The sequence below is a fragment of the Xiphias gladius genome, chromosome 4 (assembly GCF_016859285.1).
Source record: "Xiphias gladius isolate SHS-SW01 ecotype Sanya breed wild chromosome 4, ASM1685928v1, whole genome shotgun sequence".
Lineage (NCBI taxonomy): Eukaryota > Metazoa > Chordata > Actinopteri > Istiophoriformes > Xiphiidae > Xiphias > Xiphias gladius.
Genome location: NC_053403.1, coordinates 9113064 through 9184073, shown reverse-complemented (window position 1 = coordinate 9184073; position 71010 = coordinate 9113064). Strand labels below are relative to the sequence as shown.

Sequence of the window (71010 nt, the reverse complement as noted above, 5' to 3'; positions counted from 1 at the left end):
TAGCATTTGAGTAGGAGGACAATAACAGTCATCTCTATACCACAACCTGCCCACTGTTCCAGTACGTAGCACAACTGGGACTATGAAAAAGTAAACACACATTGGAGTCTTTTGTGTCTATTTATATGACTATATATTACTTTTAGAAATGAGTGTATACTGTAGTATTCCGTGTCCGTTTTTTTTTTTTTTAGTTTGTTGTGGAGAAACATTTAAAAGGCACTATGTTTCTCCTACATCACATTCAACCAAACGAAGACTGGAAAAGATGGGAAACAGCAAGCCTTGCTCTGTTAAAGATAGCCAAATCTACCTCTAAATCTCAGCTGTTAACATTTTGCATGTTGTTTGTTTAATCCGTTCACAGTTTACAGAATTGTAAAGTCTATAAAGTCTCGTCTAAGCACAGTGACATGAGAGCAGTACTGAGCCCAGCTAACTGTCAGAGATGGCAAGAGAGTGAATGCTTTTATTTCTCGAAGTGCTGCAGTGCTGAACTATTCCCTCAAAACAAATACACGACAGTTGTCATTACCTAATCTTGTGACCTTGTCTTGTATCTTGTGGTAATGGTAATGGCAAATTGTACAAGCAGTGTTGCTAAATAAATGCATCTTCAATTAAATTGCAATTGAGTAGTAATATCAACTGACTTAGGGCCAACTTGGGGACAGGTAGTGTTCCCCCTCCCAGTGTATTCTTAAATTCTCTCTCTGTTTCTATACCCTAACACCTCCTGAATCCCAGAGCTCACTCCCTCCGTCTTCATCCTGTCACAACCCCGGCTCTTTATCTCTATTTATCTGCCTCTTTATCCCTGACAATCAGTATTAGCATCACAGACTATTGTTCCTTGCCATGTTTTCATGTGCAATAATAAATTTTCCATTCGAGTGTAGGGGGGAATTGTTGTTAGAACTGTATAGATGATTTCTTTACATTTGATGTTTTTGAAGGTGCAAATTTCAAAAAGAGCTCTTACATATTTCTTTTTTTTTATGACTGTGTTCCAAAATCAATAATGGTTTTTTAGAGGGAAAAAAAAATCAACTACTGACAAAGAAATTTATAGACCTATATAATCTTGAAAAAGGGCAGTAAGATATGGAAACAGACTTTTTAAAGGACCACTGCTCTTCTTTCTGCTCCTTTTTTAACAGGTCAAGTGCCAGCTATCGTCTGAAGTACAGCGTGAGCCTTGAGGACATCTGGCTTTACGGTTTCGAAGATGAAGCGGAGGAAGAAGAGGGAACAACGGGGGATATCGACCTGAGAGCGACCCTCGTCTTGGCCTGGGCTCTCACTTGTTGTCTGGTGTGTTTTCGGTAAGCAGGTGACACGGCAGATGACTCACATACAAACAGCAGCATGTAAAGTGTTGATTCACATATGTTTATACGCCTGGATACATACTGTGTCACACGTGTGGTTGCAATGATCTTCAGTTGATTGGTATCTTTCATCTTACACCTTAATCTCGCTCTTAATGGGAATCCTTAACCCCAAAATCTAATCTTATTATTATTATTATTATTATTTCCATGAAATATATAGCAAGACTAAAACTTAACTCAAAGCTCATATTTTTAGTTCACGTGCAAGACAGTTAAGCAAGACCTGCACCACCTGCCATCATTATGCATACCGGTATACAGATTTTCCCATACAGCTACGTCATTACCACATGCTTCAACTAAAAAGACCACAGGCATCCACTTTGATAATCAGTTTCCGCCCAGATAAAGCAGTACAGTCCGTACACTAATCCATCCTTGTGTTTTTTAGTCTGACATCTGCGGACAGCTGGCTAGCATCTGTAGTATCTGTAGGTGTTTATTCACGCCACAGTTTATAGTGCTGTGGTGACAGTCGTGGGTTTTGACCAGAAACGACCTCGGTTCAATTTTCATCACGCCGTTTCCCCCTGTTTCTAGTCTTCATGCTAAGCTGAGCTAACTGGCTTCTGTCTGTATATTGACTGTATAACTGAAATAAGAGCGGTGAAAGGCTTCTCATCAAACCCTCAACAAGTTAAAAAACGATTCCCAAAACTATTCCTCTAAAGGTCTTACATTGGTTCTCATATGAACAGAAGAGCACACATAGTGGCTTTCTGCCTGTTCATGTCACTAATGTCATTTGTGAAAACTGAGCCTGTTCATGGAATATTGACAAATTTGGTGAATGGTCACATAATCTGTGGCCTTCACGAAAAATGGGGAAGCAGCAAAGTGAAAGTCCTCCCTGCAGTATCATAAGACAAGAGGTTGCAAAATGGGAAGTGCGTAGCCGGCCCCCAAACCCATCTTCATGTGATGGGATTAACCTCAGCCGACTTTATCTTGAAATACTGGCCTTTTCGATAAAGAGGAAGAGCGGGAGAAACACTGTCTCATACTTATCTGGACAGTGCAATCAACTAAAAGGAATGACAGTGCATTTTCTCTACAGTAAATGGCATGTCCTCAATGGCAATAAATGGCATCAGTTAGGAAATGGTACATTGTGTCAGTCATTTGTGTTCTTCATTGACTCCCACGTTTCTTGCAAAGTAATTTGAATCAAACCATGAAGCTTTTATTTTATTCCAAGAAAATGATGAATCTGATGGGTTTTGAGTTGTTTTGTTTGAAAATTACATGCCATTTTCTGACTGGTTCTTTGGCTCTGGTAATGATTCAGCGTCTGAAAGTTTCATTCCTTCTCACTCACATGGAGTTGGCCGCGGAGCCTCTGAGAAAACCATGTGCTTTCTTGTTGACACTTTTGCTGTCGCCCATGCGTGATATGCATACAGCCATATGGTACTGCAAGGAGCCATTGGCATTAATGAGTAAAGTATATTAAAGTTTATAAAAAAAGTTTAAGCCCTACAAGTGTACACGTAGGCACACATATGGGTTTTGTCGTCACGTTTCCACCGATGAACAACAAGCTGCAGCAAACGTAGCTTAAGAAGGAAGTGGAAGGTGTCTGGTTGGGGGCCCGCCGTGACGCTGCTTCCTGTTCCCATGACTGAGTTAGTTTCCAGCAGAGTTGTTAAAAGAGACCATGGGTGTGAGCAGTTTGTCTAATTCCTCCCACTGTGTCGGTTGGTCTCTTTGATTCTCTCTGTGGATTAGTAACTCGTACCATGCTGTTATTTTGCCCACAGCTCGTCTGAGGTGAAAGAACGCTGGTTAGATACTCTTCACAGGTAACAAACCGATATCATTATTTATGTCAATGTTTATACCAACACATTATCATAGATATTCTTTCAATCGTAATAATTTTCAAGAGTTGGACGGTACTTGAGCGAGATTGCAAAGTCTTTTCGATCAATGCTGCTTGTTGACATAGTAATGCTGCACAAATTAGAATCAAAATGAACGCTCAGATTATGTTTTAAATGATTTTAGGCAGATTAGGTTTCAATCGTCAACATTTGAAATAATGAGGGGTCGATAACATCAAGATAGCATCTTTAAAAAATGCAGTATTCTGTTCATTTTGTCTCTTTTATTCTACAAAATAGTATGTAATAGCATTATATTGAAACACAGTAAACTCAAGTAACAGAAATTATTTGTTGTTATGTTATATCAAAATGAAAGCTATAAAATGAGAACACCCGAGTAGAGAGTGCAAATTGTTTGACGAAATGTGTTATTTGGGTTCTTTTCTTGACACAGAACAATTAAAGACGCAAAAGCGAGGGCTGGTTGCGCTTTTTCACCTCCAGACGTCCTGATGAAGGTTTTGAGTGGCAGCATCGCAGTAAGTCTCTCGCTGCCCCACTCTACTCCGTCCAATAGAAAACAAAATTTTCAAAAACTAAAAAACATCTCTCACTGTGCCTGTTTCTCTCTTTGTTCCCGCTATCCTTTAGACTAAAACTCTAACAGGAGGTGGCATGGAACAATTCATTGAGTTTCCACTTGATGTAAGTAAAACTCCCATTCACTTGCTTCTTGAGATGAAAGATGTTCAAGCGAAAGAACTGTTGGTGAAAGACACCTGCACCTTTTAGACTCATGCCGAAAGGAGACAGATTTTGCAGGATATATACAGCTTCTGAAAAGCATATAGCTGCTGCAAATTAGACAGTCAAATTACACAATTCAAAAGACAATAAAAAGCGATATATACTGATATATAAGTGATATATCACTGTGATTAATCACTGACTGTAGTCCGGTTATATCAACTAACTCAATCATGTGTTGGTTAGCATGAAGAGCGAGGGTGTTTGGTGTATGGCGATTGAGAAAAAAACCGAAACCCCTCCCTACTTTCCCCTTATCTGTGCACTTATGTTCCTCTTACAATGTCATAACCATCATAACTTTTTGTTTTCTATTTTGTTGCCAGGGTGACACAAAGATCGCTGCTCTGCCAAAACAGTTGAATAACCAAGAGGACAAGCTGACACAGTCCGCTGGTGAGTTTGAAAGTCGAATGGCAGCCTTGTCGGAGGGAGGGGCTCGTTAACGGGGCCATGTGTAGACATGAGACTAAAGAGCACAACCAGACACAGAACAAGGAAATCTAACTACTGATAAAAAGGGAGCGAGTGAAGAACACAGTGTTTGACACATGGGCACTGTGGTCTCAACTCTTGCACATCTGGTTTTGTTCTGCTGTGTTGCACGAATACAAAATGATTCATTTAATCGTTAAATGTTTGGTAAGCTGATGTATGAAAATGTTTTCTTCCATTAGAAACCAAGTGGAACCAAGTGGTGAGGAAGCTCAGGAAGGGCTCTAGTTTCATCAACAAAACAGGCCGAACAGAAACAGACACCAAGACTCAGCTGTTTGGACAGCCCCTTTGCAAGATATGCCCAGACGACTCGCTTCCCAAACCAGTCACAGTAAGTTGCCTTTCGAGGTTAAATGTCAGATTAGTGTCAACTCATTACCCTCTACCTTCCAGCTGAGTTGCTCTTCAGCAAGACCAAGAACAAAACTATTTACTACAGCTTAGAATTTCCTCTTGTTTCAAGAAATATAACATTTATATAGGACAACTTGTTAAGACAGACGCAATTCTTCTATGTGCATGATTAATGCATAAGCACCTACTTGGCTGACATTTAACAGTAGTTCTCAGAATTTGTTAATGACAACAGGAAACCCTGAGCTGCATGTTGAGCAGTCTCAGCCCAAAATCCACTCAGCATGCATACACACACACACACGCACGCGCACACACACACACACACACACACACACACACACACACACACACACACACACACACACACACACACACACACAGCCTCCTTGTAGTTTTGCTATGGAAGTCTCACCTCTCCTCTGTTCTGTCCCTTGCTCTCACCAGGAGATGCTGGTGCTGCTGAGGAAGAGAGGCCCTTCCACAGAGGGAGTGTTTCGGAAGCCGTGCAGCAACAAGAACATGAAGGACATCAGAGAGCAGCTCAACCGAGGCCTGGAGGTGGACATGGAGGGCCAGCCGGTTGTTCTGCTCGTCGGCCTTCTAAAAGTACGTTACCGTACCTGTTCTGTGTGACCACCTCCTAAATGCATAAGGACATGTTAAAGCAGTGGTTACTGCATCTTACTACCCCTGCTTTGTTAAACTAGTACCACTATTAATATTAAAACTGCTGCACCATTAGCATTAGTTGAAATACTATTACAAATGATGCTCCTACTATGTTACTTTCATCATTCCCACTACTAGTACCACAACCGCAACTACCACTGCCATACTACTACTACTGCAGCTGCTAGTACAGTATCTTTAACTTATAGAGGAGTAGTAATACAACCGTGTAGAAATACTCTATTACAAGTAAGTAAGTCCTGCATTCTAAAATTTTACTAAAAAACTGCCATTATTAGTATTGAAATATACTTTAAGTACCAAAAGTAAAAGTACTCCCTATGCAGAGTGGCCCATTTCAGAATAATATATGTAATACAGTAGCATGGATTATATCATTATTAAAGCATTAATGTGTTAGAATCACTGATGAAGATGGGGCTAATTCTAACTACTTAATATACTGTTGGGGAACTAAATCTAGCTAATACATCATGATTCATTTCCTGATTATATTTGTATTATTCATAATAGAAATATTAAGTAAAACACAATGGAAATACTCAAGTAAAGTACCTCAAAACTGAGCTCAAGTAAAGTACTTGATTAACTTTACTTAGTTTCCACCACCACTACTGCTAATAATTGTAGTTTTATAATATTCAATGTACTATAACACATTACACAAAATGTTAAAAAAAAAAATGTCTGGACCTACAACGGGAGGTGTCCACAGTTAATACTATATATATAAAAGAAGTGTCACACCTGACCATTTCTATTAATAAGTACTCTGTCTCATCACTGTCCCTCTGTTCATTGCAGAGTTTTCTGAAGGAAATACCTGGCAGCCTGCTGGTATCTGAACTTTACGACAACTGGATGACGGCTCTGGACAACGAGGACACTCAGCAGAGAGCTCTGGAGATCGGGAAGTAAGTAATCAATACCTGCTAATGAGTCCAGACAGCAACCATTTACCTGCAACTGTCACTCTCAGCTCGTATTTATATATGACATTTATATATGAAGGGAAATCTATTGCCATTTTCATGAATGTTTTTGTGGTCGGAATTAAATAGACGTTTTTGGGGTTTTTTTTTGTGGAGTTTTGCAGAGAACTCTCAGTGTCCTCCGCCAGTAGGCTGAGCACAAACCACTTCTCTTTTTTTATTCCTTCTTCTGTTTGTTTTTTTAAAAAAAGGAAGAAACTTTAAACAGAAAAAAAAAGAGCGCCAAGCTAATCTTCCTATTCTCTTTTTTCTTCCTTTCCCATTTTTGTTACCTGCCAACCAGGGTGGTAGATGAACTCCCAGGGCACAACAAACTCCTGCTGCGGCATCTAGTCTGTGTCCTCCATCACATCCTCGTGAGGGCTAACATCAACAAGATGGACGCCCACAACCTGGCGGTGTGTATCGCCCCCACGCTGCTGCAGCTGGACGGCACCCCGCTGGATGAGCAGAAGGAAAAGATGAAGAAGGTAGGAAGCCTTGTTATGAATATACTTTTTCACTTGTTGCTTTGAAGCCTTGTGGTTCACAGTGCAGAAAACCTCACAAGGTTTCATAACTAAGTTTATACTCGCACAGACTCTTAGCTGTTTGTTTAGTCAGGTGCTAATAAAAAACACACGACTTGGACAGTGTGTTTAATATGGATATTGTTGTTAATTTGACTAATTGTTTTCTTTTTCTGATTTGCTCCAGGTCACAGAGCTAACTGAGTTCCTGATTAAGCACTCCGAGATACTTGGAGAGAATATCCAAAATCTGCTGGGTAGTGATGAAGGTACATTTACACATCATTCAAATTTCTGTTAATATCTCCTTTTAGGGAGATAATAGTCGGACAGTATGAAAATGACTGCATTCGGGAGGGGGGTTGAACCCTACGTTTGACTTTTTAAAAAAGCAAAACCTTCCCAGGATTACTAATATTTGGTTTGGACCCTCTCCTTGACTTTTGCAACACCCTCCTCCCTAATTTCTCAACTCAACCCTGATTTCAAGCTTAATATGTTCATGCAACAATCATGTTGCTCCTACTGTCAACTATAAAATAAATCCCTGTTATAGAGACAGGTTCTGAATATACAAAGCATGATCACATAGTTTACGTGTTTGATATATCTATTCATTTCTTTATTTATAGCAAAGTCTGCAAGAAAAATGATAAAATTAAATATAAATCTGGGGCATGGAAAAATAAAAGACACTCCCTTGCTCTCCTAAAAGTTTTAGACAACCCCCTCCTCCACAAAAAATTAAAATAAATAAATAAATACATAACCCTCTCCTTTTTCTGATGCCACCTCCCCTGATAATATCTTCTTACATTCCCTTACTGGAGTTAAATAGAATTGGTATTGCACAAATTGGGTAATTAGAATAGTTGTTGTAAAATTTATATACCCTAATCATGTCTTCCCTTTCCCATTTTACAGACTCCGTGTCCTCCCAACATCATGACTCTGCATATGACAGCACCGACCAAGATGGAGATGGAGAGGTGGGGGAGAGTGCCAGCTCCAGCCGTGGAGGGTCTGGCTCATCTTCTTCTCTCAGTCCCTGCACCACCAGCTCTACTTGGGCATCTGATGGTATCTTCGACCAAAAGACACCATTCAACCGTCGCTGCTCTGAGCCCATCATCCTCCTCTCACCTGATCTTGACAACCTGTGTGGCCATGCCAGGAGCCATGAGGACTGCTCATTGGAGAGGACAGACTTTGAGGATCAGCCTCTAAAAAAGCAGATCTCCAATGACTCCTTCTTGCTCAGGCGACGAGGGGGACCCGAGCCAGTTCTGTCTTTTCGGAGTAGCAGTTCCAGCAAGGATCAGTTTGTCTACATAGCAGGTAATCATGTCAAGGACTGCTCAAGCTCCTCCCTTGAGAGCGCTGCCTCAAACCAATCAGAGGGCTCTGTTTTCACCAGTTCCCCAGTGGGGTCACCAGCCTGCCCCAGAAGAGCAAATAACACCAAGCAGCCTTCAGTGGCCGCAAAGGCTAAACAGGACAATGCCAAGTCGATTTCAGGTGAGAAGAGGCGTTCACAGTCCATGAAAGTGGCCAGTAAAGTCCTAATGAGGACCAGGAGTTTAGGAACCTTCAACAGGAGCAGCCTGAAGAAAGACACTCAGAAGGAAAACTCCTTCCCTTGTGAAACGCTCCAGGAGGACTCTCAGAGTGAAGCAGATCCACCAGCTGAGCTTCTGCACAAACCACGCCAGTCAGCCATTAAGATGTTTAAGCAGATGGACAGCAGGCTGCCCTGCAGTCCCCCATCATACGAGCAGGCGGTGCAGAATGTGGGTCTCCCTACACAGTATAGAGCAATGACAGTACAAGACGCCATAGAGCTGGAGAGGAAGTCACGCCCATCCTCTGTAAATTATGATTTCCCACCTACCGGCTCTGTCAACCAGTACATAGACTGTTTCGCTCAAGCAGCACAGGACAAAGACAATGTTGTCAAGTGGCAGAAGCGTTTCCGCCCGAGAGCCATGTCTGAGTCTGTGTCTGCAGGCCGTCATGAGGTTGTGTCACGGAGATGTAGTCAGCCGGTGTTTGAGGAATTTTCTTACGCCAAGGAGTCTTATGTTTGATTTACATACGTTTTTAGTTATACAGACATTTTCTTTAAGGCAGAACTGCAAGTGAGCAACCCAGCAACCTTCTTCTTTGTTTTATTCCTTCAGGGGCACATCTTGCATGGACTTAGAAGGTTAGGCAGGCTGACTTTCTAACCTAGACAACTTATTGTGTTTAATAACAAAAATGCGTAGCTTTATAACGGCAGCTACTTTCTACCCTAGTCCTTACCTTTTCTCTGTTCTTTGGTTGGTTGGACAGAGAAACTGTGTTTTAAGGCCCTGCCCGCTGAGCAACTCTTTGTCAGAGCAGTGTTTGTATAAAAAATGTCCAATCTATTAATTTTTCACTGTTTCACTTTGAATGAATGTCAGCTATATGCCGCCTCTATGGTGCAATGTCTACGTAGTACTATTTAGAGTACAAACATTAAAATGTATGTTTAATGATAGATATTTAGTCTATCACAGTGAAGCTATGAAAACACAGTTTGCTGTGGATAAAATATGCTAAGACTTTCTATGTTTTATTGATATAGTGATATGTACAGTATAGCATGTTGCACACAATGCTATTTTTTTTTTTTCCTCTTCACCTTGCAGGGTCTCCTTCTTTCACTACATTAAAGCACTTTTCTGATAATGACCTATGCTTTGTAAATAGAGTCAAATAGATATAGTTTGGTAACCTTTGCAAAGGGGTCTTCCAGAGCATAAATGGTTTTAGTTAACCGCATAAGAAAATTGAAGAAAAACAAATCAATAAAAGAAAATAACAAAGTAAAAAAGTGGCTTCTTTCTCTGTTTTTTTGAGAGCTAGTTTGGCTCAACTATTGTGTGCTAGATGTGTTGCATAACAGGGGCTAACAAGCTTCATTGAGAGAACAGCATGTTCTGGCACATATGCTGAAACAGAAGGAAACCAGACCTGGTCACATGGACGGATTTTGGTTTTTCTCTGAATTGCTGTTCCTCTTGTCTCTGACTGCACAATAAGCTGATGCCACCTAGTCTTCCTTCCTTCATTTCTAAAGCATCTCACAGTTTAATTCATCCAGAAATTGCAACGAAGCTGACACTGAGCCAGGTCTGATTTACCAAATTTTATGTTGAAATTTAAGAGAATGATGGACAATCTCTGAAAATGCTCATCTTAAATAATCAGTTACACATAGTAGACACAAAAAAGCAGGATCTATTATTCAGAAATCCATTGCAGTAGGTCTGCAGGAATGACTGCATTTGAGAAACATCATGTATATAAAACCTGAGTCAAAGAGATATTTCTTAAACTCTGTACTGACCATCGTTATGTACAGGGGGAACGAAAACAGGAAGATCTTACAACATAATGCAACACAACACCGCCACAAATTTAATTAGCATCTCTCTGACTTGTAAAATTACAAGTTTATTAAAGGTACTATTTAGTGCAATAATGTTTTGTTAAATTGCATTAAAATGGACAAATATTGCTTTCATCATGTCTCACCCTCTGCAGCCTTTGGCATGCATTAATGCGTCACACTTGAAACTCTTAAGTGAAGTGTGAAGGGAAAAACTGATATCTCTACTCAGTAGTCATTACCGCAATATTACATGAGTATCCGGTGCTCATGGGTCAGACCACGACCATCTTTGAACACCTGTAAGGTTTCATGACTTTATCTTGCACGGTTGTGATGTTATCATGGTGATAAAATCTGACAGACAAATGTATAAACACCTCGTTAAGTACTCAAAACTGCCTCTGTGGTAGTTCCTGGGCAACATTTTGCCATGATGACACACACACACACACACACACACACACACACACACACACACATACACGTTGACCTTGGTCATTTTTGGGCACATTACATAGACTTGCATTCATTTCCTAGAGACTTACCCTAATTCCCAATTGGGGACATAGCTTTTGTCCCCAGTTGGACTAGCTCTCCCCAATTAACTGGTCTTTAGTCTGGCACATATACCCAAAAATAGCCTATGACAGACACACACACACACACACACACACACACACACACACACACACACACACACACACAAACAAACACACAATACCAGCCACAGTGTCAAGACAGCTTCCAAGAGCATAATTTGATATCCCGAAGTTGCTTATTTTATCTGACATCATAGAAACAAAGATAAGCAGCAAATCTTCACATTTGAGAACCTTGTATAGTTCTGTTTTTTTTTCATCTTTGCTCTTTTTATTATAATGTTCTCAGACACCACTATGAAGTTCTACTAACATGCTTCCAGTAGAAGAGATGGAAGACAAATCTCACAGTCCACTTTTGTTGCAGAAATTTATTCTAAAGTTAATCAATGTCAGGGGCGTAGGTTTGGTTTCAAAAGTGGACACAACAAACTGAAAAAATCTAAAATATACTGTATGTTATATATCCTTAATTTCACCTACTATCTCTTCTTCGGCATGTTTTTAGCTGGGTTGCGACAATGAGGCCAGCCATACAAACACAAATGTCCATGACTGATTGATTGACCAACTGAGTGATGAAGTTACACCATTGATCAGCTGAATGCCACGTGACTGAGTGATGAACTTACCCCATTCGTCGGCTGACCAAGTGTTGGAGTTTCCCAATTGGCTGCTGCTTTTTCAAAATTAATTTCTACTAACAGTTTCTATTACATCATTGGGGGGCGTTTACAGGTGGTGTTGCCGACATAGAACCTTTGTCAATAGATTTACTGACTTTTCAGACCCCTTTAGTGGCTTTTTTTCAGAAAAGCATCTTACAAAAATCTAGCGACTTTTTGGACAAACCTTCGCTACTCTCCATAAAAGAGAGTCACCGGTAACGCCCCACCAGCGCAAGGTCGGGCTTTCCCTTTTGGGCACACCGCTATATGCGTCTCATTTAATTGACCGCAGGGCAGCTGACACAGACGTGAATGAGCTTCTAACTTCTTCTCTCTGAGTGATAATTTTACAGTTAAATACAGCCAAAATCACAGCACAGCCGTTGTCTTTAACTTATGTGTATGGTGATTTTGTCAGCCGACGTTGCTAGTTGTACAGGACTTTAGCAGAGCAGAGCATCACCTTGGAAAAGGCTTGGAAGTGACTGCTGTTAACATGTAGTTTTAATGGACTGCGTTTCAGTCACTATTTCATACTTGTTCATTTGTCTGACAACTGAAACAGAAAAACATGTAAATGGGATCAGTTTTATTGGGAATTTGGATGTATTAAAATACTATTTATGTGAGCACAGATATTAGGAGAGAACCAAACAGATAAAGGGCTGAAACTGGCTCACACTAGGCAGAATGTAAATACGACGTGATGATGTCATGAATATGCAAATTAGCGTTTTACATCATCTAGTTGCATTTAGTGATTTTTTGAGCAGGCGTTACCTACTTCCCTTTGAAAGTAGTTGCTTACAGTGATCCAAAATGGTTTTCAACTACGTCCTCAATTTCACACATTGACCATATGCAGTCCAGCCATATACAAGGTTTTGACCTAGTTTTTTTCATTTTATTTCAATCTGTATTTTTAGCTAGTTGCATTTGAATCAATCAAGGGAAACATGAAATTATGATGAAAGTGGTCATAACAAAAAATAAAAATACATGTTAAAGAATAGATTCTATATGTTTACCTATGCTGTTTTATTAATGCACTGACCTTGCTCTAAATCATGTTTAGTTTCCATGATTTTGACCACATGTAATGTAACATGAAGCTCTGTGCTTTACTGCCTTATCTTTGACTTATGTTCGTAAGCATCTTTTGGGAAAATGTTAACTGTAACTAATTTTTATTTTTCCAATCCTAAAGACATGCAGAGGGGATGGATGTGCTTTTTCAGAGTTGAATAGTCTGCAGGTTTTCCTTTCGGGCTGCATGCAGCATACATTTTTTATCTCCTGTCCTAATCTTCTTGGCACTCTGAATAAATACAAATCAAGTGGGTATCAGGAAACTGAGCATTATAAGCCTCAGAGAGGTAGTTATTTAGGCCTGTTGCATTGGATTGCATTAAACTGTACAACTCTCCCTTTTATTGTGCACCCCATTAACATTGTTTGTGCATGTACTGTACTTACTGTATGTTGCTTTTGTCAACAGTAATTGCCTCAGTTTCAACATCACTGCTCCAACTGCTTCTATTACCACCTGTTTAACTCTTATTGCTTACTGTACATGTACATTAATGCTTCACTAATAGCTGCGTTTTTCAATTTGATGCCTATCTACATTTATTACCACCCAGTTTCCTAACTGCAGGAGTTTCCACCTAGTATGATGACATGCTGAGGAAGTACATGATTGTTCCTCCTCTATGCTGTGTTTAAATAAAGTTAGAAATATAGTAATTAAGTTTGTGGACAGTGCAAAAGAGAATCAAGGCTACAAGTAAACCTGCAGTAAACAGTAGTGTGGAGTAAACCTATAACAATGAAAAAAGAAGATGTAGTGAGTACATTACTGCACTGAAAAGAGATGAATATGTGGAAGTATGCCCAGCTGGTTGCATAATCTCATGGCTGGCAGTCAACACTAATGAGAAGAGGCTAACACGGCGACAAGCTGAACAGTTTCCCCCTCAATAATGAGTAATGATTTGTGAAAGCTGAAGCATAAACAATATAACATGCAGAGACGAGAGCAAATCCCAGCTCTTTATGACACCTCCACACTCATCTGAATTGACATTAATAATTCCTTTTAAAAAAAAAGATCAGAAGCACATTACATAACACCAGCTGGGTTTTCTCATATAGCTGTGGCTATATTTAGCTGTTTGTGTTGTGAATATAGTTTTCATGTAAATGTTATGTAATAATCTTTGGCTTGGTTATCTAAACAGTCAGTTTTACCAGTTATGTAACAAAACAAATATGCTAATATGCAAAAACTGTGGCACAATCATCTTAGTAGTAGCGGCAGCAGTAGTAGTAGAAGTATTTGTAGCAGTGGATGTAGTAGCGGTAGCAGTTTGCTTGGCTATTTGTGGTGTGCTGCAAAACTGCGGTACAATCATCTTAGTATAAAAGAAGGAGCAGTAGCTGTAGTGCTAGTAGTGTGGTGTATGTTTACATATGTAGAGCTGTGTTTACATAGAGGCCCTAGGTCAAAGGTCCTCATAGGGTGCCTCACAGTTTGGAAAAGGAAGTTAATGCTTTGTGACTGAAACCATACGTTAGTGACAGTTTTTAGGAAAACAACTGCCTTATTTAAGAGTCGGTGGTCAAGGCTGATTTTCAGAGTGGATCATTGGCCTCACACCCTCTCGCAAGCAGATCTGCAGATCCTTGACTTGAGGCTGTACTTCTTTGTAAGAAACCTTTATATGCAATCAAGACGGAGTCAGCGGAGTCTCCTTCCCCCTCTTCACATCATCAACACCATCTAATAAACTACAGTAGTCTTAGTAATAATGGCAGTAGTGGAAGTAGTGGTAATGGTAGTAACAGTAGTAGTAGTAATAATAGTAGAAAGGGCATTAGTAGTAGTTAATAGGGGTGAGCAGTAGTAGTGAGGGTGGTGGTGGTAGTAGTGATAGTAGTACTAGTAGTATATTTGGTTGTTTGTGTTGTGAATAAAGTATAGTTCTCATGTTATACATGGAAATGGTTATTTAAGTAGAGCCACTTATGTTATATAATAATTGTTATATAACAAATTAAATATGTAAATATGCAAAACTGTGGTTCAATCATCTTTGCCATAAAATCTGATATGGAAACAAACAAAAGTGCTTGTTCGGTTGTCACTCCGATCATGGAGCACTTATCTTTGCCCCACATACAGATTAATGCAAATTCCGGTGCCCTATTTTCCTCTGATGCTTTCAGGGTTTTCAAAGAGCTGAATTTGCTCTCTGTGGTTAACATCGTCTCGAGTTGAGTTTCAGCTTTCCTTTACTAAATGTCTCATGCCACCCACATGTCAGTGGTGCCTGTGAGCAAAACAAATCTCGCACAGTTCTTGTTTGTTTTCACACTGTTTAAATTAAGCAAAAAGGGCAGAGGTGGCAGCAGATGTCAGGAGTGCAGCAATAGCTATGTAATTTAGTAGTAGTGGTCCTTCCTTTCAACAGGTTATACTCAGAACGTCTGAAATGTGTGGTAACATGGAATGAGCAAATGTCTGATTAGCTGTAGCACTGTTGAGATACTATACTCCATGTCTGTTTACCTCCAATCATCTGGGGAAGAGTGTGTGATATGATAGAAAATCCCGACCAGCTACTAAATGGCCTTGTTTTGAGATAAAATTTTTTGTTTTAGTTAAAAATAGATAAATGTATTATTAATGATACTACTATTAGTGGTCTTATATAGCAGTAGTGGCACTTAGCAGCAGTAGTAGTAGTTGTAGTGGTAGTAATAGTATGGAAAGCTGTTTGAGCATTTATTCCATATCCTTGATATCAGACGTCAGTTTCCCCCAAGGGTTCGGTCCTTGTTTGCACCAGTTTGGCATTTTGTCTCACTAGTTGAACAGAAACTCGCACCAGTCACTCTTTTTCCGAGCTGTGGTAGCAGTATTAATAGTAGCAATATAATTTACTGGAAAAAACTACTACCACTACTACTACTACTAGAAAACATTACCACCATTACTAGTGGTAGTAGTAGTAACAGTTGTCTTACAAATAAATCTGTTTTTAAAGCAAGTGACGTAACGGCCGCTATCTTCCACTTCCTGGATACGGTTGCTACAACAGTTTGTTGCCTCCTTCCCTCTCGTTCGCGTGGGTAGCCTGTCAGCTAGCGAACTACCATTAACTTTCGCGACTACAGTGCCTGACAGTTTTCCGACAGATGGCTTTTGTTTCGCACAGCCACAGAGATCGCAACGGCACTTACACCTTCTCCAGTCGGCCCAGACCTGTGGAGACCCGCTCCAAATACAGAGAGTCTCCGTCTGAACAGTATGTGCCGTCCTGAAAACCTGTGCTGTTAGCGTTGGCTCTAATATCGTTTTTCGAAAAATGCTAACGTTGCTTCGGTGTAAATCAAGGCAGACCCATCACAATATTTACTCTGATAAACAACTAGCTACACTTGCACATATGCCATTCAAACCAGTGTAATGTAGTCCACAAGCAGTGAGAATGAAAAGCAAACCTACAGTGGCTATATTAGCATGGATATGCTAAAAATATCTCAAATTATCCAGCTGATGAAATATGATTTGGCCAGTGATGTAAAGTAACTAAGTACATTTACTCATGGACTGAACGAAAGTACACTTTCCAGTCACTAATACGTTACTTGAGTACTTTCATTTTACTTTACACTTCGCCCAGTCTTAGAGGGAAGTATTCCACTTTTTACTCCATTATATTCATCTGACAGCTATTACTAATGAAGCATGATACACTGTTACAACTAAACCCAGCAGTGTTTAAAGTAGTGAGGTGTATGTTTACATATATAAAACTGTGTTGAAATGGAGGCCCTAGGTCAAAGGTCCTCAGACGGTGCCTTGCAGTTTGAATAGGAGGAAATGCTTTGGACGTACAGCCATAGGTTAGTGACGTTTTTCAGGAAAAACAACTGCCTTAGTGGTTCACTGGCTTCACACCCTGTCACAAGCAGATCTGCAGATGCTTGACTTGACGCTGTACTTCTTTGTAATAAACCTTTATATGCAATCAAGACGGTGTCAGCGGCGTCTCCTTCCTCCTCCTCTCGTCATCAACACCATCTAATAAACTACAGTAGTTAGTTAAAATGAGCTCCACCTCAATCAGCTACATATTTGATAATTAACATAGAGTTATACAATATATTATAATATAACACTCCTAAAGGGACCATTCTGCACAATGAATACTTTGTTACTTTAAGTACGTTTTGCTGATAATACTGTTGTACATATACTTAATACAATTTGAATGCAGGACTTTTAGTTTAAATTGAGCATTTTTACGCTGCGCTATCACTTTTACTGAAGGAAATATACTCTTTCCAGCACCAGACAGAAATAAAACGGTCACCTGCTAATGAGCTGACTGCATGACAGCCCCTCTTTTTTTTTTTTTTTTTTTTGACAATGCAGGACACACAGTAATTATGGAAACATTATGTATGACCGTCGCGTTGTCAGAGGAAACACTTACGCTCAACACATCATACCAACTGTAAGTATGAAACATCCATTTTGCGATGCTTTATTGCTGATAGGTTTGCCCTTCTTTCGTCCACTTTATCTTAAAAAATGTGTTTCATCATGCACCGTCGACAGACAGCTCAGCCAGACCCTGCTGAAATACAAAGACAACAGGAGATCAGGAGGAGAGCCGTTGCTCGAAAACGTGCCAGGGAGCCGTTCAGACCCAGGACTCCCGAAGCCCTGCAGGGCAGAAAACACATTGATGTACAAACAGGTAGAGCATGTCTGTTAGCAACTTCAGAGCTTTTTACCTTTGTGCTTTCGAAAACCAAGTGTTTTGTTTTTTTTTAATACTCTGACCTTTATTTTCAGATCTTTATCTGGAAGAATTAAATGATGTTATAGTGGCTACAGATATTGAATGCCAGACTGATGCTTTCCTGGACAAACCAGCAACCCCACTCTTCATACCTGCCAAATCAGGCAAAGATGTTGAAACACAGATAGAGGAGGGAGAGGTGGGTAATCCAAAAGGGAGGTCTGGCCACACTCAATAGACTTATTAGCCTCAACATTTTTCTAAATAAATATTACACCTGTTTTACACATTACTTAAAGGGGAAGCTCCACCAATTTTCTAGATAAAGGCCAGTTTATAGTTGTATAATGTCTTGCTGTGGAAGAGCTACTTGCACCACTAACCCAAGTTATGTCAACACATAATCAGGGTTATTGCAGTATGGGGAACTTCAAATTTATAGTAAAAAGAAACCCCGGTGCTACAAACTTGGGTTGTGGTGTTTAAAAGACATGGGCGATTATCAGGAAAAGAGTGCCCACAAAAAAAAGTTGTTGATTGCATTATGGAAAATGTAAGATCCAGTGTTTTTTGACCTTGACGCATACAACTGACTAGAAGTCAGAACAAGTTGCTGTCTTCTGCCTATATTCTGTCTCTTGTAATGACAAATAACATGTAAAATGTTTGCAGGTTTGCTTAAATGAAACCTAACGTTTTAAAATACAAAATGCAACACCACTCACTGCTAGTATCTTCTGCAGTTGTTTGACTTTGACAGGGAGGTGCAGCCGGTGTTGGAGGTCCTGGTGGGTAAGACAATAGAGCAGTCTCTGCTGGAGGTGATGGAGGAAGAGGAGCTGGCTTGTCTGAGGGCCCAGCAGAGGGCTTTCGAAGAGCTCCGAAACAATGAGCTGGCCGAGGTGCAGCGGCTCCAGGAGCAGGAGAGACGCCGCAGTGAGGAGAAAGTGCGCAACTTATAGAAAATCCCTTTTAAATCATTGTATAGGAACAAGTCTTTCCCAGTGCTGGAAGATCAGGGAAAACCAGTGATGCCATGGACACATCAGTCCTGACATGCAGCTGGGATTGGGCTAAAGAATCTAAACCCTGTGGGCAATGATTTAGAAGTCCGAAAACAGGCTTCTGAAAACCCATATCCTTAGATTCTTACTGCAAGCAGTGTGGCCCTACATGACCATACTGTTATCTGGCAAGGTTAGAAGAGTAACCGTTATTTCACAAGAGAGATTTCTGTATTGAGGTGCTTTCACTGTGCTCTTCTCTCTTGTGTGAGGCTGCGTTGGAAAAACTTCATATCAATTTCACCAGTCATAATTTAACAGTAAAAGTATCAGAATCAGTTCTGATATCTCTGGCCTCTTTAGAAATAATGTGACAGTGTAATCTACGAAATGATCAGTTTTAAAATCCTTTCTCTCTGTGTGTTGCTAAGTGCTCACTGCATTTCCTAGAGATCACATGTCAATCAAACAGTGTGTCGGCCACTATGACGCCTTTTCTTTTTTTTTTTTTGGGTGTTTCTTTAACTTAAGTTTTTTTAGGTGGTTGTCTTTTCTTTATCTGTTGTCACTAACTACTCAGTTCTTCTTCTAATGATTCCATGCAAACTGTTGTCACAGTCATGAAATGCTATTGTTTTTGTGTGCTGGATACTTTTTTCCAAAGAAGAGACCATCAAACACAATATATGTAGGAGATGTAACAGCAAATATAACAGCTTAAGTAAAAGGCATATAGGGTGAAGTACTGTTGTATCCATATCAGAAGAATTGATCAATCATATTACAAAAAAAAGATTATGCTGAAAAGATACATGCAATCTTGTTTTTAATAAAAAGTTTCTTCTGATCTCAGGAGCGTAGAATTGCCCAGAAGAAGGAGGTGCTGAAGCAAGAAAGAGAGACTGCAGAGAAGATTGCTGCCCGTGCCTACACCCAGCAGTACCTGGCTGATCTTCTACCTGCAGTCTTCACCTCACTAAGAAGCCACGGCTACTTTTACGACCCCGTGGAGAAAGGTCAGCCTCCCTTTGCCGCATTGCTTTTCCTGCACCATTCAAACTCAGCTTCCCCCTTCCTGACACACGAGGGCATCACTGCACTCCACTGCTCATATGGTGACATTTCCACTACACTCTGATGTATTCTGTGACTGGTTGCTTAATAGATGAGCTCATTCATACTCTGTGCATGAAAGGTTGATATGAGTGTTTAGTCTTTTTATCATGTTTGTGGTTCTGATTTCCAGATATTGAGACTAATTTCTTCCCGTGGCTGATGGCTGAGGTTAACAACAGTTTGGAGAAGAGATACACAGCAAGACAGCTGCTGGACAGTAAGAGAATACAGTATAATATTTTTAAATTAAGCCAATCCTGTGTTCAATCTGAACAATTATCTAATTTGGAAAACTGTATTTTTGAATGTTTGCTCCACTTTCTCACGGAGCAGTACACGAATCCAGTGCTGTTCGGCAACAAGATGTCACTCCAGAGCAAAACATGATAGTAATGGATAAAAACCTAAAGTTGTCTGATGGCAAAATCCAATCCATTTACAGGAACATGAGTTGTGTAAATATAACTTTCTTCAAAGTTGTTTCATGGTAATCAACATGTTCAACAATCTGATGTTATTTTCCCTGAGAACTAAAAGGTATTTCACAAGTCCTCCTCCAGGGGGGAGGTCATAGACATTGTTGGTGTACCATCTAGTGGCTCTTTGCAAACATTACAGAGGCCACTATTGTCAGACATACAGTATCGATCACAGAGAAGAATGTGGCTGAGGCATCTTCATCCTGTCTGTCTGTTTCAGCTATCATCCATGATGTTGCCCAGAAGAGGCTGGAGGGGTTCAAGGAGCTGGAGACACAACCGGCCAAGTCTGACATGTAGCATGATTTACAGTATGATCAAAAATAAATTTCCGCAGACAAAACTACCATGAGTTGTTTCTTTGATGACATAATACCAGTGTGTGTATTAAGCTCAGGGTGAGTCTCTGCAATGACACTGATGCGTCAAGGAACATCACTAATACCAGGGTTATGAGGATCACTCTGTGATCACAAGTTATTTGCTCCAATCTTAACATCAGCACAATGATCTAATGATTAGTGGTGAATTGGTAAAACAGTGGAAAATACAAATGCTGTTTTGCGTTATCCATTTTTGCACACTTTTCCACTCCTTCTCGTATATTACCAATCAAAGATTTCTTTATTTTCTTTAGTTTGTGTCAGTTTTCTATGAAAGTTGACTTTTACAGTTTCTTCAGTGTTTGAAGCACTTGGTTTTGTTTTTTTTCAAAAGATTGACTATGATATTGTAGGTACTAAATGACTTACCCTGGCTCTAGTACTTTATCATTTTGTTATCCTCATTTTGCTGCACTAAATGGATGAGGCATTATGAGATATTCTCTCTGAAGCGTTCAGTCACATATTGTGGCCTACATCGGCTTTTGGATACATTTTTTTTTAATTAGTTACTGGATATTTCATGGCTATAGTCAAACCACGACAGTCCAGTCATAAAATGAAATGTGGCCATGTTTGATACCCTGAGCCATTCTTAGCTACCCAAGTCTTTACCATTTACCTCCTTTTTGTGATAACCAGTCAAAACTGTCTTTCTTCCTTCAAGCATGCAGCGTATTTGTCCGTGTTAAAACTTATCAGAAGAAAGTTCCTGCCTTTTACCGGGTTTTTCAAAACACCAGACAAAGAAAATCTGAAGAAAAGATTTTATCTTAAAAACAATATCGGTCATAGAGCAGGTGAGCAACAGTTTTTCAGGAACTCTAAATATTTAAAGGGACCGGTCAAAGTGCCTTTCTGTGACTTTGTCTATTTGCATTTGGCATTGCCCTGCAAACAGTTCATTCTGGGTGCCCTAGCAGGCAAATTCAAGACTGTTTTGCATTGCTCAGACTGATTCCCTCTTCCGTTTAATTTATCTGATGACCCAAACAGAAAAACAAGGTTATTTAAGGTGATTTCTGTGTTATCATCTCCATGTTTAATCATTATGGGGATTTCTTCGCATACTTTATCCAAAAAAAAAGCTAAAATGTTTGTTCAGCCGTATTTTTTGAACCTTTATTTTTAAATTTATTTAACAATTACCTAAAAAAACTCGAGTGGTTAAGTGACGGGGCATAGTGGAGAAGTGCAAAGTGTTAGGGGAGGCGACCGTCACATCCCTCTTTGGTTTCGCATTATGGCGAGAAGTAGGTCCAACCCCCGATATATACGGCTCTATTTTAGTCCCGTCATCCGATTGGCCGGCTCGACTCTGACGCCTCCCGTCTCGCTTGGCAGCGCTTCCTGGGTTCGGCGCGCGGCGGATGACGCTCACTTCCCCAGTGGAGAAACTGTGCAAAAAAAAAAAAAAAAAAAAAAGTTTCCGCGGTGATGCAGGTGCGCTCAGGAGGGAAGGCGACACATCATCCGTCCGTCTCTACACGGCGGACGGATGAGGCTTTAACTGTATCTACTCAGAGTCACAGCTTGCGTTAACACGTGTAGCTCAAATCGTTGGACTCACATGAATTCACTCTTCTCAGCTAAAGTGGCTTAAACAAATAAAAACCACTTTTTTATTTATTTTTTTTATTTTTATACAAGTACACCAGCATACAAAATGGAGTTTATGCTTTAGAATTAGACTGGAAACAATTAGATTTAAATGTGTGATTCATAGACATGTAGAATATATATATATGATATATGATTTAATGTAGGTGGAAGGGATATGTTCATTATACCCCTGACCTCCTTATTGTGCTACTCTATATGAAATACTGTGTTTGTTGAATGTTATGTCATGTTGTGATTTGTCATTTATTGTCTTAGACAAATCAGAAAAAAAATGTATTTAAAAAAAAGTAAAGTTTGATACCAACAATAGAATCATTAGATGAACTACACAATAATAAAAAAAAAGTATTAAAAATAATAATGGCCTAATAAGAAATAAATAATTGGTGTGATTGGCACGTACTCTGTTGGATTTGATCTTTAAAATGAGAAAACGATCATGTCTAGACCACCCGCCGGATCATCAGTAACGTTGGCCAAACGCACAACTGACTGTCTGCGAGCGATTGGCGTGCCAGTGATTAGCCGTAGCCCCTTGTTGGCTCGAAATAATAGCCGGCGTGTCTTTTCATAATAGCAACCATGCAGTGCTTCACAACTTAGGCTGTAACGCTCAACCTCTGTATGAGTTTTATGGGCCCTTGAAAGGATAACGTCTGATGGTGAGTTGACTGACCCCCCCCCCAAAACCCAGTTCTCTGCAAATATCTGATCAGATTCTACCTTAACGAACTCTTGTGGTTTTGAATTCAAAACCACAACAGAGCTCTGCCCTGGGTGCGGAAACAGCACCTTCGAGTTAAGCTTTCTCTTACACAATGACTGAACCGTGTTTGGTTCTGTGGGTAAACCCCGCAAGAGTCCCGTGCAGGTCCCCGGACCCCGGGTTGTGAAACCCGCTGCAGCCTGCCGGTGACTGCGGGGACAGGCCCGGCCGGGCTGCTCGGTTGGATGGACGAGCGCCATATTGCGCCTGGCTGGACAGAGGGAGGGGGAAATCTGCGGCGAGGGAGCTTCGGATCTCCGGACCTCATCTCATCGGCTCCGGTAAGACCTGATCGAACAGGACCACCCGTACCGACGGAAAGCCTAGAGACCACCGAGCTCGAAGCTGTGCGAAAACAAAAAGTAAACCCGAAACAAAACGGAGAGATACTTTTTCGCACTTTTTCCGCGCACTTTCTGCTGCTTTGCACAAAGGAGACAAATCCCACAACAGGTGTCTGTGGGATTATAGTGAGGATGTGGCTGTCTGCGGCACAGATGAGGCTCCAGCACAGGGGGGGCAACGTTACCCCCGAGGCTGAATCTTTTTCACAGTCTTTGTGCTTTTTTTTTTTTTTTTTAAATCGTGAAATCTTCGCCCACTGTCCGAGCCGCCCACGGTGAAAAGGCGCCGTTCGCCGGGCTGGAATCGTTTCCCCCGTCGCCGTTGGGTGTGTTCCCAGTCCACCGTCTGCGCGGACGTAACCACACCGGGAGAACATACGCCGAACAAAGAAATCACCCCGGTTGCATTTTCTTACGCTGCAACGGCCACGCAATGTTGTTTTGAGGGGGGGGGGTTACCTGTAGCCGTAACGCCAACTGCGTTTCTAAAAGCGACTTGGCGGAGCGACACGGGAGGATGCGAGTGTAAACGGCTTTCGTTAATCTGAATTTGCGATGTGGTGGGTTTTTTTTTTTTTTTTTAAATCAGCGAACGAAGGCGTCAAAATAAAATGCTCAAACGGAGCAGGGTGGGGACTGGAAGTTTTGTCGTAGCCAGTGGGTGAGGCGTGTTGAGTACCACAGTTAACCTGCCTGGCGCCTGGACGCGTCGACGGTGTCGAGGTAGAATAAAAAACGCAGGATTTCCGGTGTCGGATTTCACAATAAAACTATTAGTAAGGAACCAGACAGCAAAAGGGCCAGACTGTAATATACACCATTAAAATCAAAGTAATAAGCTATTTGAATATCATACAGAATCAGTTCTATTGGAAAGATATACCACAGGTCCTAGTATTCTAATATGTTTTTTTTTTAAACTTTTTTTTATCGGGGTTATGAGCAGAAGCACCATGATGAATCTGTAAGACTGATTTTAGTAGAGTATCAATAACTCTATTGAATGATTGTTCGGTCAACAGAAAATTTGCTTTTATCCTCTGTTTTGTGTGCTTGCAAATTAAATATCTTTTTGTTTTTGACTGTTGGTCAGACAAAAAAGCAATTTGAGGACACCACCTCAGCATCCTCAAATTTAACAGTTTATATATAAAGTTGAAAAATAATATGTTTAGGTTTAAATTCAAGATAACTTAGTTAGGTAAACGTTTTTCTTTTTTTTTTACCATTGTAATTATTCTGTTTTGAATTTATGTCAGACTTACAAAACATAATCAAACAAGAAAGAATAAAAAACAAGTACAACAAAAAAGTATTAGTATATATGCACATGTATGCACACATTCATATGTATATATGTATGCATATACACATGAGCACTTTATCAGGAACACCTGTTCACCTGCTTCCTCATGCAATTATCCAGTCAGCCAACTATGTTGCAGCGGTGCAATTCGTAAAAACATGCAGATACAGGTCAGGAGCTTCAGTGAATGTTCACATCAAACATCACAATGGGGAAATGTGATCTCATTGACTTTGACCATGGCACGATTGTTGGTGCCAGACACGCTGGTTTGAGTATTTCTGAAACTGCCGACCTCAGTTTCTAGAGTTTACTCAGATTGGTGAGAAAAAACAACAAACATCTAGTGAGTGGAAGCTCTGCAGTCAGAAACGCCTTGTTGATGAAAGGGGTCAGATGAGAATGGCCAGACTGGATGGAGCTGACAGAAAGGTTACATTAACTCAAATAACCACCCTTTACAACTGTGGTGAGCAGAAAAGCTTCTCAGAATGAAGAACACACTGAACTTTGAGGCAAATTGGCTACAAAAGCAGAAGATCACGTCAGTTTCCCTTCCTGTCAGCCAAGAACAGAAATCTGAGGCTCCACTGGGCACAGGTTCATCAAAACTGGACAGTTGAACAATGGAAAAATAGAGCCTGGTCTGATGAATCCGGATTTCTGCTGAAGTACGTAGATGGTAGGGTCAGAATGTGGCATCAACAGCGTGAATCCATGGACCCAACCTGCCTCGTGTCAACCTGCCAGGCTGATGGTGGTGTAATGGTGTGGAGAATGTTTTCTTGGCACAGTTTGGACCCCTTAATAACATCCAATCTTCCTTTGAATGTCACAGCCTGTCTGAGTATTGTTGCTGACCGTGCGCATCCTTTTATGGCCGCAATTTACCATCTTATACTGGCTACTTCCAGCAGGATAATGCACCATATCACAAGGCAAAACTCGTCTCACGCTGGTTTCATGAACATGATGGTGAGTTCGGTGGACTTCAGTGGCCTCCCCAGTCAGCAGATAGGAATACAATAGAAAACCTTTTGGGTGTGGTAGAACAGGAGATTGGCAGCATGAATGTGTTGCCGAAAAATCTGCAGAACTGGTGTGATGCAATCATGTCAACGTGGACCAGAATCTCAAAGGAGTGTTTCCCACAGTTTGTGGAATCCGTGTTACAAAGAACTGAGGCTGTTCAGAGAGCAAAGGGAGGCCCTACCCAGTATTAGTATGGTGTTTCTAATAAAGTGCCCGCTGAGTGTATTTAAGTACAACTGCATAAAAACAAAAAAAATATACCTAACAGAAGTGTTGTTAAACGAAGACACAAGAGACAAGATAGAGGAAAAACTACTGACAGTCTACAGTTTGTCTAAACTTACCTAAATAACAACTTTATACTTTAAGATAAACAAACTTATTGGTTTGAAAATTCTCAATGGGACTCATTTTCAGGAAGTCCATAAGTGGTTTCCCCGCATCTTTTTTAAAGTCTTTAGCAAAAAGGAAGATCCTAATGAGATAGGTACAGATTTGGTGAAATTGTGACAAAGTAAGACGCCCCTCGAGGATCAGAATTGCGCAGCCCCGGTGCTCTTATTCTGAAGGTGAGTCAGGTCAAGTTCCTGGGCTGTGCCGCCTACCTGCTGTGCGCTTTGTTGGCTCTGGCGGTGATTCATCCCGGTGCCCGTGGCTGAAAACTCGTCTCTCCCCGTTCTCTGTTTTCAGAAAGAAGAAGCACGGCCGCACGGGAACACGGGAGCACGGGAGCACAGGTCTCTACTTCGGAAAACGCTTCTTTTCTCCAGCAGCTCCTCGCGCAGAGCCCGGGAAAAAGGACAGAAAAATGCCCAAAGCGGTAAGAGGCGTTCGGCTTGTCGAGATATTCCCCCTCGCTGCTCGTTGTATCTCCGGTTTACAGGTTGTCAAGCTACATTAATCCGATTTGGGTTGAGTTAGGAGTAGTCTGCTTTTGGTAAACCGGTAAATGTGTGGTACAGTGAACGGTGACGTTAACATATACTGAATATTGGAACGTTTTCTTTAGTTTAAAACCCAAAAAGTCACAGCCGGGCGAAAAGCGGTGGCAGACTCTGATTCAAAATGGATTTGTGAAGGTCTGAGAGCTGGGGTCTGTCTATTGAGTGATGTGAGTCCTTTTTTTTTTTTTTTTTTTTTTTTTTGCTAATTTGGAGAAAAAAAAGCCCCCAAAATCTTAAATCACTTTTTTAGGCGGTGGCAGATTGCCAGTGTCAAAGTGGGGATGCTTTCGGTTCCTCAGCTCTCAAGATGAGTGAAAAACGTTTGACATGTCCAGTTTTTTTTTTTTTTGTTTTTTTTTTTTAAACAGGTTCGCTTCTTTCAAACTTTCAGTGAATGGGCCCGACTGGAGACACGGCGGCATAGAGGCTTACAGTAGCAGCGGGGTTAAAGGGGGCCTTCCACCCAAATCACATGCTCATTTCATATCCCCGGGTGTCCCGTACATGTGAGAACGTCAGCCCTCTCGCGAAGTTGTGACACCTCGTTCTCTTGAAACACACACACAGACACGCAGCATTTCATCTGTAACGTTTTCACGGTGTAGTCAGAGGATCCACATCGTCCACATGTTTCCCCGTGCTGTACACCCGTGAGTTCGCGATGTGTCTCTCGGTCACTGGAGGTTACTTTCAGGGCTGAAGTTTGGAATTGCCCCCCCCCCCCGCGCTTGATGTTGGGTCCCCGCAGCTGTTGTGGGGACTTGGTAAAAATGCTTTACGGTATTCATGGTATCAGTGGCTTTTCATCATCGGAAAAACAAAAGAAAATACCAGAAAAAAAGGCATTATTTGATGAAGTTGTCCTATACAGTTGAGCTTTTTTTTTTTTTTTTTTTTTTTGGCTTCAATTATTCTTGACTCACTATGCCCCACCCCAGCTGTTACATACTGTACTGCTGCACATGGCACAGGTACCTCCCTCAGCTCACTGTTTGGAAATTTTCTGGTAGGCATTTTATCAGCCTATGTATATTTTACAGCATGAAGGAAAATGGGATGGAAAGGAGTAAAAAATTTTGCCTTTTTTTTTTTTTTTCAGCACTGAAAGAAAACTTTTTCCTCTACCCTCTGTTATTTATTTTAAAAAGCTGGATGGAGAGCCCAGAGATGCCTGAGACGTGCAGTCGCTGAGGTTTAGTGAGCGATACATCAGATCCTGACAGAAACAGGTTGCCGTCGAACACAGTGGCATGTTGTGGTGACTAAAGCCCCAGTCAGTGTCACACAGCGTGTTGTCCATTTGTTTAGAATAGCCACAGGGTTGTCATGAGTGTCGCCGTGGAAATGACATCATAATAATGTTTGATAGCAGCTGCCCAGTCGCCACAAAACATCCTTTTTAGACGATAATGTCAGACCAATTTTTTTTTTTTTTTCCATGAACTCCTGAGCCTTGAGTTTAATTTTATCCTCTGGTTTACAGACTATTCAGTACGCGGCCTTTTGACTGGCCCAGCTTCTACAACATGCACGAAAGATACCAACAGGACACTAAGTCTGGTTTAATGAAGTTATTCTTTTGATGCTGTTCGCACCAGAAAGCTTCCTACTCTCATATTAATCCTGCAAATGCGAAGTCACACTTTTAGCATGGGTGAGATATGTAAATAGGGGTTTATGTCTTAACTTCAGTGAAAAGTGTGAAATTAGATTGCTAGTTTTTTTTGGAGAGTGTCAGTGGCTCAGGTCTGTAGCCAGAAACATATTACAAGTGGGGAAGGCACGGGATGGTGGAATGTCAGGAAACGAAAGCTACAGTGAGACGATCCTTATGTTACATAGCGGCCCATTTAATTCGGAGCTGCAATTAATGGTTATATTTATAATTGTTAAAAATAGTGAAAAATAAGCCATGTTAGAATTTCTTGAAGCCCACAGTGATGCCTTAAATGAGCTTGTTTTCGTCTGGTTAACTGTTCAAAACCCAAAGATATTCTATTTACTGTCACGTATGGCAAGGAAAAGCAGCAAATTCTCACATTTGAGAAGCTGAAACCAGAGAAATTATCGGGCATTTTTGCTTCAAAAATGACCGAAACGATTAATCTGTCATCAGAATAGTTTTCTTATTGATCGATGAGTCGAATCGCAGCACTAGTTTGATTCCCTACTGACTTGTATAGTGTCATGTTATGAAAAGAGATATTCAATACATACATGTAAACTCAAGTCTTACTTTCTAAAACAATCATCTCGTTTTTGTGCAGAAATACCTAGTGCCCCCTCAGGAGTGTCAGTTTGCTTGTACTTACAGTATCATGGTTATGTTAATTATTTTGGGCATCACCCGACCTTTTTTAATTGTAAATCACATTTTAATGCCAAAGAAACAAATAAAGGCACAACACATGGTTTCTCAAAGGCATAGTAACCCTAAAAATGTATAGTATTAAAAAAAAAAAGAAAAGAAAAGAAAAATAAATTATCATTAAACCAGTAGGGAAGTTTTAAGGAACAACATGTAAGTTGAATATTTTGAAAACATAAAATGTGACTATATCTACAGAGGAGTTGATTTGTGTCAAACGTTTTTGTGTGTGAGCTGTCCGCTATGCACATGATGTTCTGGGTTTGAATTCAGCATCCTCATCCCACGTCCCCCCCCCCTCTCCCCTGACCCATTTCTCAATGGCAACTCTTATCTAATACCCTGCAATAACAACCCCAAACAGTCTCCAAAACAAACGGTCAGTTTCACATCACTGCCCTACATTAAACTGCTGTAATATAGTCGTGAAATTTTGATGTGAAGTCATGGACAAGTATTTGTGAAGTTACTGTAATCACCCTCAAAATCAAAGATAAAAGAGGACAAAAGTGCTAACTTGCCTTAGATTTGATTCTTACTGGCACAGAGGCCTACATGCAGTCCGAATTATTACAGTTCAGGTACTTGGCATGACATCAAACATTCCAACATGGTGCGTTCGGAAAAGAGAAACTAATTTTATTACAGAGGACCAAGACGCCCAGTGGCGGGAGGCTGGACCGGATTTGAGGAGCAGTGAAGGCTCCTGTACCGGTGCTGCCGTGATTCGTGTTTCACTCAACTGAATGGCACATTGTCAGAAGGAAGTGACAGTGCTCCTTGGCTCTCCCAGAATCCTGTTTCCCTGCGGTCGCAGCACCATGACACAAACCGTACAAGGCGTGGTCCCGATCAACATGGACGGGTGTTTCCTTTTCATGTCCAGTCCTATTGTTTAGTATTTGTTTATTCAAATAATTGATAACTCAATCATGTTTGAAACGCCCTGCAGGCCTGATTGATGAATCCCAAAATGATTCCAAGTCCATTTACTCTTTTTTTCACTATCTCTTTTACACTCATTCTTCAATTACGTGAGTTTAATGTCAACAGACCCTGTGAAAAAAAAGGGCTGGTCACATATTTGACTTTCTAAATCCTCAATGAAAGACACAGTGGACCTTTTCTCTCCATCCTTGTTGTGCCGCTGCTCTACACTCAAATGGCAGCAGTCATTTATGGCTATAATGCTCTCAGACCATTTTCAGTGGTGTCCCCATGGCGACTGCCTTTGTAGAAGACTCGCAAACCGTGCAGAGGGTTAAATATTGAACGGTCTTCACTAAGAATGCACTGTAGCCTGTTTACAGTTTAACTACTGGGGTGATGACCACCTGATTTCTTTAACTTGACCTGGAGCAGCTCCTTAACCTCACCATTGAAAAGGCTGAAGGAAAGATATTTGGTTTGTGATCGTATGGAACAGGGAAGGGTGGTGTGTACTTACACTTTGGGGGCTGAAACTAGGAAATATTTGGCATTCTTGGCGAATGGCTTGAGTGATTAATTTGCAGAATGGTAACCTTTTCTGTCAGTGAATCAATGAATCGTCTCAGCTGTAGCTATAAATTTAAATCTCTGTGGGCGTTTTGTGGTTGATCTCATCTCATCTCTTCGTTTTATGTGTTAGTACACTGAAAATCTTTGGATTTTGGGGCTTTTTGTCAGACAAAATTAGCAATTTCAAGAAACAACCTTTGGCTTTAGGAAACGGTTTTTCACTATTTTTGGACATTTTAAAAAAATACAACTTTTTGACATTTTATAGACAAAATTATTAATTGAGACAGTAATCACCAGACTAATCGTTAATGGAAATATTTTTTAGTTTCAACCCTAGTTTATTCATATTTAGAGACCTTTTTTTTTAAGATTAGGACAGGGATGTCAATTTTTGACCATTTTTGGAAGATGAGAGATAAAAGGGGAGTGTTTTCTATCTATGGATTTATTTTTTTATTTTTTTCAACTCCCCTTCAATGAAAATACATTTCAAATAGGACGAACCCATCTAACGATATCCATACAAATCTCAGGTCTGTATAGTAAATATATAGCTAGAGCCGGCAGCTGGCTTAGCTTTAGTTACCTTTGGACAGAGCCATGCTAGCATTTTCCCCTTGTTTCCAGCCTTTCTGCTATGCTAAGCTAACTGGCTGCTGGCTGTAGCGTCATATTTACCATACAGATGTGCGAATTGTGTGTGTGTGTGTGTGTGTGTGTGTGTGTGTGTGTGTGTGTGTGTGTGTGTGTGTGTGTGTGTGTGTATGTTTGTTTATTTATTTATTTATTTCATGGTTAACACTTAATCTGAAATACTTTGTTATATAAACAAAAAAAACACACATATATATATAATATTTATATATAGAGATATATAGATATATATAGATATATATAGAAGAATCCCTATAAGTGTTTTTTGTTTGTTTATATAACAAAAAGTATTTCAGAGTAAGTTTTCACCATGAAAGAGCTGAGAAGTGCACATTGCTGATCACCAGTACTTAATCACATTAATCTAGTTTTTCTACTGCATTGCCTGCGTTACCATGGAGCTTGTGTTATTGTTATTGTTTCTTGGTTACCCAAGCTTTCTACCCTCAACCCAAGAGTGTGAATGTGTTGATGTGTCACTATAGCGGGTTAGATTTAGGATCCAAAGTTCCTGTAGCTAGAATTATTAGTCACTTACTATGGTAATGACTTGTGAAGGAGGGATTTATATGGTTAATATGAAGGCCTGTACTTTCCTCTGACTAAAGTTGCTCATTGTGGAACTCTGGGTCCTTGCCCAGTATATTTTTAGCATATGTGTCATGTTTTCTTTACCTCTGTGAATGGCCTCAGTTTATTGTGAGTTACTGTTGGAGGACTTCTCTTTGAGATCAGATATCACTCACTCAGTGGTTTCTGTTGGCCTGTCTAGCCCACATATTCACATGTTCCATTCTCTGCCTGTTAGGGTGTGTGTTTTTTTTTCTCGGTGATCCATCTGTAACTGCCATAAATATAGCATCCCAAATTGTCAGAGCTGCCGCTACCAATTCGAAGAATCACTTTTAAATAAGTAGGTTGTCAAAATATCACTTATTAGAAAGTTTCAGATCACTTCTGCTGCAATTTTTGTGGTGGTTTCTGGTAATCTGGCTCCACTAGGATATAGATGTTGATAGTGAGGAACTGCTGGGGCGCTGCAGCTGAAAGGGGAGCTTTGTTTTGCTGTGTAGAGTAAATGCAGTGCTTCCCCCTCCTTCCCCTGCTTTCTGGCTGTGACTTAAAGCTGGTAAAAGATGCTCTGTTGGACGGTTGATTCCAAAAGTTTTAAATTGTATGCACATGTGGCACTGTGGCATAGCTACTAACCCTCTGAGGCTCTGAGTGTTTCATTATTTTGATATTGTCGGTAAAGTGAAAGTTTGCTGTGCCACAGATCCTGGGTTTTAATCCCCAGTGAGTCAACTCTGTTAACTTTACTTGACAGCAGCAGGCACATGGATGAAAAAATGGGACATCCTCGAATGCCCACTGTCTAGACTAGTGTGCTCTTACAATATCCTGGACAGCACCGTGATGAGGTGCTTTCCATCCGATACGGCGACAGGATTCATCTTCTCTGCCGGATTTAAGTCTGTCAGTTAGTAGTTCAGCCTGTGCAGCTTCACAGTAGGCGATGGAGCTCTGACTCACCAGACCAGTCACTGCTGCAGCCCCAGACATCCCTTTCGCAGTGGGCGTCATTGAATTTGTTCACCACTGAGGCTCAGCGGTGCTCACAATGGGCTGGAGTTGACAGATGTCACTGGAGGCTAGTGTTAGCGGGCTTTCTCTCTCTCTTCCCTCTGTGTCAACCAACTTCTGTAACATTTTCACTGACCATTAATAAGTTTAGTCAATACTCAGAGAGTCTCTGTCTTTTCATAACCCCCGCAAATACCAGAAGCATTTGACATTATACCCACAGAAAAGAGATTCAGTATGTGCATTACCTCAAAGCAGCTATTGTAAATATTTGTGCATTGTTTCATGGTCTTTGTGTGAAATCCAGATGCCATTTGCTGATTACTGACCGAACCTACAATACAGAATATTGTGTCCCCCTATTATGGGGCACAGTTGACGTCAGTTCTCATTATTCTCTGTAGAAACACCACTCATGCTATTTGTAATGGTTTGGAAATTGTGCATTAATCACTGGGCTGGATCCCTGTAAGTGGACACCAAATTCTATGCCCCTTAAGGCAGGTTTCAGTTAGATTGTCTGCCTCTATTTTTATGCACACGTCATTTTGATCAATCATTAAACAGAGAACTGAAAGATGTGCCTTTTTCTGTTAATGGCAGTGAGTGACCGAAGTAGCTGCCTTATTTAGTCCTCCCCCTTTCAATTTATCCATCCAGAACAACATGTATGGTGCCTCTTTTTAGCTTCTGGAAGTAGTGTTAAATCTGCCTTTTTATTTTGTTTACAGGCCAGTGAATTATTTCTTTTATGTTCCTATGTTTTAGGCCCACCGCTTCATATTCTATCCAGAACACCAAAGATTTTGAGTTCCCTTCATTCAGCCTGTCGGTCTCTGAGAAAGCAGAGATAAACACAGAGCCCCGTGTGTTTACTCTGCAAATACACCCCCTACCAAACACACACACACACACACACACACACACACACACACACACACACTAAAGCAGTCCTCTGCAGTACCACGTAGCGCTCCCTACCTATGAGAACCTCCCTCTTTTCTTTGGTCAGCTTTTGAAACCCCTGTTTTCTCTTGTTTTTCCACAGGTCAATGTTCGCGTCACCACCATGGACGCTGAGCTGGAGTTTGCCATCCAGCCCAGCACCACTGGCAAGCAGCTGTTTGACCAGGTACAGTTGATATCGGCTCTGTACTGACCTCCAGCATCGGTGCTGACATACAAATATGTTTATCACTATCACTCAAAAAAGATTTTAGAAAAGTTGTGGAAAGATCAACACTTTGGAATCAAGTTTATGAAGTTTATACAGACACTTTATAAAGAGACTCTGATGTGGTATTGATAAGATCAGATTTACATATACACAACATGCAAGTGTAAAAACAACACATTGCAATTTGATGGGGGTTATGGTAATTAGGTGCTGGTATGTGGATATTGTTCCCTTTGGATGGAGCCAGGTTAGCGATTTCCCCCTGCTGCTAGTCTTTATGCAAAGCTAAGCTAAGCAGCTGCTGATTCCAGCTACATATTTAAAACAACCATGTTTCCCAGAAATGTTGAGGTATTCCTTTTTTTTTTTTTTTATTTCTTTAAATTTAACCCAGCGCCGTCTTTAAGACTATCTGGTGTGCAAAAGCTAAGCAGCTATACTTTGCTGTCGCTTTATATTTCTATTATCACTACAAACTACTCACAAACCGCTATAGCCTTTGTCATCATGTCAGTTAACTGGATTGACGTCACTGAGAAAGATTAGCATTAGGAGAAAGTGGCTGCCCCTATTATCATCCCTCCAAAGCTCTTTTCATTCGTTACATCCAGGTCTGAAAAGTTATCTCATGCAGATGAGATTACAGCAGCTTTTGGCTTCAAGAGTCTTATCAGTCTTTGTCTTCCCAGTAAGGTTCACAGAGGTTAATGGTTTCTTGTGGTGAATAATGTCAGCTTAACATAACTGAAGTGAACAAATAGAACTTCAGGCATTTATTGAACTAATGATTAATGGCAGTAGTGATTTTTAAAGTCCTAAATGAAGTCTGAGAGGAAATTACAGAGTGAAAGGTGTGGCCACAATAAAGGAAACATGAAAATTTTCATCTCATGGTTGTTGTTCTCTAATATAGGAGACTTTTTACCATGGACTTAAGACTTTTCAAGATCCACAGATGCCCTGTAAACTGTGGGCTTGAAAACATCTTCGTGACTGTACCCAGGCTTCGAAAAAAACGAATCCATACAGGTATATCAAATCTGGAGGCCAAACTCCTTGAGAGCAGCTTTTTACGAGCTGTTATGAACAGATGCCTACATCTAATTAATTCTAGCAATGATTACAAAACTGTAAACTCAGGGGAACATTTGCAGTCAGGTTGAAGAGGTTTAACCTTTACAGATTCTGTGTCACCAGTTCAAGGAGCAAAAGTCAGTTGGCACGAGTTAAGTCAGCAGCCTCTTCTTAGTCGTCTGTCATAGAGTGAAAGTTTCTCGTCTTGGTCTAGGGGCGCTTGGACCCTGTGGTGAGCCAGAGGAATGCCACTGGGCTGAAACAGCATTACTCACGGCATCCTCGGTATAACGTGGAGTCCTCCAGCGGCTGAGGAGGGGAAGGGAGGGGTACACCCAGTCAGGCCCCAAATAGGGACTGACCGACACAAAGATGAGGGGGGGGGGGGTTACTAGCCCAAAGGAAATTGGTCTATTACTGTCAGACCACTCATTCATTGTGACTGAAGCAAACAGTAAACGGAGTATTACAAAGCCAGTATTTTATGATCTAATATCCAAGAATAGTTCTGCTACAACAAGAAAGGCCATCGTGCAGCATGTTCCCTCTCATGACTTGGAATAGCTCTGCAGCTTTTTTTTTTTTTTTTCTTATATGTGGCTTTGACATGTGGGCTGGGTGTCAAAGTGAACTAGAACACATATTTTGCTCCTGGCACCTGTCAGCGAGATTATTTGGACTTGGATTCAGTTCAAGACCTAGCTGAGCTTTTTTAAATGTTGCCATGTTCTCACCTGTTTAACATCAGAACCTGAAACTTAAAGCTTGTTGACGCTACATTAATACAGATTATTGGTTAACAGGGTCTGACAAGGCAAACGTACATCTATTGTAAACTACAATGGCTGTGATTTTTCTAATTGCAGCTCAAGGCAAAATGAAACAGGCAGCAGCACCCAGTCATAATGGAGGTGAAACTCTAAGAGGGTGTGTAGGGGAGTGGCAGGCATTGCTCTTTAAGAACGGCATGACAGAGACTAAGGCTATGATCAGCGCTGACCACATGGGTCACACCAGGCCTCACACTCGCCCTGAGAGTGAGCTCACTGCTGTTACTCAGCATTTCCAAAGAACCTGTTGAACACACTGTGATTATGTTTCTTTGCAGCCGATTACTGCCGAGGCAACCCGTTTTACGCTAAACCAGGCTGCTGACAGACTTCAGGGACACGGCCACTCAAGCTAAATGTCGGCAGAATTCACCTGCAGCCGGCTGCTGGGACTTCAGACAAGTTGTGAAGCTTTTTTTTTAGTTTTCCACGCTCAAATTAGTAACTTGCACTTTTGCACTAAAATGGAGCACTGAACTATCTGACAATATCACAGGTAGTGAGTGATTATCTGTGGCTCATCTCACTGAGAGCCATTCTAACAAGTAGGCAGGGGAATTCACCAACACTTATAAGTAGGGTGATGTCAAAGGTGAACATCTCTTCCTTCCTTGAACAAAACCACATATTAAAAATTTTAGAACAGTAGCCCTGCTGCTATTCTTCATAATTGCCGACTTGGTCAAAACTCCCCAAAAGACATCCAGCAGTGACAATATCACACAAAATACACCAATATCAAAACATGACTTGTATTCCAGGTGGGTTTTTAGGGATATTATGCTTCACATGATTGCATGCAAATCTTTTTTGATTAAAATGTTCTCTCCAGTGCCGCTAACATGAAGGGTGAATCCCCTGACATGCAGCTGCAATACACACAGTTGGCTACACTTGCTATTGAAAAACGGGTTATACAGGAAGTGACTAAAACAATGCCTTTCCTCCCCCAGTGCTGTCATACAGCCTAAAAAACAGCTCACGCTAATGACATTTCATCTACATTTGGATTTTAGGTACTGAGCTTCACAACTGCATTGTACAACAAGAGGAACAGTGCAAATTAAAAGAAAATTCCTCGCGTAACAAAATTGCAAGTGACCAGTAGTGGGAGCTGAAAGGGTTAATGATAAAATACCTAGAGCGAATATCAAATCAGTTTAAGGTCAAATGAAAGCAGTCTCAATTTACAAAAATAAAATGAGTGTGTTCCAAATTTATTATTTTACTTTCAACAAGACAACATGCTTTTTCTAAATAAGCATATATGATAAGATGTAATAAGAAAATGTGAGTGAGATTTCCTAAAATCGTGCCACACATCATAAGGACAAGGGGATTGCTTGTAATAATCATGTCTGCAATTAAAAATATCTCCTGAAGGTAAATTAGCTTAAAAAGGATTGATTTCAGTTTCTTAAAAAAGTCCTTAGAACGTATTAAAAAGTCTTAAGAAAAAAATAAATAAATCTTGACCATGTCGTCCCTACTGGTTTTTTCATTATACTTTTTCTTACTCTGGCTGGTAAGACCCTTGGAACAGATATTAAATGGCATTCTATGTGCTATTAAAAACGTCTTACAAAGTCTTAAATTTAACTTTGTTAACCTTGCAAAAACCCAGAGTTTTGCATTGGTGTGTTCTGTTTTTAGTAATCTTGCTTGGAACGAATATCTGAGGGGTAAATAGCTCTTGAAGTACATTGGAGCAAACTAGGAACCCATTAAAGTCAAGGCAGCCTGCCAAACCAGCCTGCTGCGATGTCAGTTTACTGAACCTGTGTCCCCAGACTCAGATTTAATCCTCCTCTAATGAACTGTGTTGTTTTCAGTATCCTTTGTCAGCAGGTGTTCATAACATGTACAGCTTGTTATTGAAGGTGGTTTATCTATTTATCAAGTGAAGTACAATGTTGTTGAAGGTTGGTAAGCTTGCCCAAGGAAATGCCTACCTCTCTGACCGTGCCAACATCTTACCAAGCCTCTCTACAGAGGCTTATCCCCTGAGAAAAACAATCGTTCACTTTGGTATCTGTGTGGTAACCCACTCCGTTTCTCTGCCTCTCACTCTGCGGACCCCAAAGCAAAACCACCATGAAAGGGCTGATTGTTTTTCAGAGGCCTAACGAGTTTCATTACAGGTGAGATGCAGGATGAAATGCTCTCTCAATTTCAGGACCCATTCTAGTGCTTGTTGTTGTTGCTCTAAATACAGTCCATCAGAAAAGCCATTCATCTTTACTCCCACAGGTCAGCCTGCCCTGTATTTTGTGTCAGCCACTACGAGAGAGGGGAGTTTTATTTTAATTTTAACCTTGGCTGGAGCTTATCATTGGGAATGGGATTGGCCGAAGTTGACTCAGAGTTTACCCAGGCAAATTAGCACCTCACCTGGTGACTGTGTGAGGAATTTGGCAGGGATGCATTCAAAAAGGGCCCAGCATAGAGATTGTCCCACTTAATGGCACACACACATATACGCACAAAAAAACATGAATTCCTACAAAGTGCTGGTGGAAAATTGCTCTTCCTCTCTGAAGGCCATAAAGAGCCTCTGGTCGTTGAGGTTTCTCTCAGAAGCCAGTGGAAAATGGCAGCACAAGTGATTATTCCAGATCTCTGACTGGGTTTTCACTCTCTGCCTCAGCTACACAGTCAAAAACTGGTTGAAAAATATCTTAAAATTGCTGATCTGAAGACATTCTTCAAAGGTTATACCTGAATTGATTCCACTTTTCCAGTGCGGTTGAAAATTAAAACTGCGTTCATAATCTGCCATTTAGACGTTAATAATAATGAGGGGTTCTGGCTGATGCAGTTTTGCCAGAAAGTAAAAGGCCTTGTAAGCTGGAGCAGTCTTCCCCCCTCCTCGCTCCAGCCTTCTCAGTCTGTTCCTGGAGTCACGGACAGGATGCTAGTCATGCAGCATGCCCCCCTTAATACAGTATCACTCCTACTCACTGGTCAAACAATAGGACCACTTTGTTTAACTCCTGTTTGCAACAGACAGAGAGATGATATCTGTAAAAGTAAATTCGGAAAAATGTTACTGGAAATTCTGAACACCACTAGGAATTGCTCAGAATGAAATGTGATGATCTAATTTTAATTTGGTTATAAATAAGTTGGCTTCCTCACTAAAGGAGCCGAATAAGCTTCAAACTTCAATCAAAGCCTTCGGTCTGGCAAAGCTGCAGTTAGAGATGAAATGACTCATCAATCAGTCGATCAACAGAAAATTAATCTGCAGCTATTGTTTCATTTATACGTTTTTTTTAAGCACTAATGCAAAAAAAATGTAGTAGTTCCAGCATGTCAGTTGTGAGGATTTACTCCTTTTCTTAGTCCAGTGTGATAGAAAACCGAATATAATTGGGATTTTCTTCAGACAAGCAATATGAAGAACTCACTTTGGGATTTAAGAAATTAGGTAACACTTTTTTTGGATATTTTATAGACCAAATAATTAACTGATTAATCAAGAAAATAATGAGCAGATTTATTGACGATGAAAATAATTGTTAGTAGCAGCCCTAGTGTCAATCTCGAGAGGTGTATTCTGAAATATTTCAGGACGACAAGGATCAGCTGACTCTCATAGAAAGTGGTAACCATGAGTGGGAACAACTCCCTGTCCAGAGTCAATCAGCTTTAGCTGAATTGCTGCGGACGCAAACATGAAGCGTTTTAAAGTGCACCTTTGTTTATCCTGGCAGTAGCTGACTGCAGTTCGTACCATTACCTTGCCAAGTCCATACCCAGGCCCAGGAATGTGTAATACTGTGAGGGTTATCCAACCGATTAGTTTGGTACCTGAGTATGTCACTTCAAGAGTATATTCTTCAGGCCTTGCCAACATCTTTAAAGCCTTCAAAGGCCCTTTTCACAACTCCTGCTGGAAGAAAACCATCAGTGCTTCACTTACATTTATTGGAAAATTACCTCATTGATTTTTGAGGTCAAGTCACGATTTCTTTCTGTTGACGATTGCAGTTACATCATCATCTCATAATCTGTTTCCCTGGAAGAGCAGGTTGTGAACTCCTTAGAATAATGTAGTTTTAAATCTGGTCAAATTTAGTGAAAATCCTCCATCTTTCCTAAATTGATATTATATCACTTCCATCAAATCAGCATGTGTCAGCCATGGCAAATTCACACTCCTTTCCCATTAAAAGGTTCTTGACCCCAATCTAAAAAGAAATTAATGGGAAATCATTCTACAAAATCATTTTTAAATTGAATGACATTTATTATTCACATTTGTATCCACATGGTGCAGACGCCTTTACCCAGTTTGTGTTTTAGAGCTGAAACGAATAGTTGATCGGCAGAAAAATAATCAGCAACTGCTTTGATAATCATTTAAGCTTTAGTCATTTATCAAACAAGTGAAACAGTGAAAAAATTCTTCAATTTATCAGGTTACAGCTTCTCAAATGTAAGGATTTGCTGCCTCTCTTCATTAAATATCATAGAAAACTGAATACATTTGGGTTTTGGATTTTGATCAGACAAAACAGGACATTTGAAGACATCGCCTTGGGCTCTGGGAAGTTGTGATTGCCATTTTTTCACAATTTCGTAGACCAATTGATTAACTGATTAATTAAAAAATAAACTGCAGATTAATTGATGATGAAACCAATCTTTTGTTGCAGCCCTACTGTGTTTTAAGACCCGCCTTTTTCTCTGTGCAGGTGGTGAAAACCATCGGCCTACGTGAGGTCTGGTACTTCGGACTTCAGTACATGGATGGCAAAGGTTACCACACTTGGCTGAAACTGGACAAAAAGGTAAGATCAAGCTGAAACAGTATATTTTTTGTGTGATTTTGTCTCATAATAATCCTCCTATCTTTTAAATGGCCAAATTATTAAGGCTAGTGGGTCATTGGGGTTGGAGGAAAACCATTTTCCAGTATATTATAATACTCCATCATGAATCAGTTATTCAACAGTTGCTCTACAGTATAAATTTGTTTTCAAAGTTACTCGTGTCATTTTTCTCTTTTAATAGAGTGAAATTCCACTATCATTACATATCATGATACCTGCTACCTACATACCTACATGGTCATTTCCTTCAGTGTATTCAGTATTTCCCAACCACCCAGCTTTTGCAACCACTCTCCCTATGGAGTACTATGGAGTAATAGAAAAAGAATGCATTCTTTTGAGGGGACGATAGAATCGGAGCTCCATTGTTTGCCTTTCAGTCAATCAGTAGCCACCATATTACAGTATGCATACATTCACAAGCTGTATTGAGGTTTTGCTTTGAACATGGCAGCTACTTTTGAATCCCTGATCTGGTTTCTGTCTGCGCTTGGGGTTACAGCATTACATGTAATCAGCTGGAGGTGGATTATTTGACAAGAGCGTGACCTGTTTTTGAACCATAACCTCTTCTGTTTCTTCTGTTTTCTCTGAGTAAACACAGGTTACTTCACTAACCGTTAGTCCTGAGTTATTCATAATCTAACTATGCAGGACTGTGATGTAAAAAGTTAATCAGCCGGAGGAATGAAGTCATGCCTGCAAATAAGCACAATTCCAGATAGGCGACATTGTTTTGGTGTCACAGCTTCTACGTGATCTGCCAACCCCTGCAGCTTTTTAGACCAGTTGGTTCTGCACTGACAATCTCTTAAAGGGGAGCTCCACTGATTTTGCACATCAAAGTCTGTTGACAGGTTTTGTATACGTTGTGCAAAGCCTGTTGCGTCTCCAAAGGGAGCGGCATGAAAAATTGCCTCGAGTGATGTTACTTGAGTCAGCGGTGGTTGGGGCTGAAGACTATAAGTTGGAAAATGAAAAATGAAAATCTGGAGGTGTGGAGTTAGAAAAAAGTAAATTTACCAGACCTCTGCAGCCCGCTGTTTATCTCCACTTGAGAGTACATTAACTGCTACTAGCATAACATACCTGCATCTCTGACTGAACTGTCAGTGATCAAGTTGCATTATGGGTAATGTAGGCACAAGGTTCCTGGTTCTGGTGCATTGATTTAATTTTTACTGTCCATCATGACTCTGACAATGTTATAGGAGTGCAATGCGAAATTCGTAGAGTACTTTTTTTTTTTTAAAAATATGCACCTATCTATACTGGCTGTAATGCGTAAATTGGAGCATTAACCACAAACTGTACAAAAATGTTGTGAGTAGATTGAGACTGTTACTATCTAATGGGACTGAAGAGAAATTTTCTGATGAATGGCTTCCTGACTGAAACCATTTCTAGAGAAACTTCTATATTGCCTCTTTGCATTTTATAATAATAAACAAGGCTCAGAGAGAGAGAGAAAAGGTTATGCCTGCCTCAGTCAGCAGCAGTAAACTGTACACTGTGTGCTGACACTGCGTTGCAGCTCATCAGCACAATGCAAAGCTCAAACTGGAATATTCCCGGTCGTGTGCAGCACAATTCTCTCCATCAAGACCGCTTGGTTCCTCTTTTGAAATTAGAGGAAGAGGCACATTGTGTAAACACATACTGTAGCTTGGAGTTATGAAAGTGTATTTCCACTAAATGAGAATAGTAGAAAAGGCAGGGTACTCGTGAAACTGCAGAACTAGGTGGTTCCTACTTGTAAAGCGTTGACATCCAGTATTTATATTGCTGATGGTGATTCTTTAGTAGCCGAATACACAATGCACAAGTTCAAAGAGAGGACATTATTTATGCGTTTTACTTCCGTGATTATATTTATATTATACTATACTATGTTTGAATTCATCTCTAGGTGTCGTCCCAGGAGGTGAAGAAGGAGAACCCGCTCCAGTTTAAGTTTCGGGCCAAGTTCTTCCCGGAGGACGTGGCGGAGGAGCTGATCCAGGACATCACCCAGAAGCTCTTCTTCCTGCAGGTGAAGGATAGCATCCTGAGCGACGAGGTCTACTGTCCACCAGAGACAGCCGTGCTGCTGGCGTCCTACTCTGTTCAGGCCAAGTTTGGAGACTACAACAAAGAAGTCCACCGGCCTGGATACCTGGTGTCTGAACGCCTGCTGCCACACAGGTTCAGGAAAACAAATTAAAAAACGTTGTTGTTGTATTAACATCTAGATCAAAAGGCAAGGTGTTATGTTGTAATATACTTATTAGACTGACTCCACTGGGTTTGGCACTGCCAGAAAATAATTTTGTTGCATAATTGAAAAAGTACAAATTTGTGGAGGAAGAACAAAGAGCAAGAACAAAAAAAAACTAAACAGAGAGTAAGTGCTCCGATCGTCAGCATTGGTTTAACCTGCTGCATAGAAAATCGCCATATCCAACCCCCAGAAATAAAATAGAAGGATGAAGTTTATGTAAAGGTCATAATCTCTACAAAATAATAATTTGTTTGTGTGTGTAATCTATTCAGATTATCTCCTTATGCCAGTGTATAAAGTTGCCAATTAAGTTTTCAAGGCACTCATACAGAAATACATGAGCATTTCAAAATTTAACAAGGGAGAAAGCAAAGATAACAGAGTAACTCATTGGTTGCACCAGAGCATGCAAGAGGGAGATCAGAGCTTTAGTACATAATTAATCATGGCACAGACTACAAAGTGGAGTCAAGTGTGCCAAGATATTGGTGACATTCTTTTGGTATTGTCATTCTCGAAAACAGGCTGTGCACCTTTGGCGCACTTAATAACAAGGTACACTTAAGAAGAATGTATACATTCTGGCTGGGTGTGTCAGGGACTGGCATCGGCTTCATTCCAGCCCTATAGAAGTGCTTTTCCTACGGTGATGCACTGAGTTCGGATTGGAGAGTCTGGACCTGCTTGTCCTGAGTAGAAACTGTCGTACCTGTCGGGAACATGCAATGAGTTCACATTTTGAATATGTCAAAAGTCTGGAGGTTATTGCACTTTCCCATGTGAACTGTGTCTGTCCCGAGTTTCTCACCTTTCCAGATTTGCTGTTGATTTTTGCACTGCCAGCGAGTGAGTGAGTGAGTGTGTGGTAAAGTTACACCATTGGTCAGCGGAAGCTTCTAACTCTCTCTCTCTCTGAGTGATCATTTTGCAAGTAAATATAACCGAAATCAAACTACAGCTGTTGTCTTTAACTTGTGTATATGGTGATTTTGTCAGACGACATCGCGGTTATAAAATCAGGATTTTAGCAGTGGAGAGCTGCGGCTTGGAAATGGCTTGGAAGTGACTGCTGGTTAACACGTGGTCTTAACGGGCTGCGTTTCAGTCACTATTTCATACTTGTTCTGTTGTCCGACAACAGAAACAGAAAAACATGTACACGAGAACAGCTTTATTGGGAATTTGGTTGTATTAAAATGCTGTATATATGAGCACAGAAAGCAGAAGAGAAGCAAACAGATAAAGGGCTGTCCAGCCACACACTAGGTTTTGACTTAGTCCTGCTTTTTAGACTTCTTTTTAGACTTTCATTCACCATTATGCTAGTTGTTGGATGTGAGAGGCTGATAAGATGAAGATAGCAATCTTTTTCTCTGGCTTGGCATTATTTTCATAGTCAAAGTAGGAGTTAATTATTTTTTGGTGTGCACATAGATGTATCTAAAACAGGCGCAGAAAAACCATGTCAATCTTTACACGGAATTCCAGTGCACTGCTCAGTTGCCAATGACACACTCCCTATTGTGCTTTTCCTCCCACTGTGATGTTCAACGAGTAACCAAAACACCAAACTAGCACAGACAAGGGAAGACACTACACCTCAGGAAATGATCGCTTTGCCAAAACAAAGTTACGCGCAATGCACTTGTATGAAAATGGAGTCCGTTATGTTACTTAACACCCCAAAACCAAAGATGTCAGATTGTCTTGTCTGTTAGTGGTTTCTGTATGGTGGTCTAGCTGATCTTTGTAATTTTTTTTTCTTTCTGTCTGTAGAGTCCTGGAGCAGCACAAGTTATCCAGAGAACAGTGGGAGGAGAGGATTCAGGTGTGGCACGAGGAGCACCGTGGGATGTTGAAGTGAGTGTGTGTTTTATCTAGTGTCACTCATTACATTAATGCACTATAAAAACACATTTTAAAAAAACAACTATATGTTGTGCTGTCGAGATACTCTTTAATCCCTCAGTATTAGTAGGAGTTGGTTAGGGTGATTGTGCCACTCGTTTCCTGATCTGTCCATTCCTGCAGGGAGGACGGTATGCTGGAGTACCTGAAGATTGCCCAGGACTTGGAAATGTACGGAGTCAACTACTTTGAAATCAAGAATAAGAAGGGAACAGAGCTGTGGCTGGGAGTGGATGCACTGGGACTCAACATTTATGAGAAGGATGACAAGTAAGCACTGTATTGTGACGGACCCTTGAAGTAAACAGACCTTTTGTTAGTGTCTGTGCTGGCTCCTGTTTTCAGCGTGTTGCTAGCTGCAGTCCTGTGACACAGAGCTAAACTGGCTGGGCCAGGTCCACATCTGCACTTCATCACTGTTCCTGTTTTTCAGCAGACAGTATGGCAGGAATAACAATGAAGGCCAAATGGATACGGTCTTTGGGAGGAGTTATCTCCCAAAGACAACTGAGTATTCCAACTCAGCAGTTTGCTTTAATAACTTATGTCTCTTTATTATCTAAAATCTGATTTTTTTTTTTTTTTTTTTTTATTTATTTTTTTTTGCAGTGACATTATTTGCAGATTTCCTGAGCTGAAATAATCTGCTTTTATCTTGTTACTGTTTTATCTTGACATTTTTAGGTTTTTGGACACACATTTCTCACATGATGTGGTCTATGATTTGTTCCCCTGCTACATGTAATTGTGCCTGCTTTGAGTGAGTGTGTCATGGTCTCTCATAGGATATGTAGGGCGCCATTTGTTCACATCTCTGCTTATATGCTGCAGTTACTACTCCACACACTGCTGAATGACTGTGTTTGCAAGCAATTTATGCTTGGGATGGTTTACACAAAATCAGTACTATACATTTGTAGACATTTATTTTTGTTTGTTTTTTTTGTCTTGGGCGGTGGTATGAAACCTCCAGCAAGAGTGAGAAACCCATTGTTAAGGAACACACAGGGTTCCTGTGTCCTTGTGTGAGTCTGTCTCTTTATGTGCTCCCTGGGATCAGCAAAGAAATGCCTCTCCTCCGAGGTGCCCTCTGCTGTAACCATGACTACGCCAACTGGTTTTTCAAGCTGTGCGGCACTTAAGAATTTGAGGCTAACCTACAACACTGTCTCTCTCCAATGAGGGCAGCTGGCCCACAATGCAGCAGTGTAGCCAAGACTTGTTCGAGGCGCAGTCTGATGCTGGTTTAACTCCTTGTGCTCTGCTCGTTTTTATAGTACAGAGTTTCCAGTGGTTTTCTTTTCTTCTTAGCAACCGTAGTCAAACACACACCCAAAATGCAGCATTTCAGTCTTCAGATTCACTTGTTTGAATGTTGGATTTGCACTGTAACATTAACGCAAATCCTAGCAATTAAAAGTAATTGAACAAAAGTGTAAAAGTAATTATTATTGTACTATTTGTTCTATTTTACACTGACTCAGTTTTATCTTTGGTGTATAGTCAGGCTGCAACGACAAACCAAAAATGTTTAATGACACTGATTTCGAGTAGAAACAATTAGTTGAGTAATAGTTTAGTAGATTGACAGAAAAAAAATCAGTTAATCGTGAAAATAATGAAAATATTCATTAGTTGCAGGATCAAAGTCATTTTTCAAGCAAACATTTTAAATCCAAAATCCAAAACATTTTGTGGTTTCTGCTTCTCAAATCCTTGGATTTTGGGATATTAATTGGACAAAAAACAAGCAAACTGAACATGTCTGCTTGGGCTTTAGAAATAGAAGTTTTCCACTATTTTTGACATTTTGTAGACTGATCCAATCGAGAAAAACAATCAACAGATGAATCGATAATCAAAATAACTGATAGTTTCAGCCATACAAATATGACAAAACTTATTAGCAACTAGTATATCTTAATTGCAGTTCACTGTTTTACTCCTGGTATGGGTATACTCTGTAATTACTTTCCTGGTATTTAGCCAGACTGAAACAGCAACACCGACACCAACCAAATTGCTCTTACCTTCTTGGCCTGGAAGACCTGGAGCAATTTTTTATAACACTAATCTCTTTTATCAGGAAGCCATTGATAATTGATAGTACACTGATAAAGCACAGCTCAATAAACCACAAGTCTCTGATAGAAATATTTGATCGCTAAGACAACAATGTTTTTTCAGTTCCACAAGCATGTGTCACGGTCAGTAATCGAGTGAAATTCCAGTTAGGCAGTTCGGTTTCACAGCAGAGTTTCGCTGCAAGGTGGATGGCTGCCTTTCTAGATTACAACACTATCAGCTTGTCAGTGTTTGCAGTACTACTTTGTATTGTGTTGAATGAGACTGGCATCCGTTCAGTTTTGTCTGGCACAGTGGAACGGTGAGCCACACCCCAGATTCATCCCTCATACTTGAACAGTGGACATACAGAAATCCCAGTTCACAGTCAGCCTGAGAGAGGTTTATTCTCTGCTGGTTGTGGACCGATGTCTACGTAACACTTAGACCACCTATATTGCTATAATTAATAGGATATCAATATAAAATTATATTAATTGTTGATTGATCTACCATGTATAATCTCGATTAGTACCAGTTTATAAAATGGTAAAAAAACAGTGAAGAAATGTCTTTGGTGTGCTTGCATTGTCTGACCAACAGTACTAAAAAAGCTGTAGTGTTCGATGATCTAAGGCAGCGGAGGGAGAGACAGTCAGCTAAATGGTGCTAAACCATTTAAAGCCTTATAAACTAGTAATAAAATTTTTAAAACGATTGTAAACAGGACAGGAAGATGCTAAAACATGCTAAAATCTGGTCATTTTACCTGCTGGCAGCTGCATTTTGTTCAAGCTGAGCTTTGTTCACTGGGTGTTTTGGGTAATCAGATTAAAATAGTAGTGTTACAGTCCAGATGAGAGAAAACGAAAGAATTCTTTTTTTTATTTATTTTTTTGCATCGGAAGGAGCAAGATATGATCCAACTCTTGCAATAATTCTCAAATGGAGAGATGCACTGTTACTGACACCATCAGTGTTCTTACTAAGGTTTAACTCTATGATGACACCTAGTTATTTTCCGTAGATTGAATCCCCCACATAACTCAGTATCACACTCATGTCCATGTGATCAATTCCTCAGATTGACCCCAAAGATTGGCTTCCCGTGGAGTGAGATCAGAAACATTTCCTTCAACGACAAGAAATTCATCATCAAGCCCATTGACAAAAAATCCCCGGTGAGTAACAATTCCAAAGCATCGGCCAATCGTTTGTTTATGCTGACATTTCTTTATCTGAAAACGCCTCTCGCTTTTCCAGTTTAGGAGTTGTTGTCGAATTCAGCTTTTTACAGCCTATTAAGTTGCAGTGAGAGTCTGTATTTAAGCTCTCCGCTTCTGTATTACCGGTGGCATCGTGTTTCTCTGTAGTGGTGAAAAGAACCATTAGATATTTCCTCGGTCCGATCTAGCACAAAGAATGAGCCAAGTTTCCAGTTAGTGCTATTGGCGAAGGAGCCCAAATACACACAAAAAAAAGTAAGTGGTACCTCAGGCTGCTTTACCTTTCACTATTAGTGGAGCAGTCTGTGTTGAAGTGTTTTTAGCAGTAATCTTCACTGCATTAAAAGTTTCCTTGCACCTGCTCAGTCACTACTGGACTCCTTATCAGCAAAGCACAATGGACAGGGAGCAGAGGATTTATTTAGCCTGGCGTTCACTTTTCTGTCCCTTTCTCATTCCAGTTGTTTTTTTTTCTTCTCCACATTTCAGGACTTTGTGTTTTATGCCCCGAGACTGCGCATAAACAAGCGCATCCTGCAGCTGTGCATGGGCAACCACGAGCTGTATATGCGTCGCCGCAAGCCAGACACAATTGAGGTGCAGCAGATGAAGGCCCAGGCGCGGGAGGAGAAGCAACAGAAACAGATGGAGAGGTATCTGGAAAGAGAGAACAAATTTGAAAAGGAGTCCTCCGCTTAGAAAAAGTTACACCACCACAAAATAATTAATGACATGGATATAAACCATCTTTGAAATTATGATTTGAGCCACTTGCAGTTTTCTTAGCTTAAAGTTTCTTAGGTTTTTAACCAGGGCTGGACCATAATTCAGTTTAATTGTTTATTGAATTTCAGCTAATTTCAGCTGCTTTCGTAGTCAGTCTGATTATTTAAAGTGTGGTTTTACATAACTTACCCTTATTTAAGTCTTTAAGTAAAAAAAAAAACTTAAAATACCACAAAATAACGAGTAGATGTCAATAATATAATAAGTCAATATAGGAAAATATATTAATATTGTGATATGATTTTAACCATGTCGTCCAACAGTATTTTTGACATTGGATCTCTGAATATCAAATAACAATTAATCGATTAATTATTTGATCTATACAATTTCACAAAAGAGTGAACCCTGCTCTTCAAGATTTCCCAGAGCCAAAGGTGATGTGTTCAGATTCCTGGTTTTGTCCAACCAATAGTCCAAAATCCAGAGAGATTCACTTTATAAAACTGAAAAAGGAAGAAGTCCTGAAACATGAGAAGCTAGAACCGGCAGACGTTTGGCATTTTAACTTAAAAAAAAAATTGGGCTTTCAGCTGCAGCTGCAGCTCAAAAAGAGTTAAAAGGCTGTCACCTTATTTAAAGGAATACACTCTTTTGATAATAAGGTTTGTGATCAACTGGCTATGGTGTCATACGAAACCTAATATAGGTCATGGCATGTCCAACACAGGCAGCATGTTTGTATTTCTTTAAATGCAAAGCTTTATGATACCATCAGTATTGTATCAACAAGGGGCTCTATTAAGTAGGTTAAGGCCAGCGGAGCACGTAATGAATAGTTTGAATTCATTCTGTTGAAGAGTTTACCAATGGGTAGATACATGTATTAATCTCAACTAGGCTTAGAGATAGTCCACTGACGCAACATGTAAATTGAAACTACCTTTCATTGGGTAATAATACAGCATTCCTTCTCAAGTAATGTGGGAAATGTACTTCCTGAACTGCCTGAACTGAAAGTGAATGGATGTTGACCCTTGTCTCAGCTACAGCTGTCGGCCCCGCTGTCTGTGTCGTACAGCTGTTCAAACACGGTGATGTAACGGCGAGCAGACAACACCGTAAATACTAGTGGGAGAGCCATTAGATCACCAGGCCCCAGCAGACAGCTTTAGGGTTCACGCACAGTAGCTCTCAGTGGTCAGTGTCCACGAAAGAGGCTGGGTCACAGTTACGAAGTTAGAGTTACCGTTTTAAGCCTTGATTCAAAAGAACTCGGAGTAGTTTTTTCTGGGAGTTTGTTCCAGATATGTAGAGCATAAAAAGTCAATGCCGCTTCTCCATGTTTGGCTTGGCACCAGGGGGCAGTAAACAGACCTGTCCCAGACAATCTGAGAGGTTCACGACGGAGCAGCAGATCAGATCACGTATTTTGGCCAGTGACTTTTCATGAATGCTTTGTAAACCAACGGCAGTGTTTCAACATCAATTCTTTGACCCGCAAAGCCAGTGCAGAGTGTGCATACAGTATAGCAAAGCAAACAGAGTGACAAATAAGCAATAAATACAGAAAACATCACTCAAGGCACTGGCAGATTAATTGATAATGGAAAAAATAGTCGCAGCCATACCATGAGTCAAAGTCTTTGAAGATTCCCTGTTAGTGATGACCGTCATCTTGTAGTTTTTTAAGAGCTGTCATGCCAACTTTTATGGGATCTTGTAAACACTGAGGGTAACTGAGGGTAACTGTGTTACCAAATGCTTTTGAATGTGGTGCAATTTGAAATCGCTAGGCCTCACCTGCAAGTCGTGTGAGATTAATTATATTTGCATAAAGGTTTAGTATACCGCATGGGACTGCGACAGATGCAGTGTCAGTGGTACAGTGGTAATGGAGAAGCTTGTGCAAACATGTGCCGAATCTCAGTTTGTGTGTTTACAAATGTGTGCGCGGGCTCACCGAATGTTGTTTGTCGGCGGTAACTATGCATCAACTGTGTCAGCTCGCTTTGTTCGCTCACGGTGGCTGTGTCTTATCTGCAGGGCCCAGCTGGAGAACGAGAAGAAGAAGAGAGAGGCCATCGAGAAGGAGAAGGAGCAGATGGAGCGAGAGAAGCAGGATCTGATGATGAGGCTCTACCAGTTTGAGGAGAAGACCAAGAAGGCAGAGAAAGGTGAGGTGGGGGAGGGGATGCTGCACAGAGGGGCCTCTGGGACTTTCAGTGGCTCATCCGCCACTTCGACCTGAGAACAGAAAGTGTGTGTGTGTCCACAAATAATTACAATGTGTGTGATTATGTAGGTAGATGAATGCTAGGTTAACAGATTATGTATGCAGGCTACTTGTTTGGTAAACAATCTGGATGATGAAAACTAGGTTTAGATGTAAACCGAAACAATCACACAACTGCGAATTTACCTCAGGTGTAATGTAATCTGTATATGAAGCCTAGTGATCAGTATTTTTCTTAATTTTTTGTTTTTTATTATATTCGGTTCAGTGTCCAAACCAGCAAAAAAAAAAACAGTGTGTGAGGCTTTAGAGTCTAGTTGTACCAGCTTCTGCTTGTGAAAGTCTTGTCTACAGGCAGTTAAGCAGAAAGCACTCACCACAGGAAACAGGTCATTTGCTGGGGAAAAAAAAAAAAAAAAAGGCAGGGAACTGAAGTTGGATATTTTTCATGAAATAACTGATTAATCAGTAGAGCTGATTGGTTGATTTAATTGTTGAACAACAACAGAAAATAATTTTAATGACTGATTAATCAATTAAATCATTTTTAAAAGTAAAAATGCTAAACATGTACTGCTTCCAGTCTCAATGTCAGTATTTGTTGGTTTTCATAGCCTTCTGTGATGGTAAAATGAAGATCTTTTCAGTTTTTCTGTCTGCAGCAGATTAGCGTCTGACTCATATGTCTTTTTCTCTCCCTGCCATCTGTATTTTAGATCTGCAGGACCAGCTCCAGAGAGCCATGATGCTGGAGCAGGAACGGAGGAGAGCCGAGGAGGAGGCAGCTCGCCTGGAGGCAGAGCGTCAGGCTGCCCTGCTGGCCAAAGAGGAGCTCGCCCGCCAGGCTGAGGACCAGAAGAAGAGCCAGGAGCAGCTGGTCAGTACTTAAATGATACTGTGCAGTTGTTTAGGGACTTTAAAGCAGGCTTCCAGTCTGACAGTGTCCCCAAATTTTCCAACTGGTGTGCCTTTACTTATTAATTTAAACTTTAACAGCACAAAAGAAACTCGAGCAGTAGCGCAAATGAAATAGAAAGATGGAAATGAGAAGAAAAACAGGTTAATGCAGATTCATCAACAAAATCTCAAAAGCTGGCACCTTGTTTGCAAGATAAGATAAATGAAAGCCTTCTTTCTTTCCAGGTTCTCACACTTCATTTAGCTGGTATTTTGTCGAGGTCTGTCCCAGGCACATTGCAGGGTGGTGTATTCAGCACTGCCCGGCTACCGTAGCTCCAGACAAAACCGCTTTGTAGCGTCCAGCTGGACCACACCCCGTTACTTCAGACTAACCGCCCCCTCACCCTGAGCTTCCCGGCTGCGGACCACCCACAGGAGTGTGCGCTTTCACTATGGCAGTCCTGACAGTAATGCCGTGGCTCTCATGACACACTCAGACACGGGCAGTCCAACACCAGCAGACAGACACCTGCTGCGATACCCCGTATACATAAACCCCTTTTAAGAAGCTTGTGCAATGGATTAACTTCTACTGAGTGTGATCTAAAAAGACATGTGGGAGTCGTGTCATCAACAGGTTTTCAATGTCTGAAAGCACAAATAGTAACTCATTAACAATAGTGTCCCTGTGTTTTCACTGAGTGACCAGTGGTCCAGCTGAACACCTTTTACATTCCGTGTCTTTACAGCTCACACACACACACACACACACACACAGAGTCTGCTCACGTTTCACCAGGAGGCACTGGCTTCCTTTTTTTCTGCCATTGCTGTTTTCATATTCACATCATTGCGCTTTTTCTGATGGTAATAAAAGTCCAGAATGCTTTTAAAGCTGTGGTCACTGTACTATAAAATTTAAAATCATTTAAACCATTAGAGAAAAGTGCCACGATTTAAACAGGTTCATTCCACTGGAAACTGTTGTTTACAGTGACTGTTTAGCTCAGCCAAGAAATGCTAATAACTTTTTCACTTTTCATTTTAAGTCACAATCTTGAATGACAGAAATGTATTTTAAAATTACAGTATCTCAAAGCAGATCAAAGAAAATAATTTACACTTCACTTTAGCAGCGATTCATAAGTATCATTAGAGCGCAAATATTAACATTCGACTTAAATGATGCTTGCTTTAAGTTGTTTTATACACAGGTGTCAGGAAGTGGTCACAATAATTTAAATACCTGAATATCCATTTTAGCAACACTAGGAGCTCAAACTGCAGTTTCTTGTATTCATTTGTAGTAAAAGGTACTTTGACTCTACCTGGCCAAGTTTTCCAGATTCTTCCCAGTGAACGAGTTTATAAGATGTTACGCTGGTGGATTTAATAAATAAATATGAATATATCTAATATCAGGATCACCATCAGCTTTATTGGCTAAGTATATTTACGTATACAAGGAATTTGACTCTGGTTTCTGCTATCTCTCTGTGTGTACACATGAGTAAATGAAAAAATAGTGCAAAATATTTTATCAGTACCGTTTATTGAATAATTCAGAATTCACTCACCTGTCGAAAAAGGCATTTGAGACTGCAAATCTGCCATGAATAGTACATTAACAACATAGACAGACTAAGAGGAATGTTCTGCCGAGAAAGAAGCACATCTCATGTTAGTTCATTTGTTCTTGTCTGTTAACGTAAAACAAATTATTTTGTCTTTAATTTATGAAACAAGATTAATTAAAAAAAAATCAAAACCCCCCCCTTCCTTCAAAAAAAAAAAAAATCTGAACTCTTTTCTCCTGTTTTTTTTGTATCAGGCTGCAGAGCTGGCAGAGCACACAGCCAAGATCACCCTGCTGCAGGAGGCCAAGAAACGCAAGGAGGAGGAGGCCGACACATGGCAGCTCAGGGTGAGAGTTTTAACTGAGGGTAAACTGCAGTGTACAGTATGCTAAGGCTCATTCAGCTGTTTCTGTGTGGTGGGAAAATCAGAGACAGTCATTAAAAGGAGACAAGCAAAGATCATTATTCCCACAAGGAGTGGAATTAGGTTAGTTTAGACTCTTCCTCTGCCATCACAAATTCTCTAACCTGCCGAAAACTGTCCTACAAACACAAGGCAGTTGATAGTCCATTTGTTTTTGTCGAAGAGTTCCGGGTGCTTGTAATTGTGGCTCTAAAAGAACCCCAAAAAAAAGAGGAAACAAATCAGATTTCCTACCATAGTTCAAATACAAATAAGAGTAAACTGACTGGCCTTCTCTATTACTCATGCCACTGTTCTCACCAGGCCAGGGAGGCCCAGGACGATCTGATCAAGACTAAAGAGGAGCTGCACATGGTGATGACGGCGCCCCCGCCACCTCCCCCTCCTCCCGTGTACGACCAACTGGACGACAACAGCGACAGCGAGGAGAACGCCAGCACGCACAGTGCCGACCTGCAGACTGAGGGCATCAACGATCACCGCAACGAGGAGGATCGCCTGACCGAGGCGGAGAAGAACGAGCGCGTCCAGAAGCAGCTGAAGGTGAGGACAGTGTGATCTGAACACCTCGCATGGGCATCCTCAAGATGCAAAGATGATATTCAAGTAATTTCATGTGAATGAAAGAATGGAAGGAAGGACCTTCAGGCAGTATTGTGAGATATTAATTGCCTCAAAATAGATCTGACAGATATTTGTCAATGTGTAGCCTAATACTCTGAGTCTCTAAGGTTGCTTTCACACCCTTAGTTTGGCTAAGAAATGCATTGCAGTACATCACTGTGCCTTATATGTTTATTCACCTTTACAAAAAAATTATGAGCATTAATAGTCGAGACTGAAATTGGACCTTTTGTATACAAATAGTGACAAATGGACAAGACAGAGGCATTTCACTGGTGGATAGTCACTGTGTGGTCCTGCATTTCATACGTTACTGGTGAACCGTCAAAACAGATTAGAATAAGCGGTCTCAAACTCCCGTGGTTGGTCTGCTTTCACACCACAAACAAACTGAAACAGAGTCCACTTGGTAACGAACAGAGACCCTCCTTTTGAGGCGGTCCAGTTCTTAGTCCGTGCCAGAGCTTGATTGACAGCTTTCATGCCAGCCCAAATGAACCAGATTAAACAGGCAAACAAAATACGAACTGTGGGTTGTGAAAACAAAAAGGTTAGGTGTGAAAGTTCACTCAGTCTCCCCCTGTGGCTGCAGCAAACCCAGTTTAAAATTGCTCTGATCCATTCACACCATTAAACACGATGGGACCAGGCTCTCTTGCCTCGAGTTTGATGTTTTCTGACCTGCTTCAGCAAATTGTTGAATTTCCTGCCACGGACCACAAATTCTGACCTTGACATAGCCTTATATCTTATACATTTGTACCTGTCTTCTTTCAGAAGTGGTGTAAATAATGAGTCTCTTATCAAAGCGATCTGCAAATTTTTTACTATATTTGCTTTCTTTCTTGCCACGAATGGTGCAGAAGCTGTTGAACTCTTAGTACTCTCTGACAGCAAAAGGGACAGTTAGCTGGGGGAAAAAAAAAACTGTCACAACTTAGCTCAGGGTGAGAGTCAAAGGAAGAGACGTACTTTATAAGTTTATTTCAATTAAACTAAAGCAACAGCAAAAGCTTGATCAGGGCTGAGGCCCAAATCGCTCCTTATTTACTATATAGTGCGCTATATTCACTGTCATTTGAGCGTCCGAATTCTGATGGTGATATTTATCCACTGTATAGTGCCTTCAAAAATGCCCACAATGAAGTGAAAAAAGTAGCGCCCATGGCACGTACAGTTCGACATTTCATAGATGCAAAAATTACCGTGGTTAGTGATGAGGCTAAATGATAATGAGTCACACGTGTCCAAAAATTAAAGATAAATAAATAAAAATAAAAAAGTAAACTACTGGGTGTCTGTTATATAGGGAGTAGTGAATGATTGAATAAGGTAGTGATTTTGGACAGTGCCAGGAAAAAACCCACCAGACACAGTGGAGGGACATCACAGTGTCATGGCTTCCCTGCTAGGGTCTGCTTTTATGCCAGCATTGAATAGGCAGCAGTGTTGCTGGTTTTTTACCTCTCATCTCATGTTTCTTCTCCTCCTCTGCCCTCAGGCCCTGACCTCAGAGCTGGCTCAGGCGCGTGATGAATCCAAGAATACCCAGAATGACCTTCTTCACTGTGAGAACGTCCGGGCCGGCCGAGACAAATACAAGACCCTGCGACAGATCAGGCAGGGCAACACCAAGCAGAGGATCGACGAGTTCGAAGCCTTATAAGAAGCCTACAGCCCCTCAGCCACGTACCCTTTCTGAATGGTCACTACGTCTCGCTCCTCGGCTGACACATATCGACACACGCCCAGCAAATCCAGACGACTCACGCAAACACACATCAGTTGCAGTCTTAACTGGAGCAGTATAAGCACAGCAGAAGCATCACTTACAGAGAGATGAACTCCTGTTGTGAGTTTGTTTGGCAGATTGCAGGGCTTTGCAAATCGAAAAAAAAGGAAAACTTAGTGCCAAAACCTCCCCTCTTCTTAGTGTTTCAGATCTTATCTGTGTATTTCATTGTGTAATTTGATCAATTCAGACCAAATCATTATTGTTTTTAACCAGAGGTGTGATGAAGTAGTGGGAGTAGCCAAATTTGATTATTATTTTACGATGTGCACATAGAATATATGTAATCAAAGTCTGGCTTCTTTTTCATGTCTGTCATCTGTTGTGTAGGAAGAAACGGACAGTTTGTCGTTTATGGCGACCACTCAGAAAGGGGAAAACAGTATAAGCAGAAAAATGTATGTTTGTTTTTGTTTTCCATTATATTTGAACACTTCCATTTATGTTTAATATTGCTATACAGTAGTTTAAATCATGCCTAGTTTGATATTTATACTGTATATGGGACATTAAAAAAGGGTATTTCATCTCAGTTTGTATATTTTTGCTATTTTGCTATCTACTAATGATAATGAAAACATTGAATATGTTTCAAAGTTTTTATATATTGACCAAAATAATAGCAGTCTTATGTTCCATATGTTTTCCTTTAGATCACTAAATTAAAGAGATTTAATTGTAAATTATTATTATTTTTTACTGTAGGAAATATCCAGCTGCATGCCATTAAATCAGTTAAGGAGATTGCTATCTATCTAGGTACTTTTGATTAGTTTTTTTTGCCATGCAGTTCACAGCATGCTGAGGAAAGTCTTATCTTCAGAGGACTGTGTTGACTGGGACACTTAGGTTTAAGATATTTTATTTCTGTCTGTTCTGTGTCATGTCGCTGTTGAGTGAGAGATAAGCACGTGTTGCGTGCTTTCACCCTCCTAAGTGGCCTTTCTCTCTGGCTGTGCCTCTGTAGGTTGCAGTCCCAGTTGGTCTTTACTTCTTAGCCAAGGTGCATAGTCACAAAAAATATGGATGTAACTTTGGAAAAATTTCATATTTTTTTTTTTTTAGTGTTAGACCTCCACTGAGCTTACGTGAGGGTTGAGGTGGACATTACAGAGAGTTTTCATTTTGCAGCTTGGTCACAAAGGACTGACCCAGACAGTATAACATCAACATCTCACTCTCCTCTCTCTGGACATGGGCTAGAGTAGCATGTACTTACACTGTAATGGAAACACACACCTTTGTATATGAACAGGATTTTATAATGAGGTGTTCAACATATTGGCAATAAAAAAAAAATCTATGATTCCACATCAGTTTGTATTTATTTTGTACAATATATATCAAAGAAAGTGTGGACACCTCTGTCCACATACTTAAAAAAAATTGTAGACACAATCCCGCATCCACATCCATAACCTTCTCATAAAACAATGGTAGAAGAAGTACTTAGATCCAGTCTTTGTTTGATAAAGGCTCAAATCTTGAATCTACGAAATTCCCAATCAAGACTAAAAGGTCAAAAGTCAAGTCTAAGTCTTAAACTTTGTGTTAAGTCCCAAACAATTAAGTCATCATGCACCCCGCATCAGATTATTAACATTTTAAATATTTAATTAGAAACAATTAGTATAGAAAATAGTACATTTACAGAAACTAGTGCCCCAGGTAGAAAAAGGAAACTTTTGGCCCAACATATGTGTGGGTGCTTGGCCCGAGTCTGGCCCGAATACTTCCTCAGCAATACACCAGTGAAGTTTGAAGTCGATTTGAGTGGTGGCCGATAACATCGAAAGACAAGACAGAGATTTCTCCAAATATTAGGATTTATGATGCAACATCGCAACACTCACGGTGCAACATTTCATGATGTTGCTGATGCTGCCACACAACCCCTCTGTCAGTTGGATGGTAGCGTAGGGTTTACATAGATTATTTTGTGATTGTATTTTCGATGTTCTCAAACACCACTCATCCGAAACAACTTCACGGTCGACACTGCACTTCCTTTGGGTCCTCAGCAATACACCCGCCCAGTCTGAACTTCCATGGGATGAGCAGTTGTGAGTAAATCAAAGGAGGGACGGACAGACAGACTGAAGGAAAGACCGAGATCTCTCCATTCATTTGTAAGGTCAACACTGTACTGCAAACAGAGCATGTTTAAGTGCCGAGCCTGTGGGCAGAGACGTTCAATGTCGTCACGTTCTCCTGGCGATGACACAGGCGAGACCGGTCACGCCGAAGTTACGCCACTTGTTGGGCATTTCGCAACGCCGGTTGCCATGGAGACCCTGGAGAGGAGTGGCTTAACAGAGAATTCCAGGTCAGTGAAATCACCGCTCCTTCCACAGGAACTTTCTTCTTTTTTTTTTTTTTTCCCCCCTTCTTCATTGCGCTGTGAAACCAGAGACTGAGCATATCTTTCACACGCTGCTCGGACGAAGACAAGAAAGGCTTCATTGTACAGAGGGAAACACTGATGAATCTGCCCCTGGAAGGCTCATTCACTGAAATGACTCAAACCACTTCCTGCGACAGGCGGGTGTGGCTGCAAATTTCATTTGTCAGAAATGTAACCCCAGTGTCTTTCCCAGTAATTGTATTTGCATGGATGTTTAGCTCCTTGACTCCTCTGATAGAAAATCACATTAAAGAGGAAAACTGAGTTGAGAGATGCTTTGAAGGCAGCAGAATAGCCTCTCTTCTTGGTTTAATACCCAAGTGATGACCACTTTACACTTTCACAAGCGAGATATATGCCTAACTCCAGGTCCACTTTCTCGCAGAGCTTTCAGCCGCATGTCACGGTCTTCATTAGCGGATTGATTTTGCTCAGCCAGCATTGAGAGTCCAGGAAGATTTATAAATAAATACTTTATTCATAAATATAATGAGTATAATTGAAAAATAACATAAATAAATACATCCCATTTTGTGTTCCTATAAAATACAACAACATCCAGTCTCTCTTATCTTAAATTGTAATCATTCATCAGTTCTTACAAATGCTTCACAAGAGGAGTTGTAGTTGTTGACAAACACATTGCTGATCAGTTAAACATAGCCTTATATCTGCTTACAAATAAGTTATAGTGTGATTCAAACCATTCATTAATTGTTTATATACAGTCAGTCAGTCAGTTCACCACTTTGGTCCAGATTAAAATATGTATAATTCTGAAACGGATGCGTTACCAGAGAATTGGTTATTTAGGATGAGAGAAAGGAAATCTCTGCTGTTGCCAGCGTCTATTTGAGCCCCTCCCTAGGGTCCCCCAGCGGAGGGGCTTTGGTCCCACAGGTCCAGATCCAGAGAGACGCCTTGGGGACTTTGTCAAAACAGCAGCTGGTGAGACGCCCGGTCTCAACTTCAGAAACGGATGTCATCTGGACGAGCCCTCCGCCTACTTCCAGAGTCAGACACCTAAACACAACACACACACACACACACACACACACACACACCCTCAAGCCTATTAAACACTTACACTCTTTGATGTATTCTCAAACACACACCAGAACAAACATAACACACCTTGCAGGCCTGCAGACACTGAAATGCACACACAAAGATACACGCAGGGCCAAAATAAGGTGTGTTTACACTTTGACGCAGGTATTCTGACCAGTGTTTGCATTAATGGGAAGGTTTTTGGCACCTTCGATAAGGACAGTTTAGTGGATGATTGCCATGTGGCCCGGTGTTAACCTCTGTAAGGAGCAAGACAACACGACTGTCATTGAAGTGTCCAAAAGAGACGTTCTCCTGACCCCTAGTGCTGTAATTAAAGAACCAAGAGCGGATACTGCTGAAACATGGTGTGTCTGATTCATTTTAAAGGCTGTTTTCATATCTGGTAAAATCATTAAGTGGAGGCTTTAAACGAGGAGGAGGCTACTCTTGAGCTGTTGGTTAACACATGTAGCATATCTGTAGCCAATTAAACCCCATGATAACCACACCAGAAAATACATTATATTCTACTATAATGATAATGGATCGTAGGTGACTCTCATAATCCACGTGTTTAACGCTAGAACGTACACTGTTCTTCTTTTGTGTGTAAGACATGAGATGTCTTATTAGCTGTGGAATTCTTATTAGAGGGAATTCTTGTTGTATTAGAAGTAATATGGCATTGGTGGAGGATCACATTTATTTATAAATATCAAATATAATGTATCTATGGGCTTCACAGGCCTAAGACATGGACTCAGTGGATCCAAACCCTGCCCAAGCTGTCTGAAAAAGACAATCAAAAGTAGCTTTCGGTGATTTTTATATTTTATTTTTGATTAACAATTTAATGCTTCGCATGGATTGAGAAAGTATGGGTCAAAAACGATTTAAAAAAAAACACGTAATGACAAAAAAAGCAAACTAAACACAAGGCTACTATCATTTCTCTCTAAAAGCTGACATTATTCAGTGTGTTTGTGCTTATGGACAATTACAAAATCATCAATTTGCAAGATCTGGTGCAAAGCTAAGGACAACCGACAACAGTTAGTGGGTGAAATTGCGGAGAAGTTCTTAAATTATTCCCTTAAATAAAATAAAATGAAATTTAATTCCTATTATCTATCTGACGAACAGACAGATGCCTCTCTTTTTCTTGTAGACATTAAAGGGAGCTAAGCTGCAGCAGCTCACCCTGGTTGTCGGAGCTGACCGGCAGTTCTCCTCCGTCCCGCTCCATGGCGCCGCCATCTGGACTCTCAGCCTGAGTGACACAGAAATTGAATAGAGAGGAAGACGATAAGCTCGGATGCAGTTTAGAAGCAATACAAAATAACAAAATGGTCCCTCAGGCAATAGGATCAATATCAATGTTTTTAATGTTCAATATTAATGATTAAGACATTGCGGTATGAAATCATCTTAATTTTAATAAGCGACTGAAAAATCGTAGACAAAATATGTCATCGGTAAATTTTGAAATAATCTAATATATTTCTAAAACACAGCCGAATATTAGAGACGGAGAGAAAATGATTGAGGTGGGAAGGGGGGGCTGAATCTGTCGTTCTATGAAAAAGCAAGACCATCCAGTGTTATTAATATTTTCTTTGGTCTCATACCTATGGTCATAAAACAAAGTACTGGACAAATTGAAAATTCTGACTTGCTAGCGTTAGGAAAATGCAGAAGTCATAAGGACACATCAATCGAAAATATAATTGGGCATATTGGGCCTGTATGTATTCATATCAATATATTAACACAGTGTGATATCTGAACCTTCGCCCGCTCTGGTTTACCTTTGGACACAGCGGGTACCAGTTGGAGCACCGGGAGGCTGCGTCATCGAATCTCCAGCCGTCCAGCGGGATAAGGACCTCGCCGAGAAACACCTTCCTTTTCAGGGTTCTTGAGTGCCACACGGAGGCCTGCAGTCTCTTTCCAAACAGCAGGTGGCGCTCTATTTGATACTGTCAAGAAACGGATGGAGAGGAGTGTATGATTTGGCCAAGTCAAGTGTGATACAACACCGAACTGACTATCAGAATAGCTAGGCAACTGCATTTGTGTCTTTCTACCTTCAGAACTTCATTATAAACCGGATCAGTCGTGTTTTTCTTCACTGTCGTCTTCATTTTGCCGCCCTTCTCCGGCAGCACGAAGAGTTTGACGTATCTACGCACGGAAATCACACATACAGGAGTGCGGGGAATTAACACGGTTTTTACACGGCAAAATGGGGTCATATCGTATGCGATGCATAGTGCTGCGTTTATCGGCCTTACGGGTGACACTTCCTCTTTCTGGCGTCTCCATACGTGAGGTGTCTGCAGCCGCCGACCACGATCTCCAGACAGGAGGTGCTGGCGTTGTAGGCCAGAGCCAGCTCCAGCTCCCCTGCCACGCTGACGCTCTCAAAGAGGCCGCAGTCTGTGCCGATGCTGCTGTTGCTGCCCTGAGGGACCGGAATACAGGCTGTATCTCAACGGTTTATGTTTAAAAGGGCAGATAACATGACAGACTTCTACTCGATTAAAGCAGCACAGAACATACAGAAGAAAGAGATTTCATATATATGAGCTGGGAGGCTGAAATGATCATAATCTATAACTTGATATTTCAACAACAGGAAGTTGCTTGGGGATTTTTTTTTTTCCCCTCTTATTATCAGATTCTACTCACTCTCTTGCCTCCGGAGTACTCAGAACTGAAGGAAGTTTCTTCTTCTGCCCCGGTGGAGGAGCCTTCCTGGTCACTGTCTTTGCTTTTCTTGAACAGGTTTGGAAGACTCGGGACTTTAAAGAGCTGCAAAAAGAAGCAGGATCCTTTTCTTTACCGTGCTTGTGCTTGCTGATACCGTAGAGCCTAGCAGAAGGGATTCAGTTCGGTAAACAGTACCAACTACACATTTTCCCTTAGCCTGGTGCTGGTATTTGTGGTGCCTCCAAAAAAAAAAAAAAAAAAAATCGGACACTGAGACTTTGAATAGTTGCTATTTCCTCTTACCACCAGTAGGGACCACTAAAGGTCCTTTTTTTCAGTGATCTCGTCACCTCACGTGGACTGTTAAAATTCTCAAAAGACCCTATCCTCTTTACAGGTTAATGACTTTGGTTGGCGCACCGCGTGTATGAGCTGTTGCAGCTGACCTACCCGTGCAGCTGCGTTGATGTCGCCGTCAGACAGGCTCTTCTGGGCGCTGTAGGTGACGCTCGACCCTTGGCGGCTGTTGCTGTCAACTTTCAGCAGGTCTCCTCGCACATCATTATGAGAGGTTGAAATCTCTGCGTCGAGAAAAGAGCCAGACACCTCAAATCTCCGAAAAATGAGAGGGGTTTTTTTTAATCCTTTCGGCGCACGCCATTGCCGTCTCTGCCCACAGTCTTATACAACTTCTAGTAATACAACTGGTATTATCAGGTCAGAAGGGTTTTTTTTTTTTTTTTTTTGCATCATATTATTTCAGCCGAGTTTCCTTTGTGGTTATTACTGTGCACATATATGCAGCTCATTGAGGCAGAGATCAGATTATGTTACGATAACATCCAGACGAACTGATGCTTCTAACTCTCTTGAGTTGCACGCTTGATGCGTTAAACGATGTGCTGTTAGGGTTAAAGAACTCCTCATAAATGCTGATCATTTCAGAGATGTGAGAACATGTTTCATGGTAACTTACTTCTGATGCGAGTCGTGAATGAGACCATTAGATCTTCCATAGATTTCGTAAAGGGTTTTGAATTCTTCAAATCCTGCAGATCAAAAGGCATTGGCACACATTGACACTCACTTCATGTATTTACACTTTTACCATAAAGTAATGCCAGAAATATGTCAGGTCTTTACCCCAAATTTGCTCAGAAACTGATAATCCAAATGGGGTGGAGGAGTGGGTGGCACGACTGATATATGACTGTGAAAACATAAGAAAAAAACAGGTTACTTAGTGGTTCTTTTTCACATATTTAATGAATCAAAGCAGCTCCAAAGACTTAAAATCAACATGTAAAGATTCATCATACCTCAGCACATTGTAGGTCTTTAATAGTGTCTCCCCGACTGTGTGATATTTGTCTGTAAAGAACAAATCAAATGAATGACACACGGCGCTACATGTGTGAGAGCCGTACGAGCAGGATGGAGTTCAGTGTGTTAGGACCGTTTATATCCTCTGAGGTAAGTTGATGCTAAGACCAAGTATAACTTTTATGTGACCATCGAAGCAAACTGAAAGTCATTATACTCACTTATTTGGCCAAATTTGATTTTCATTACATACTTTACATACTTTCAGCAACTACGACAAGATTAAAAAACACAAAAAAACATTTAAATACCCTTATTGGCCAAAGGCCTCCACATAAATGATTAAATATTAACACTATGTCACTTATGACAATACTTTACCGCACTGTAAAATGGTAATACTGAATAATTCAGTAACTTAAACAAACATAACTTGAATCATCCATGTTTTATTATTCAATGTTTCCTAACTGGATAATATCAAGGGAGTATTAATAATAAATAACAGTCGATGTAAAAAAAAAAAAAGAAAAAGAAAAAGAAACCAATTGTGAAGTCCAAGTATTGTAAACACACCTATGGTGACTGGAAATTTCTTTGCCTTTTCCTCTAAGAACCACTCTCCAGACCTGATCTTCACTTCCCTGTGAAGAAGAAAAACACTGTGAACGAGCAGACACAAATTATTTCATAATCAAGCTATTAGCAAACTGGGGCTCATACTTTAAACAAACATGTAGCAACTTGCAACCATTTGGGTTGCTGTAACTACATAACTATTTTACGTTATGCTGCCCTTTCTTTAGTTTTCAACAGAAGTAATGCCGGAGGCAATAGCCAGACATTGAGTGTCAAACATTGGAGGTCCCCGCAGATTTCCAAGTAACAGCTTCAGAAAGTCACTGGTATTAATTGGTACTGATCTGATCTGACCACATCATTATTTCTAGGTTAAGATTAATAAACTTTAGTTGAAGTTTTATTCTTTATTACAGATATTTTAAGTCTAATTTTGAGAGAAGTGACTAATTTATTGTATAAATTAAGGCCATTGGCCATTTTGGGGCAAGTTGTAAACACAGCATTGACATGTCATCACTTTTTAAGTTGATATGTTGAACTTGTAAAACAGTTTCTTATCTCCACAGCCACCAGTTACGGACAGACACTAGCTTTCATTTGGAGTCGTGTCTCTGGCCACCTGTTGAATGCAAGTCCAATATTTAGCTCTGTTTTTGGTCTCTACAAACTCCTGAAAGAAATATCTGGCTCTTCGGCTGCTCAATGCTCCGCTATGTTCCCCAGCCAGTCGCCAACTGTGGCTGTCTGCTGTTTGGTGCTGAGCAGGTGCAGTGTGTTTTTAGAGCTGGCCACGGTGACTGAAAAGGGCGCAATGAGCGGCAGGCTGACAGTAGGGCTGCAGCTAACCATTATTTTCATTATCGAATTCTGACGATTTTTTTTTATCTCAGTCAATTGCTTGGTCTAGAAAATGTCAGAAAATCAGTTAAAAAGAAATGTCCATCACAATTTTCTCTCCTCAAATGTCGTGTGTTGTCTGACCAATAGTACAAAACCCAAAAATATTCAGTATTTTAAGAAAACCAGAAAAAATTTTGGAAGCATTTTAGCGTTTTCGAAGCTGGAACCAAAGATCTTTTTTGATCGGCTAATTGATGAATTGTTGCAGCTCTAGGTAAGAAAGAACCAAAACAGTAAAGTTTTGCACCAGACAGCTAAACAATGAGCGGAAACTAGCTATCAAGCTATGTAAAGCTAAGAGAAGCTGCAGATTCAGGTGATAATCGTTCCCCTTTAAATATCACTTTAAGCCACTGTAAAGAAAGTAAAAAATTTAAAAGGTGCTATACGTAAGTTTTTGCTTTAGCTGGTGGGTATGCTTCAGAGGAAGTTCAGTAGAAGAAAAGAAGTGACAGAAAGAGAAACCAAAACAAGAGTTAAATGAAAGGACAATGAGACACCTCTTGGCGAGCAAAGGAATGAAGTTTGATGGTGAACCTGCAACATTTCCTCTAGACTGGTAAGTAAACAGCTGTCAGTGCTAATGTTGGCTATGTACCGATAGCAAAAACGTACATATAGAATCTTTAAAGCTTAAACGGGCAACGCAAGTGTCGACAGAAATGATCTCCTTCTAGTTTCCGAACAGAGTAGAAGTTAGCTTAACAGTACAGTATAGGAAGTCTCTGGCGGCAACTGTCAACGTTGGCTCTCTCGCTCCGCAGACACATTTACTCTACAGACATTTTGGGCATTGATTTTGTGAGTATCTCAGGTCTTTTTACAGTAAGCAGGGGGTTTGGCGCTTTAATGTACCTATAGGCGTGGCAGACCGTGCACTTCCAGTCCGCTGCCCCCGCGCCTACGCGACACCTGCTGCAGATCCGGTGGCTGCAGCCGCGGCAGACTGCGCCCGAGTTCCAGAATTTTCCCAGCGGCCTCTGGCAGCGGGCGCAGGTCCGCTCACCGTACTGCCGGGCGAAACTCTTGGCACCTCTCCTTCGAAGCTCCTGGAGCTCGTATTTCATCCTCCTGAGAGGACGGAACATGGAGAGTCGGAGACACCTTTAACTGCCAGTGTCAAAAAGAGAACTTCACCTCTGTCAGTACTGATGTGCAAATCTTAGAAGGATCAAAGCTAAACTAGGTTCTAGTATCATTTTCTTTTCATTCATCTTTTTTTTCTTTTTGCGGGTCAGCACATTTATTCAAATCTTATTCAAATAGCTAAAAATCGTCATCACAGTTTATCATTCTGTAAATAAAGCTGAATCCCTTTTGTAAAATGCTAAAACAAATATAGATTTAAATACTTTATTTTAAAAGGAATAATTTGACTTTTTGGGAATCTTGCCAAGAGTTAGATGACAAGATTGACACCACGCTCAATTGTCTTAGCTTTGCATCAAGACCTGAATCAGGGGGAAACAGCTGGCCGTTCTCGGTCCAAAGGTAACAAAACCCGCCTACCATAACATCTGAACCTCACTAATTTAAACATTATATACATATATATATATATATATATATATTTAGGTTTTAGTTACAGAAAAAATCCTATTTTTGTGACAGTATGATTTCTTTATATTTACACTGTTGGCTCCTTTCTAATGATGATCACTGAGAGACGGTAGTTCAGCCTCCTTTTCAGCATCATTAAGAGGGATTTCCCAGAAGTAGATTTGTCACAGAACATATGAAAATGTTCTAAAATGACTCACCTGATCCTGTCCTCTTCAATAATACGCAGCTGTTTGTCTCTCCGAAGAACCTCCAGGACTCTTTCTCTCTCCAGAGCCTGGAGCAAATTTAAATCCATCTTTGAACAACAGTCTCTCTGGTCGTCTGATACTATCACTGCTTCTCTTCTCTCTGTCTGTCCTCCTCTCTGCGTCACTGTCGTCTTCTTATTCTTGTCACCTCTTCCTCTCCTCTGTAACCCTCCCTCTTACTGGACCCAGGCTCAGACCTCCTCTTTAGTCTTCTGGAGCTGAAAGTAAAAGACAGTAAAGGTTATTCTACAGAATGCTATGGCAAGATCCTCTTTCTCCTGAATGTGATGTCCTCAGAGTCTCCACCCGCGTCAGAGCAGGATATAGACGTCCTGAGCAGATACACAGCTAGTTGTAGTGTTTCCACCTGGATTATGAAACCTCGCTCTGCCGTGGAAGTGCCCTCTTTTACTATTCTTTTTTCTAAAGGCAGGAGAGGAGCTACAAATCTGCTACCTGATGACGCGGATAGTCAGCCAGAGGAACTGCAGACTCACTGCGACACAGGATCTGATGACATATGAAACAGAAACACACAATTATTTTTGAGAAATATTTTCGGTCTCCAGTCTTTATCACACTGCCCACAACCTCATCTTCCCCTCCTATGTCAGTGTCACAGGACTTTTTTACCACAGTGTTCAGCCCCTCACTTCACAAACCACAGCTGCTTCCTCATGCTGCAGGAAGAGCATTGATGCTTCACTGATGGCATGGCTGCAAAACAAACCAAATGCCAACTCTTGCATTATTGATGGCTGACGTGCATCTGTTTTCCAGTTTCTTTTTTTTTTTTGTAGGTCAGTAGACTTATTTCTAAATATGTGTATTTATTTATTAATAAATCTTATTCAAACAGCTATAAATCCATTGTAAAAAAGAAAGTCGTGACCTGAAGAAGCTTATCATTCCGTGAATAGAGAGGAATAGAGGTCTGTTTTCTAAAATGCAAATACATTACAGACTTAAATGCTTTATTTGAAAGGAATAGTTAAATATTTTGGGAAATTCGCTTATTCACGATAAGAGGGATGCCACCTTCGTGTCTGTCCAGTAAATACGAAGCTGCAGCCTGCAGATGGTTAGCTTAGCTTAGCATTGAGACTAGAAACATGGAGAAACAGCTGGCCAGGCTCAGTCCAAAGGTAACAAAATTCGCCCACCGCCACCTCTAAGGCTCGCTAGTGAACATGTTATAACACATTTTTTAATCTATGCAATAACTGATTATATTTTGGCCGGGTGTTTCTGGAGTCCTAGAGGCCAGGATTTTCACGAAAAAGATTAAGCGAACTTTATTGTGTGTTCAGACAGAGTGGAAAGCAAATTTTCCGTGTTGATTCGACCCAAACAGCTAATGTACCAACTGTTCAGACGTCAGCTTCCAGCTAGCGAAACACTGGGGCGTTGACTGAGTCTGTGGGAATGGGCTTGTGTGAATTCAATTGGATGCGTCTTTGCGCCAGTTCACACCCTCCCCTGGTGAATTTGCATGCAATTGTGCCTGTCCATCCACTTTGTATGTAATCGCGTAGACGTGCTGACAGATTTTGTTAACTTTGGGCGGAGACAAGCTGGCTGTTTCCGCCTGATTCCAGTCCTTATGCTAAGCAATGCTAAGCTCCTGGTTCTAGGTCCGTATTTACCATATAGACACGTCAGTGTTTTCGATCTTCTCCTCTCACTCTTGGCAAGAAAGCGAATCAGTGCATTTCCCGAAATGTCAAAACTCTTCCTTGAAGTTCTCATTCATCTCATAAGTGGGTCCCATGTCTAAATAGTGCACATCTTAATTTGTATTGACCATTTTCCTCTTCAGTAGCAGAGAAATGAAGCATGGGTAGTAGAGAGGAAGTGGCCTGTTGACTAGCTGAATGCCAGCCTGTGTTAGTAGATAAGAGCCTGTCCTTGCTACTATCCAGAGCTGCCAGGAGGCTGTAGAAAACAATCAGTGTCAGCTTTGATTAGGCCTCATGGCTCACAGAGGGACACAGCTATTATCTGTCCTCTGCTGACATTGCACCGTGCCTAAAAGGAGTCTCTCAGGTTGTAAATATCAGTGAGGCAAGATATGAAATATGCTACTAGACGAAGGTTGTGATGCAGTGGGCATTTCTTCGGGCTTATCTGTGGTTTGATCCCTCATTTGAAGACTAAAAGCCCTCAGGTTGACGGTTTGATAGGAGGCTGATCGTAAAGGAGTGTGTCAAATGACACAGCCCTTCGAGAGACACAGTCATTTGACACTCTCCTTTACTATGCAAAGGACCCTAATGACTCAGGCTGTCTGTGGTTTAGTGGTGAGTGTGAGTTAAGATCCGAGAAGAGCAGGTAGGAATGCATATCAGCCCACCCCAGCAGTGACAGTAAAGGAAAGCGGACTGATTATACTGGAACCCACATACGGCGTGTAGAGTGAAGTGTAGAAGACCAACACAGTCACAGGGTCTCTGACATGTGTCCCACCCAGAGCAGCACGTCCGGGTAGACCTGTGTGAGCGACTGCATGTCCTCGGGTCACCTCTGACAGCAAATTCCAAATAGAAACCCACCGAGTGTCATGGCCGTGCTCACACACCACAAACTCTGACATGGAAACTGTGGGTCCCTTAAAATGTTCCCCCAAGAGCCCCAAGTCTCCCGAAATGCTTTGCAGGAATTCATCTGCATGGTGTTCACATCTGTGCAGTTCTTAACAGTAATTCTATTTCATGTCAGTTCAAAATAAGCCCGGCAAAATTGGAGATACAAGAAAACTGACTTGTGACAAAAATGGAAACGTTGTATATTTCACTTTATCTGTACTGCTCTGGGAGACTCATGCAGTCTCCATAGGCACACCTGCTTTTGCAAACATTCATTCAAGTGGAAAAGAAAGTAATTCGAGTTTTTTACACCTGAAACGGATGAACCAAGACTGAAGTTATCAGCGTCATCGCGGTTTCTTCTACATGCAGATTTATCTACATTCCTCAAGCGCAAAATATGTAAGTGTCAACGTGTGACACAAGAATGCAGAATGTCATACACCTTGTGTAGTCAGCATAATGTCGGTAGTGAAGTGAACAATGCTAATGTAGGAAATTTACACTTATAAAGTGCTTTCACTTAAAAACGATCACTTAGGATGTTTCCCTTGACTGTGACTAAGAAATAAGCTGTTTTACCAAACATTTACTCAACACCCAATGTGACAACAGAGCCCATTTTACAACAGCATCAAAAGGAAAGCAAGCTCTGGTTTGAGATGTGAGAACTAGGTCACTGCAAAGTTAAGAGGTGCAGAGCAAAAAAGCTGCATGACCTTACCTTCAGGCTCGCTGCACCGCCGGTTTGGTCAGCCCAAGGGAAGTGGCAGATTTTATAGACTGAAAGCAGTATACAGAGCTCAGTTTCCTTCCTTGTAACGTTCACACATACTGTTGCAATCTGGAGAAGGCCAACAGTGCAGCTGCTGGTTGGTTATATCTCATATTTTGCTCTCGTCTGAAAGATGTCATCTGCTTTGTGTGCAGTATTGTGTGCGGAACGCTTTTCTTTGCAGTCCTAATCTGGGTGTAAAAGGTTATTTATAATAAAGAATTCAAGCCACACGGTCAGTATAGTAGAGTTTTTATATGAAATTGTGTATTTGTCCATAGTAACCATTTCTGACAATATTGAAAAAGAAAATGTAACACATAATAGAAATGTTTAAATCTCTTGAACTTTTCATTTTCCACAAAATTACTTTCCAACTTCGACTCCCAATCAGTTGCTGCGAAGAGGACAATCAAAGACTGAACAAAGACTGTATTGATCCCTAAACATAATACCCACAAAGCACAAAGACACGTTTGCACATTTAGTCATGGACAGATTACTGAACAGGGCTGGTTGGCACAGA

The 71010-nt window shown here is 40.8% G+C and overlaps 4 protein-coding genes across 4 annotated transcripts in view; 3 read left to right on the top strand and 1 right to left on the bottom strand.

Moving 5' to 3' along the window:
* Positions 1–9912, top strand: part of tagapb (T cell activation RhoGTPase activating protein b) — a 10745-nt gene extending 833 nt beyond the window's left edge. Inside the window, exons 2-12 of the mRNA XM_040126211.1 lie at positions 1161–1325; positions 3155–3196; positions 3675–3759; positions 3872–3925; positions 4354–4423; positions 4705–4856; positions 5327–5488; positions 6377–6486; positions 6848–7034; positions 7261–7342; positions 7998–9912. Coding sequence (XP_039982145.1) covers positions 3733–3759; positions 3872–3925; positions 4354–4423; positions 4705–4856; positions 5327–5488; positions 6377–6486; positions 6848–7034; positions 7261–7342; positions 7998–9160 — 2007 coding nt within the window. The 5' untranslated portion in view covers positions 1161–1325; positions 3155–3196; positions 3675–3732 and the 3' untranslated portion in view covers positions 9161–9912. The remainder of the gene's footprint in view (positions 1–1160; positions 1326–3154; positions 3197–3674; positions 3760–3871; positions 3926–4353; positions 4424–4704; positions 4857–5326; positions 5489–6376; positions 6487–6847; positions 7035–7260; positions 7343–7997) is intronic.
* Positions 9913–15850: 5938 nt separating this feature from the next.
* rsph3 (radial spoke head 3) lies at positions 15851–20510 on the top strand. Its single transcript, XM_040125637.1, has 8 exons — positions 15851–16071; positions 17205–17286; positions 17391–17532; positions 17631–17776; positions 18321–18524; positions 19435–19597; positions 19828–19914; positions 20397–20510. The coding sequence occupies exons 1-8, from the start codon at positions 15962–15964 to the stop codon at positions 20474–20476; spliced, it is 1014 nt and encodes a 337-aa protein (XP_039981571.1). The 5' UTR covers positions 15851–15961; the 3' UTR covers positions 20477–20510.
* A 2590-nt stretch (positions 20511–23100) lies between these two features.
* ezrb (ezrin b) lies at positions 23101–56866 on the top strand. Its single transcript, XM_040125284.1, has 14 exons — positions 23101–23229; positions 26321–26450; positions 33732–33815; positions 40465–40560; positions 42512–42786; positions 44639–44722; positions 44894–45040; positions 47919–48015; positions 48550–48713; positions 50833–50963; positions 51739–51899; positions 53754–53846; positions 54227–54466; positions 56049–56866. The coding sequence occupies exons 2-14, from the start codon at positions 26439–26441 to the stop codon at positions 56211–56213; spliced, it is 1749 nt and encodes a 582-aa protein (XP_039981218.1). The 5' UTR covers positions 23101–23229; positions 26321–26438; the 3' UTR covers positions 56214–56866.
* A 2408-nt stretch (positions 56867–59274) lies between these two features.
* Positions 59275–67653, bottom strand: sytl3 (synaptotagmin-like 3). Its single transcript, XM_040125659.1, has 14 exons — positions 67581–67653; positions 67074–67342; positions 66169–66384; positions 64408–64475; positions 63828–63879; positions 63652–63718; positions 63485–63557; positions 62959–63089; positions 62488–62610; positions 62091–62260; positions 61884–61980; positions 61605–61775; positions 60997–61066; positions 59275–59766 (listed from the first exon to the last, which is right to left on the bottom strand). Exons 2-14 carry the CDS (start codon positions 67169–67171, stop codon positions 59759–59761), a joined length of 1344 nt encoding a protein of 447 aa, XP_039981593.1. The 5' UTR covers positions 67172–67342; positions 67581–67653; the 3' UTR covers positions 59275–59758.
* Positions 67654–71010: the final 3357 nt, after the last annotated feature.

Excerpts from the sequence above, each read along its gene's own strand:
- sytl3 (XM_040125659.1), bottom strand. The coding sequence starts at position 67,171 with ATGGATTTAAATTTGCTCCAGGCTCTGGAGAGAGAAAGAGTCCTGGAG. Across the intron at positions 63,880-64,407 it reads GAAATTTCCAGTCACCATAG|ACAAATATCACACAGTCGGG; the intron begins GTGTGTTTACAA and ends TGTTCTTTACAG. Across the intron at positions 63,558-63,651 it reads AGTTTCTGAGCAAATTTGGG|GATTTGAAGAATTCAAAACC; the intron begins GTAAAGACCTGA and ends TTTGATCTGCAG.
- rsph3 (XM_040125637.1), top strand. The coding sequence starts at position 15,962 with ATGGCTTTTGTTTCGCACAGCCACAGAGATCGCAACGGCACTTACACC. Across the intron at positions 16,072-17,204 it reads AGAGAGTCTCCGTCTGAACA|GACACACAGTAATTATGGAA; the intron begins GTATGTGCCGTC and ends TTGACAATGCAG. Across the intron at positions 18,525-19,434 it reads GACGCCGCAGTGAGGAGAAA|GAGCGTAGAATTGCCCAGAA; the intron begins GTGCGCAACTTA and ends TTCTGATCTCAG.
- ezrb (XM_040125284.1), top strand. Across the intron at positions 50,964-51,738 it reads GACCAAGAAGGCAGAGAAAG|ATCTGCAGGACCAGCTCCAG; the intron begins GTGAGGTGGGGG and ends TCTGTATTTTAG. Across the intron at positions 51,900-53,753 it reads AGAAGAGCCAGGAGCAGCTG|GCTGCAGAGCTGGCAGAGCA; the intron begins GTCAGTACTTAA and ends TTTTTGTATCAG.